At 41.6% G+C, this 72,089-nt stretch overlaps 6 protein-coding genes across 7 annotated transcripts in view; 4 read left to right on the plus strand and 2 right to left on the minus strand.

Moving 5' to 3' along the window:
• The first annotated feature begins 10,249 nt into the window (after positions 1-10,249).
• Positions 10,250-11,209, plus strand: LOC102952856 (olfactory receptor 51Q1-like). Its single transcript, XM_007092221.1, has one exon. It carries the CDS (start codon positions 10,262-10,264, stop codon positions 11,207-11,209), a length of 948 nt encoding a protein of 315 aa, XP_007092283.1. The 5' UTR covers positions 10,250-10,261.
• Positions 11,210-16,992: 5,783 nt separating this feature from the next.
• LOC102959985 (olfactory receptor 51Q1-like) lies at positions 16,993-17,967 on the plus strand. The gene has a single exon (XM_007092242.2). The coding sequence runs from the start codon at positions 16,993-16,995 to the stop codon at positions 17,965-17,967; it is 975 nt and encodes a 324-aa protein (XP_007092304.2).
• A 5,099-nt stretch (positions 17,968-23,066) lies between these two features.
• LOC102952576 (olfactory receptor 51I2-like) lies at positions 23,067-46,237 on the minus strand. The gene is made up of 2 exons (XM_007092220.2): positions 46,115-46,237; positions 23,067-24,042 (listed from the first exon to the last, which is right to left on the minus strand). Exon 2 carries the CDS (start codon positions 24,012-24,014, stop codon positions 23,067-23,069), a length of 948 nt encoding a protein of 315 aa, XP_007092282.2. The 5' UTR covers positions 24,015-24,042; positions 46,115-46,237.
• On the minus strand, positions 33,433-34,471 carry LOC102952291 (olfactory receptor 51I1). The gene has a single exon (XM_015542098.2). The coding sequence runs from the start codon at positions 34,469-34,471 to the stop codon at positions 33,527-33,529; it is 945 nt and encodes a 314-aa protein (XP_015397584.2). The 3' UTR covers positions 33,433-33,526.
• An 8,042-nt stretch (positions 46,238-54,279) lies between the features above and the next one.
• LOC102951993 (olfactory receptor 51I2-like) lies at positions 54,280-55,218 on the plus strand. The gene has a single exon (XM_007092219.2). The coding sequence runs from the start codon at positions 54,280-54,282 to the stop codon at positions 55,216-55,218; it is 939 nt and encodes a 312-aa protein (XP_007092281.1).
• Positions 55,219-69,869: 14,651 nt separating this feature from the next.
• Positions 69,870-72,089, plus strand: part of LOC102951710 (olfactory receptor 51I2) — a 2,260-nt gene continuing 40 nt past the window's right edge. The window contains exon 1 of one of the 2 annotated variants that reach the window (XM_015542096.2): positions 69,870-70,786. In XM_015542096.2, coding sequence (XP_015397582.2) covers positions 69,870-70,786 — 917 coding nt within the window. Of the gene's footprint in view, positions 70,809-72,089 lie in introns of those variants that run through there. The other variant, XM_007092218.2, reaches the window with a different exon arrangement.

Here is a 72,089-nt window from a genome sequence, read left to right on the forward strand (position 1 = left end):
CAAAGCAGGAAAGAGTATCCAATAGAAAAAAAGACAGTCTCTTTAACAAATGGTGCTGGGAAAACTGGACAGCAACATGCAGAAGAATGAAACTGGACCAGTTTCTTACACCGTACACAAAAATACATTCAAAATGGATGAGAGACCTAAATCTGAGACAGAAAACCATCAAATCCTAGAAGAGAAAGCAGGCAACAACCTCTTTGACTTCAGCCACAGCAATTTCTTACTTGACACGTCTTCGAAGGCAAGGGAAATAAAAGCGAAAATGAACTATTGGGACCTCATCAAGATAAAAAGTTTCTGCACAGCAAAGGAAACAATCAACAAAACCAAAAGGCAACCAACAGAATGGGAAAGATATTTGCAAATTACATATAGGATAAAGGGTTAGTATCAAAAATCTATAAAGAACTTACCAAACTCAACACCCAATAAACAAATAATCCAGTGACAAAGTGGGCAGATGACATGAATAGACATTTATCCAAAGAAGACATCCAGATGGCTAACAGCCACATGAAAAGATGCTCAACATCACTCATCATCAGAAAAATATAAATCAAAACAACATTAAGCTACCAGTTCACACCAGTCAGAGTGGCTAAAATTAACAACTCAGGCAACAACAGATGTTGGCGAGGGTGTGGAGAAAAAGGAACACTCTTGCATTGTTGGTGGGAATACAAACTGGTACAGTCACTTGGAAAACAGTGTGGAGGTGCCTCAAAAAATTAAAGATTGAATTACCCTACAACCCAGCAATAGCACTACCAGGAATTTACCCAAAGGATACAGGAGTGATGATTCATAGGGGCACATGTACCCCAATGTTTATAGCAGTGCTATCAACAAAAGCCAAAGTATGGAAAGAGCCCAAATGTCCATCGATGGATGAATGGATAAAGAAGAGGTAATTTATATATACAATGGAATACTCCTTGGCAATGAAAAATAATGAAACCTTGCCATTTGCAACAATGTGGATGGACCTGGAGGGTATTATGCTAAGTGAAATAAGTCCATCAGAGAAAGACAGATGTCGTATGTTTTCACTCATATGTGAAACTTGAGAAACTTAACAGAAGACCATGGGGGAAAGGAAAGAAAAAAAAAAATGTGTGTGTGTGTGTGTGTGTGTGTGTGTGTAGTTACAAACAGAGAGGGAGGCAAACCATAAGAGACTTTTAAATACAGAGAACAAACTAAGGGTGGAAGGGAGTCATGGGGGAGGAGGGAGGAGTGGGTGATGGGCATTGAGGAGGGCACTTGTTGGGATTTGCACTGGGTGTTTTATGTAAGTGATAAATCACAGGAATCTACTCCCGAAGCCAAGAGCACACCATATACACATGTATGTTAGCTAACTTAAGAATAAATTATAGAAAAATAAAAAGATAAATAGATAAATAAATACTAAAAATAAAATAAAATAATAACCAGTAACATCTTTTTCTGATCTTCTAACAAAAAAACAACAGAAGAAAAAAGACAATGGAGTGATACCTGAAATAAAAAAGATGCCAATATGTATTCTATATAGAGAAATATAATGTCATTCAAAACCAGAAGCCCAAAAATTCAGAGAATCCATCACTAATGCTAATTTTTTTAATTTTTCATTATTTTTATTTATTTATTTTTAAATGTCAATCCCTCTTTTTATGAAATCTCTTTTTTTCCCCCTTTGTCAGAGAGAGCGAAAACCCAAGTGGGGGAGAGGGGCAGAAGGAGAAAGAGAATCTTAAGCAGGTTCCACGATGAGCATGGAGTTCAACACAGGCCTCAGTCCCACGACCCTGGGATCATGACCTGAGCTGAAATCAAGACTACCCTTAACCTACTGAGCCTCCCAGGTGCCCCACTAACACTCACTTAAAGGGCAATCATTTGATAACAGTATGGAGCTGCAAGAAGCAATACAGAACAATACCAGAGTAAATGTAAATAAAGACTGATGGTATGAAAAAATGTAATATTTTGTATTTTTAAATTAGTAAAAATTCCATACATATCAGCAGAAGGACAGAAGATGGGGAGAGGTAAGTGGAACTAAATTAGTCGTCAGTTCCTGCATGGTCTATTAAGTAGTAAAAATCTAATATAAATTAGACAATGTATTAATCAGCTCGAGTTGCCATAAATACCACAGACTTAGCTTACACAACAGAAAGTTATTTCTCACAGTTTTGGAAGCTGAGAAGGTCAAGGTAAAGGTGCCAGCAGATTTCGTTCCTGGTAGACTTTTTTCCTGACTTTCAGATAGCCACCTTCTTGCTGTGTCCTCACATGGTGGGGAGAGAGAGATCTCTGATCTCTCTTCCTCTTTTCATAAGGACACTAATACCATAATGGGAGCCTTGCTCTCATGACCCCATCTAAACCTAACTACCTCTCAAAGACCCACTTCCTAATACCATCATATTGAGGTTTGGGGACACAAATATTCAATCCATAACACTTGATAAGCAAAATATCTCTCTTTTAATCTCTCTGAAAACCATTCAACCAAAATCTTATATAAATGAAAATATAATAATAAAACAGTAAGTAATCCAATATAAAGGAAGATATGAGAAAAGAATATGGTAAGTTTGAATACATGGTAAGATGGCAAATTTAAATGCATTCAAATCATTTAATTTATTGAAAATAAATGGATAATACTCCAATTAAAAGCCAAATATTGTCATACAGAACTAAAACTATATGGTCTTCTTTTAAGAGCTCTCTAAAATATAAGGATACAGAAACATTTCAAGTAAAGATATTTAGAAAGATATTCCTTGTAATTGCCAACTAAAAAAAACCTTGTGACAGCCTTACTTAATATCAGATAGAGTAAGCTTCAAGGCAAAAGCATTATCAGCAATAAGAGGGGCATTTCATAATGTAAGTAACACGCAAGATGGGTAAAAAGTTTCTAGATTTTGTTGTTGTTGTTGTTGTTGTTTTTGTTTTTTTTTTCAATGTATGAAGTTTATTGTCAAATTGGTTTCCATACAACACCCAACGCTCATCCCAGCAGGTGCCCTCCTCAATGCCCATCACCCACCCTTCCTGTCCTCCCACCTCCATCAACCCTCAGTTTATTCTCTGTTTTTAAGAGTCTTATGATTTGGCTCTCTCCCTCCCTAACTTTTTTTTTTCCTTCCCCTCCCCCATGGTCTTCTGTTAAGTTTCTCAGGATCCCCATAAGAGTGAAAACATATGGTATCTGTCTTTCTCTGTATGACTTATTTCACTTAGCATAACACTCTCCAGTCCCATCCACATTGCTACAAAAGACCATATTTCATTCTTTCTCATTGCCAAGTAGTATTCCATTGTGTATATAAACCACAATTTCTTTTTTTTTTTTAACGTTTATTTATTTTTGAGACAGAGAGAGACAGAGCATGAACGGGGGAGGGTCAGAGAGAGGGAGACACAGAATCTGAAACAGGCTCCAGGCTCTGAGCTGTCAGCACAGAGCCCCACGCGGGGCTTGAACTCACGCGAGATCATGACCTGAGGCAAAGGCAGAGGCTTAACCGACTGAGCCACCCAGGCACCCTTAAACCACAATTTCTTTATATATTTATCAGTTGATGGACATTTAGGCTTTTTCCACAATTTAGCTATTGTTGAGAGTGCTGCTATAAACATTGGGGTCCAAGTGCCCCTATGCATCAGCACTCCTGTATCCCTTGGGTAAATTCCTAGCAGTGCTATTGCTGGGTCATAGGGTTGGTGGGAATGCAAACTGGTGCAGCCACTCTGGAAAGCAGTGTGGAGGTTCCTCAAAAACTAACTGAAATTTAAATAAAAATTTTTTAAAAAGGGGCGCCTGGGTTGCTCAGTCGGTTAAGTGTTCGATTTTGGCTCAGGTCATGATCTCACAATTTGTGCGTTCGAGCCCCGCATCAGGCTCTGTGCTGACAGCTCGGAGCCTGGAGCCTGCTTTGGATTCTGTGTCTCTCTCCCTCTCTACCCCTCCCCTGTTCACACTCTGTCTCTCTCTCTCAAAAATAAATAAACATTAATTTTTTTTAATTAAAAAAAAAGAACTGGAAAACATTACTTAAAACCTTAATCTAATTAACAACTAAAGAAAAAGAAACCAACAACTACTACATACTACACATCCCTTTCAAGTGCGTATGGAACAGCCTACTCAAATTGACCACTGGGGCACAGCAGTGTCTTATTTCTTGATCTGGATTAAGGATACAGGATCTATTCATTTTGTGATCATTATTAAACTATACATGTAAAACATGAGTACTTTTATCTATGAATGTCATATCCTAACAAAAATGTGCATAAAAAATGCAGTCTGACACTCTGAGAGGGTGATAAGCATGTGCTTGTGTGGTGAGAAGGACTGAATCTTCTAATTTAACCCTACAGTGATTTTCACAAAATCCACAATTTTGAGTCCTCTCACACAAAATCTCCAGTTTTGAGTCTTATACCCTTGCTTTCCTGAATTCCAAATGCCTCAAGTTCAGGTAGCTTTCTGAGTTTGAATTGCTAAGTTTCTTGGTCACTTGTTCCTCTGCAGTCAATTAGGTTTTGTATTTCCTTGCTCTATGAAATGTTACTGGCCATCTCCATGCTTTCTAGATTCCATTTTTGAAAACTTTCTCACCTGTTATTGTCTTCCCGGCCATTGTTTCTGTCACTGTGAGTCCGTACTTGTGTTATTATTAATACTTGAAACAATTCTGTTTGTTCAACCTATCTGGTTTCTAGAGTTTATTTACATATATATTTTTTTCCTTTCCTGTCTTCTATCAGATTTAAAATATTTTAAATATTATTTCCCTTATTTGTATTGGAGTTATAAACTGCACTTTTATTCTATGACTAAAATGTAAACATACATAGTTTACAAAGTCAAAAGTTACTCAAAATGTCTTTCATCTTCAAATAAACAAAGAATTTAGCATTCTTTAAATTACCATTCAATCCCTTCTGAGGTTATTTGTCACCGCATTTTAGTGTAAATATTATTGACAATGTTAGACCTCCACACAGTTGAAATATTATTGGCAATGTCAGAGATTCACAAAGTTGAGTTTTCCTATTGAATACATACGTGTGTGTATGTGTGTGTATACATGTGTATAAATATACATACACATGTGTGTGTATATATATATATATATATATATATATACACTCACTACAAGTTTCTATTTCAGTTTTTCTGGTTTCCCTCCCCAAAGTCAACAAATATTTTCAGTGTATTACATTTTTCTTTAGAAAGGCATTTATGTATAAACTAGAAATTATGTGTGTTTATACTTCTTCCCAGTGAAGATTGTGCACTACCCTCTAGCCGATTTTTATATAAGTTTACATCTTTGAGATCATTCATAACCAGGCACAACCATTTGCTTTTACATACACATAATATTTCACTGTGTTGATTCTGATACATTACATGCTATGGGAATTTATTTACTAGTTCCCAGTTGATGAATATCTAGCTTGCTTCCATTTTTTGTTTTCTTATTTATAGTGTAGTGAATAGTCTTGTATATATGTCAGTTTGCATACATGTGAATACATTTGTAAGCTAAATTTTTCAAAGTTTTAATTTAAATTTCAGTTAGTTAACATACAGTGCACTATTAATTTCTGGTATAGAGTATAGTGATTCAACACTTCATACAACAGCCAGTACTCAACATGGCAAGTGAACACTCCTTAATCCCTATCCCCCATTTCACCCATCCTCCCACCCATCTCCCCTCTGGTGCCCATCAGTTTGTTTTCTATTGTTAAGCATCTTTTTTGTCTGTTTCTTGGTTTGCCTCCCTCTCTCTTTTTTTTTTTCCTTATGATCGTTTGCTTTGTTTCTTAAATTCCACATATGGTGAATCCATAGTGAAATCAAAGTGGTATTTTTCTTTCTCTGACTTATTTTTAGAAATGGAATTAAATTGTCAGTAAAAGATTCTGTGTATTTACAATTTTGGTAGATATGGTATTGTCATTTATCTCCATATAAGTCATACCTATTAACTGTCCCATCAGCAATTATGAAAATGTTTCTTTCATCAGACCTTTCTCAACCACTGTATTTTAACCATTTGGGTTTGCTAATATGATGAATAAAAAAAAAATCTCAATTTGATTTCAATTACTTTCTATTATAAGTGAGAGTGAACATCTTTTCATATGATTGGGAAAATTTATATCTCCATTTCTTTGAAATTTGTTTATTTCTTATGTCCATCTCTTACTAGGTCTGAGGTTGGCAACATTTTTCTACAAAATCCAGATAGTAAATATTTTAGGCTTTGTGGGTCATATGCCTTCTTTCAAAACTACTCAACTCTGCTACTGCAGTATGAAGGCAGCCACAGACAACACATAAATAAATGAGCAAGAGTGTATTCCAATAAAACTTTATATATGCATACTAAATTCTGAATTTAGTATAATTTTCACATGCCACAAAAGACCATCATCTTTTGTTTTGTTTCAGTCATTTAAAAATGTAAAAACAATTCTTATCTTGTGTGCCCTACAAAAACATACACATTTAATATTCTGTTTTTTGACAATGTCTATTAATCTCTTACTATAAGTAATAATGAAGTTGATGAACTTCCCAGTCCACCACCATCTTCTACCTACTCTCTTATTTTAAAGCATTTTATTAGGGAAATGTTCAAATATACTACATTAAAAAAAACATTGAAAAATATTTAAAAAATAAAAAAAAGAGAACATTATAAAGAACTCCCATGTATTCTTCATTGAACCTCAACTTCAAGGATTATCAGTATTGGGGCACCTGTGTGGCTCAGTCGGTTAAGTGTCCAACTCTTGGTTTTGGCTAAGGTCATGATCTTACGGTTCATGGGTTCAAGCCCCGCATCGGGGTCCGTGCTAACAGCACACAGCTTGCATGAGATTCTCTCTCCTTCTCTCTATCTCTCTCCTGTGCTCTCTCTCTAAAGATAAATAAACTTAAAAAAAAGAAAAAAGAAAACTTCTTTAAAAAAATTATCAGTATTATCCATATTTTATCAATTTTGACATTTTACCTTCATACTGATTAGTGTTAATTTAACACTTTACTTTTCAATTTTAAATTATGTCTTTTAAGCCTTAACTACTAAAGATGGAGTAACCATGTACTTAATACTGCATCCTAAATGTAACACTACCTTCCCAGCCAAACTGTGTTATTTAATTTCTACATTTTCAGGTTTGTAACTGTATATTCTGCTCTATATTCATGATCTCCTTTTGAGGCAGTGGAAATGTTGTAGAGGTTGATATTCCTTGGAGTGGAGCCAGAATAGATCCTAAAATCCAAGTAGGCCAGATATAGGAGGCATCAAAGCCAAGGCACATTTGCTGAAACACTGTCTTCAGTGACAGCAAACAAAGGAGGCATTCACAGTGCATATCTAAACAGCTGCTGATTTCCAAGGTCTAGAGAGAAGTAGAAGGTAAATAAAGTCACATATTAAACCTGAGGTCAGTTATCTCAAGGTAACACTCACCACAGCCCTTTTTTTCCTGAATCGAAAGCCAGCCCTCCTGGGGAACAAGTGAAGTACAATGTTGAAGCTAACATCTGTAAGACACTGGAAGAAGAAATCCCGCTTTGCCTCTATGACTTTTGAATAGAGATATGGGATACCTCCCCCCTCACATCTTCCAGCTATATCAAATCTGAGTTTTGTCATACTCAAGGTGACAACATCAAATAGCAACTCTTCCAACATAACCTCCCTCTCAAAACGAGGTAGGCTGTGGTAGTATGCAGAATAATCACTGAGAAAAGATCTGCCAGGATATGGGCTGTGTCTTTCCCATGTCACCTAACAAAAACTTTCTGTGAGTCAGCTAGCTCAATTGTTGGTACAGGTTGAGCACCTGGTAAATGTTAGGTGCTATTATAATTATTACTGTTATTTTTTCTGGTTCTGTCCCTGAGGGCCTCAGGTCTCTGGGTACAATGTTCATATTCCTGTAAGATCCCTCTAGATGCTTCCTCACCCACCTCCTGCATTTCAGCCTGGGATCTTCATGAGCATATAAGCACACTCAGCCACCGGGCAGAGAACAGAAGCCCCAGAGAGCACTGAAGAAACAAGAAAGCACAAAGAGGAGTTTGGACTGTTCAGGGGGTGGTCGGTAAGAAGATGACTTCTCATTGGCCTCTACAATTTTCCTACAGTTGGCTCTATCATTACATTTCATTTCTTAATATTTGCCTATATATATATTGGTTTTTCTTGGTCACATTTCCCAAAGGGTTTCAAATTATGGTGATCCTTTCAAAGAAATAATTTTTGAATTTTTTTGACCTTTTCAATTTTTCTAAATCAAAAAAATCCCATTTTTATATTCACCTTCTTTTTCTCATTTTCCCTAATTTTATTTTGCATTATTTTCTAAAGTCTTGGGTTTAATGATTTTCCAGGGATTCTTACATTTATAGACACTTTACGGGGAATATAGTTATACTCCATGAATACTAGGTACCCATTAAGTGCTATGTGTGTTTCCTCAAAAGAAAGTTCACAGCTGTCCTTCTCAGAACATTCCCAAAACTAGTAACTATTCATTTACTCATGTTATACAAATTCTTTTATTCAAAGAATACAATTCTGCATTCACCCCCTAGAGGGCAGTATAGCTTCCCTTTAGAACACAGGTCTTCAGAAACTGTCCCATCCTTCATAGTAATTCACCCTTCAGGCCACTTTAATTTGGCTACTTCTCCCATACCTTATCAAAATGTCTTTCCAAAACATGACTAGGGACATTGACATCCCTAAATTGAATAGGTGCTCTCTGAGTATCTGAACAGCACTAAACTGTGGTGACCATACCCTTTACCTTCTTGGCCTCTGTGACTCCCACTTCCTTTGTGTTCCAATACCTTCCTGAGCAGTACTTCCTGTTTTCTTTGCTTTTTATTTCATACGTACACAATTTGCTAAATTTTACATTTCCTTCTATTGATTTGTCCTCTGCCTTTTCCTCTCTCACCCTAAATTCTTGCCTAGATTGTCACATCAACTTTTAGGTTCTCACCTACCATTAATATGCCAGAGACTCCCAAGACTCCTAGTGGATTTCTCCTCTGTCCTCCTGGGCCTCATATCTATCTGTCCAATTGTCATGTCTCTTGGGTAGCTCCCATAAACCTCAAACTCAACATGCACAAACCAAACCTGTAATCATTACCTTAGAGGTGCCTCCTACTCTACTACCCCAAATAAAATTGTCCCTGTTGTCCATATAGTTTCTCAAACAAGACCTCTGGATGTGGCCAAACTTCCATCCCTTCACAGTGTTCCCATTCAACTGAAGAGAAGGAGGTCATCACCAGAATCTTATTTTTTGTGTGTCAAGTATAAGATGAATTAAAATAAATCTCTTGATTTGATTACCAGAAGGTTTTTGGAAATATTGCTGACAGAAGATTCAGTGGTAAATGAGTATCTGTAAGTTTCTAGGTACCTGTACATATATACAAGTGTTGCTGATAAGTGTATTACAAGAACAACAAAAAGCATAACGCTAAATTTTAGGGCATAGTGTTGGCTAAATGTAGGGAATATAAGGTTATTTTAAGTAGAAATTTATGGAAGAAGAATCCATAGTTCTGTTTGCTAGTGCTCTGGCTAGTGAAATGTGAACTGTAAAGTGTTGTGTAGAAGAAGAAGATGCCATATATATATATATATATATATATATATATATATGCACAATGGAATACTATTCAGTGATCAAAAAGAATGAAATCTTGCCATCTGCAACAAGGTGGATGAAACTGGAGTGTATAAGTCAGTCAGAGAAAGACAAATACCATATGACTTCACTCATATGTAGAATTTAAGAAATAAAACAGATGAACATAAGGGAATGGAAGGAAAAGGAGATAAAAACAGAGTGGGGGCAAACCATAAAAGATTCTACAATATTGAGAACAAACTGAGGGTTTCTGGGGGGGAGGAATACGGGAGGATGGGCTAAATGGGTGATGAGCATTAAGGAGGGCACTTGTTGGGATGAGCACTGGGTGTTATACATAAGAGATGAATCAATGGGTTCTACTCCTGAAACTGATACTACACTGTATATCAGCTAACTTGAATTTAAATAAATAAATTTTAAAAACAGGAATTCCAGACACATCTTTAGATGTAAGATTTAAAAATATTCATTCTATGGTAGTAGCACACTGATTAAATTCTTATTGTGGAACACACAGATTTGGGTTTTGCATTCAAGAAGCATGCCTGAAGTGACTAATACCACACAAGGCTCCTTCTATTTCATCCTCACTGGCATCCCTGGATTTGAGGCCTCCCACATCTGGATCTCCATCCCCTTCTGCTGCCTCTACACCATCTCCATCATGGGTAACACCACCATTCTCACGGTCATCAGCAAGGAGCCATCCCTCCACCAGCCCATGTACCTATTTCTCTCCATGCTGGCCCTGACCGACCTGGGCCTCACCCTCACCACCCTGCCCACAGTCATGCAGCTCCTCTGGTTCAACGTTCATGAGATCAGCTTTGAAGCGTGTTTTGCCCAGTTCTTCTTCCTCCATGGATTCTCCTTCATGGAATCTTCTGTGTTGTTGGCCATGTCCTTTGATCGCTATGTGGCCATCTGCCGCCCTCTGCATTATGCCTCCATCCTCACCGGTGAAGTCATTGGCAAGATCGGCTTAGCCATCATTTGCCGCTGTGTCCTGGCTGTTCTCCCCTCCCTTTTCCTACTCAAGCGCCTGCCCTTCTGCCGCTCCCACCTTCTCTCTCACTCCTATTGCCTCCACCAGGATATGATCCGCCTCGTCTGTGCTGATATCCGGGTCAATAGCTGGTATGGATTTGCTCTTGTTTTGCTCATTATTGTGATGGACCCTTTGCTCATTGTGCTCTCCTACACACTCATCCTGAAGAGTATCTTGGGCACAGCCTCCTGGACTGAGCGGTTCCGGGCCCTCAATAACTGTCTATCCCACGTGCTGGCTGTTCTGGTCCTTTATGTTCCCATGGTTGGAGTATCCATGACTCATCGATTTGCCAAGCATGCCTCTCCGCTGGTCCACATTATCATGGCCAATACCTACCTGTTGGCACCGCCTGTGATGAACCCCATCATTTACAGTGTCAAGACTAAGCAGATCCGCCAGGGAATCTTCAATCTACTCTTCCAGAGGAAAGTGTACTAATGAGTGGAATTTAGGTTTACTGGAGGAATTTTATTTAATAATAAGGAGTCAAGAGCAGGTACTACTGCCATCAAAAGTGTAAGTACCACAGATGGGTAAAAGAATAAGTATTGTATAAGCTTCTGCTGTAAATAAATAGAAATCATACTTCCTTGACTGGAAGTTAAAAAACCTACGGTTTTTTTCCTAAAGTCTTTTACCCTACATTACACTTCTCTAACCATATGACTTTGAGAAAAAGAATATTTAAAAATATAATTTAAAGAGTGCCTGGGTGGCTCAGTCAAACAAGTGTCAGACATCAGCTCAGGTCATGATCTCGTGGTTCGCAAGTTCGAGCACTATGTCTGGGCTGACAGCTCAGAGCCTAGAGCCTGCTTCAGATTCTGTGTCTCCTCTTGATCTGCCCTCTTTCCTGCTAGTTCCCTTTCTTTCCCTCTCTCTCTCTCTCAAAAAAATACAAAATAAAGTAAAATTTATTTATTTATTTATTTTTTCAATATATGAAATTTATTGTCAAATTGGTTTCCATACAACACCCAGTGCTCATCCCAAAAGGTGCCCTCCTCACTACCCATCACCCACCCTCCCCTCCCTCCCACCCCCCATCAACCCTCAGTTTGTTCTCAGTTTTTAAGAGTCTCTTAGGCTTTGGCTCTCTCCCACTCTAACCTCTTTTTTTTTTCCTTCCCCTCCCCCATGGGTTTCTGTTAAGTTTCTCAGATTAAATTTAAAAAGAAAAGCCATTGCGAAGATCAGTGGCAAATATCAAAAGCCAAACTGGAGAAGGAACCTTGGTTTTTTGCTTTGCTTTGTTTTGTTTTTTCAACTTAAATATTTTTTTTCTAATCACTTAGAAATTTTTTTTATATTTAGATATTTTCAATATGAAATTTAATGTCAAATTGGTTTCGATACAACACCCAGTGCTCATCCCAACAGGTGCCCTCCTCAATACCCATCACCCACCCTCCCCTCCCTCCCACCCCCCATCAACCCTCTGATTGTTCTCAGTTTTTAAGAGTCTTTTATGTTTGGCTCCCTCCCTCTCTAACTTTTTTTTTTCCTTCCCCTCCCCCATGGTCTTCTGTTGAGTTTCAGTGCACTCTGCACTGAAAGTCAGTTCAGGGGTTTAAGAAACTGTTGAACTGACTTTTGATGCAGAGTGCACTCAAACTCAATGGTGCAATCACGATTCAGAGAGACAGAAACTACTGCTCCAAGAAGATAATAGATGCAGGCAGGACAAACAACAAATCTCTGCAGATAAGCATAACAAGAGTTTGAATGTTAAGAGTGTGAATGCATAGCAACAACAGAGATTTGTTCATAACTAGATGTTTTCATCTTAGCTGGCTCAAACCTTGCTCCTACTGGGTTGGGTACCTTTGATTTATCACCATGACTTGCTAATAAATGAGCTGAGAAAGTTTAACTCTTTGGAATCGCAGGTTCTTCATTTGTAAAGTGTGCATAATTATACCTCCATAAACTCATTTTAAGGAATATTAAATAGAAAACACTTGTAAACTGCCTGAGGTTTGCAAGAATACCTTTGATAAAGGAACATGAAGGAGTTTTCTCAGTAAAACTGTAAACAGTATCAGTAAAGGGTAAGGAACCAGGGCTGTGATAAGGACATCTCAATGTAAATAAAGAAACACTACATTTTGTGTGCTGATTGTTCTTAACGTACGTTATTCTATGCTATTTTCAACTATTAACCACATGTGTGTATACACAGAAGGGGTGTGGCCACGTCACTACCTCTCCTGGTAGATCTAAGGTATGTCCTGTGCTTTAAATCCCTCCTCTCACCTCTCAGACACTCAACACAATTGTGACACATTGTCCTCAGTACCAGAAACAATTGAAGAATAGAGAGAATTCAGTCTCAAAACTGCATATAGATTTATAATCTTTTAGGAAAACCTTAACCTCTTAAAGACTCTGTAATAAATTCTTAAATATGTATCTTACTAACTATTAGGTATGCCTCAACTACTGTTCTTACGTTCGGTGGATTGTCATCAGTAGCCTGGGGCCCAGTTTTCGCACCATATTTAAGCAGGATACCAGTGAGTTGAATCTGGTTTTAGAGTACAACTCACTTCTGATGTGCCCCACATCAGTTGTCAAAGGGCTACACTCTCATCTTTGCTCAAGTTGGGGGATCACATTCAATAACTCCCCCTGACTTACCTTTAAGACTAGCTTATTAGAAAAGATGTCTTTGCCTTAAAATGTCATTTACTTTTATTTGGGAATCAAAGAACAAATACACTAGAATAACAACAATCATCTGCTGCTGAGGACAACCTGCTTTGGTACCTGCAGAAGAGCATTCAAAACATACATGACACATTTCCCGTGGCTCTAACTTTCCTTTATCCAAAGGGAGATAATCATAACAGGCTTAGACAAACAACAACAACAACAAAACACTCAGCACAAAATCTGCCTAACCCTCATTACTTCAGCATTGCTCTTGGTGCTATTATCATCATTATTGTTATTAATGGAGTCGGAAAGCAACCATGGATAACTGGATCATTCAAGTCATGGAATCAAATCATGACACCAGCCCCAGGAGAAAGATACATTATATAAATGTAAAAGTTAGGTTTTTTAGGCTCAAAGTAGTAAGTGAAATGCCCGTCGTCACACACTTGTCAAGGGGCACAATATTCAGGAATCTCTCTGAACCCCTTGTTTCCTCCCTTTTCTCTTATTTTTCTCCAGCCATTTTAGTGACTCTGATGGCATCAATTACCTCTAATGTACATAAAACTTCAAATCTATATCCACCAGTTAAAATTCTCTTGTTCTCCAGGATCTTTAGAGATGACCGAACTGTCATCTCTATCAATATGGCTTAGCATCACCTCAAACTCAGTATGTCTAAAACTATACTAATTACCTACCACTCTCTGTACTAGTGAGGGTACATCGCCACCACCCTGGACACACACACACACACACTGCACACATTTGCATTCAGGCAGCATTCCATAACTCTGTGCCAACTTCCTACAGGCTCTTAGCACTGAACCACACAAGTAAGCAAATTGCTATTTAAATCACATTATAACTCAAATTTTAAAGTATCATCTTTGGAAAACAAATGTGGTCACAGAATATTTATTATTTTATTGATCATGATATGTAGAGGACTTATATGCCTACTTATACACACACACACACACACACACACATTTGGTCCTTTTTGTTTTTTTATCCTTACCTATAAGGCTTAATAACATATTTTTAGCATAAAATTGTTGTTTCATTTTTTTACATTTATTTTTCATTTTGAGAGAGAGAGACAGACAGAGACAGACGGAGAGAGCACAAATAGGGGAGGGACAAAGAGAGAAGGGGAGACAAAATCCCTTGCAGGCTCCATGCTGTCTGCGCAGAACCCTGATGTCGGGTTCATTTCTGGGAACCATGAGATCATGACCTGAGTAGAAATCTAGAGTTGGATGCCTAACGGATTGAGCTACCCAGGCATCCCAAATTGTTATTCTCATTTAAAATGCTTTCCTTATTATTCTGTCCAGATTTCCTTACCATTCTGTCCAGAAGTGAATTATATGACTTAAAGCATGATATTTATTTATTTACTTATTTATTTATTTATTTATTTATTTTATTTATTTACAGCATGTGTGCACAGCATGCATGAGCCATATGGGGGCAGAGAAATAGGGAGAGAGAGAGAGAATCCAAGCAGGCTCCATACTGTCAGTGCAGAGCCCCATGCCAGGATGGATCTGTGGAACCGCCAAACACAAGATCCTGTGACATGAGCCAAGATCAAGACTCAGAGGCTCAACCGACTGAGCCACCCAGTTGCCCCTGAACAGTCACCCCTGAAGTGGCGATGGTAGTCATATTGTGTTCCAGAACCTGAACATGTTCCACTTCCATCAGGAAAGCACGAAGATTTCTGCATGGTTATGCCCTTATCTGCACAGCACGTTATCATAAAAAGAGCTCTGACTATTTTGAAAGGTTAAAAACACTGATTCTATGATCTCATGTTTACATCCTGTCTTGTAAAGCATATTGTAATATGCTTGTTGGTAGCCGTGTTTCTCCTTTTGTTGTGAACTTTGTCATTGTCTTTCCTGGTAACCTATTGTGGTATTAGTGTTGATAAATATTAATACTTTTCATTTTTCTGTATTTAATATCAATTCCTTCTATGGTAGGGTTTTTAAACATGTTTTTAGAAGTTTTTAAATTTCATTATTTTCTGTTACAAAGACTTAATTTTTTGCGCTCACATCCACTCATCTTTTCCTTTGTCATTTTTGACCACTTCTGCTGAGGATAGAGTCCTCTGCAATGAGCTACGTAAATGCTTACATGGTTTTCTCTATTTTTCTTGTTACTGATTGACTTTTATAACTTAATCTATTTGAAATTTAGTTTCATGTGATAGTGAAGTGAGTCACCAAATGACCAATAAGGGACTAATCTTCTTTCCTATTTCAGTTTGAAATGGCTTTCACCATTCACTTATTTTATAAACATAATAGAAAAACTTATCTGTTTTTCCAGACATTCACTGCCAGGTGAATGCTCCTTGAAAGTGGTGGACAAAATTCCTTTGACCGGCAGCTCTCTGGCCCCTGCCAAAATCTCTGCCCCAGCCTCTAATGCTGATAGGAGGAAGCTTCTCATGCATGTAGTTTCCAATCTAATTCAACAAGCCACAAGAACAATACTTCAGCGTGGTGTCTTCACCTGGGGCTCTATGAGGGGACCATGGGCACAGAGACTCTCGTGGACAAAGCTGACTTCTTGGCATCCCAGTGGAACCCCAGGTCTCAAGATGCCTCTTCGTGTACTCCTGAGGGGACCTGCCACACATCCTTACATTCCAGCCCAGAGATTTGCAGGACCTTATAACAGAGCTACTCTGTGAGACAAACAGAGAAAGCAGAAGCTGCAGATAGTGATGTGGGCACCACCACACAGGAGAAATCACAAGTAACACTCTCTCGGTGCTCAGGCAAAAAAGGAGGGGTGATGGCTATTGCTAGGGGTGGAAAAGAACTATTGTAGGTAATTGCCTTAGAGGAGTGCCTGCCATAGACTGTGGCTGTCCTCATCTGGGCTCTCCCCTCTCTCCTCTCCTGTGCACGCTGCCCTTGGCTTCCAGGTATATTTGGATACTGCATCAAGAAAAGCCTAGTTACAGATGACATCAAGTAATGAGAAAAAGAAGGCAGGTGAGAAATGAAGGCTGATCAAGAAGAATAATGATCTTAGTATATGATAAAGTAAATGACAGAGAAAGACTTGGTGATTCCTTTAGAACAGGTGAAACAGGTGAGGATACTGTTAGAATAGTCAAAGGCAAATTTGAAAGGAAACACCAGATAATAAAGAGAAGGACCTGATTTTAGCCATGACATTTGTGTGTACGAGTTCATTTTCAGTCGCTGTGAGAACAGTGCTGATGATATGACTGGATGACAGGCAGATTCTAGGGCACTGAGAACTCAAAAGGAGTGGGGAAAACAGAATCGGTAAAAAATAAACGAGGAGGTGGCCCATGATTTCATTTGTGTTGCGTTATTGAGGGAATCTGAGTGGTGTGGAAGCAAACTATCCAGAGACAGGCTGAGGAACAGTAACAGTGGAGCTCTTGAATCTGTCCTTACCTAACACTCAACAACTGTGAACCTTTGTTTGAATAGAGTTTAGATCAAATGAGGTAAAGACAAAGATTATTTCTCATATTTCTGATTCTCTTTGAGCAAAGCAACATGAAGCTACCTTCATCGGTCATGTCCAAGGTGACTAACAGCACCCAAGCACCCTTCTACTTCATCCTCACAGGCATCCCTGGTTTTGAGGCCTCTCACATCTGGATCTCCATCCCCTTCTGCTGCCTCTACACCATCTCCATCATGGGTAACACCACCATTCTCACGGTCATCCGCAAGGAGCCATCCCTCCACCAGCCCATGTACCTATTTCTCTCCATGCTGGCCCTGACCGACCTGGGCCTCACCCTCACCACCCTGCCCACAGTCATGCAGCTCCTCTGGTTCAATGCTGATGAGATCGGCTTTGAAGCGTGTTTTGCACAGTTATTTTTCATTCATACATTCTCCTTTATGGAATCTTCTGTGTTGTTGGCCATGTCCTTTGATCGCTATGTGGCCATCTGCCGCCCTCTGCATTATGCCTCCACCCTCACCGGTGAAGTCATTGGCAAGATCGGCTTAGCCATCATTTGCCGCTGTGTCCTGGCTGTTCTCCCCTCCCTTTTCCTACTCAAGCGCCTGCCCTTCTGCCGCTCCCACCTTCTCTCTCACTCCTATTGCCTCCACCAGGATATGATCCGCCTCGTCTGTGCTGACATCCGGGTCAATAGCTGGTATGGATTTGCTCTTGTTTTGCTCATTATTGTGATGGACCCTTTGCTCATTGTGCTCTCCTACACATTCATCCTGAAGAGTATCTTGGGCACAGCCTCCTGGACTGAGCGGTTCCGAGCCCTCAATAACTGTCTATCCCACGTGCTGGCTGTTCTGGTCCTTTATGTTCCCATGGTTGGAGTATCCATGACTCATCGATTTGCCAAGCATGCCTCTCCACTGGTCCACGTTATCATGGCCAATATCTACCTGTTGGCACCACCTGTGATGAACCCCATCATTTACAGTGTCAAGACTAAGCAGATCCGTCAGGGAATTATCTGCCTCCTTTCCCAAAGAGATATGTGCTTAAGATGAAAGAACGAATTTGTTAAATTACTCAGGAATTAGAGTCACAGGCTTATGGGGAGGGTACGGTCAGAATGAGAAATGATGACTTTACAGCAATATGCCATCCTGTGTTAAGGCCGTATGACATTGTCTTGTCTTTTTGCAAATTTTTGTTTTGGAGAACCTAGCAGCACATATCCTACCTAAAAGAGATGTAGATCTGAATTGATAAGATTCTAGCACATTTACTTGCCAGTGGAGTGGGCTTCATTAATTGAGTTAAGATGTAAATTTCATCCTCCTTTCTGGATATACTTCTCTCCCATGGGCTTGGTTACTTACATTTGAAGGAATCCCTTCGCTGTTGCCTCCGCCACCCATTGCTAAGGCAGCTCCACTCAGGCATCCAGGTAGACTCTAGCTCCACTGCCCTGGCTCACCCTACTTCATAGACACGCCCCAACTTTCTCCCGAAAAAGTAAAAAATAAAAAAGTGGTAAATCTTCCCGAGAGGATGGATGCAAATCAAGATGCTCAGCTATTCAGATTTATTTAATCAACATGATTTCAGCAGGTCAAATGAACACATGCAGAAGATTGGGGTGGAATGGTTAGGTCTCCCACAGTTAGAATAACACTCTCACCTTATGACAGGTCCTTTAGTATTTAGAATTAAAACTTCAAGTAAGTCTACAGATAGTATTTGGGGGAGTAGGAACTCATTTTTCTGACCAGAGAAGACTGTGTTTTTAAAAATTTAATGTCCTTAATGTGGCTCAAACTGTCAGGGGAAAGTTCCCTTTGGCGAATCCTGTACTGGAAAAGGTTCCAAGAGAAAGAATATGGCCTACTTGATCATTATTTTGTGGAAACCAGGTTGGCTCTCTCAGAAATATCAGCTATCACTGTAGTCACAGAAAGGCAGCTATAACTGTGGTCACAGCTTCTGATTACTGAACCCATAGTGCAGGTGGCCAGTATGAGGACTGTCTTAGATTTGAATCAACATAGGCAGGGCTTCAATAGGAGTGTAGTGGGGAGGGTAGGATTAGGAAGCAAAAGGCAGAGAGCAAGTGGGGGAAGGATGTCTTTCTCCACCGATATCCTTCCCCCCTCCCCCGCCTTATTTTCCCACTTTCTTTACCAGAACCTAGAAGTTAGCATGTTTCTCCAGAGGACCAAAGATCAGCTGGCGTAGGGAAATAAATTGTAAAATGGGTGCCATGTGCAATCTCAGAACAGGGGAAATTAGGACCAGGAAATCCAAATGTTAAAAAAAAAAAAGTCAAAGAAATTGGTAGGAATATCGATCAAAGAAGACTTTTCTTTCAGTGGACAGTTACAGGCTTGAGAATTTCCCAAAACATCATGAGGGGAGAAAGAGTCTTGGGATTATGCCTGGTTTTGAAGAGGATCACATGACACCTTTAATAATATCTCTTTTTTTCATTAATAATTGTGTGACATTTTGACCATCTTATGAAACTCTCTGAATCCATTTTTTGGATTTCTAAAACTGGGCTAATAATATCCAGCTCAAAAGGCTGAGAATTTCCAATGAAACGTGGTATGTAGAAGATATGGGCTTGTATCACCAAGGTGCTAGGTTTATAGGAATTGTTTTCTCCATCTCCCTTCCCAAAAGTTACACTCTGGATTGTGAATGGGAACATCTATGGAAGCATCTGTGTTCTCAACTCCATGAGAATAAGAATCAGGGGGGTTAAATGGTAATTGTCCACATGCACAGATGCTACCATTTCCCTCTCAAGACTTTCCCAGGTGGGAGGGTGGGTTTGTGAGGTGGAGGCGACAGAACAAAATTCAATTCAGGACAGTGAGATCTGTCAGTGTCATGGGCTGAATTGCTGAATTGTGTCCCCTGAAAATTCATATTTAGAAATCCTAAGTCCCCGTATCTTAGCATGTGACTGTAAAGATAGGGTCTTCAAAGAGGAAATTAAATTAAAATGAGATTAGGATGGGTTTTAGTGCAATATGGCTGGTGTCCTGCAAAGAAGAGGCAAGTAAGACACACATCAGCACAAGCATGGTGGGAAGGCGATGGGATGACAGAGGGAGAAGATTGCCATCTACAAGCCAGGGGAGACAGGCCTCAAAGGAAACCAGTATGGTGAGAAATTGTGCAAGGCCTCCAGAGTCGTGAGAAAGTAAGTTTCTGTTGTTTCAGCCACCAAGTCTGTGGCACTTTGTTACAGTTGCCCTAATCAACTATTCCTACCTGTGGCCTGTATTTCTAGAACTATAAAATTAAGGTCAACTGTAGAAGATAGTAGAAATATTTCGGTTATAAAGAGACATGCATTTGGAAACACAAAGAGAAATTCTTGGGCAAAATAAGTGTTTCCATGACCAGTGAATGGTCTGGCTGACTGTCTGGGTTATAAAATGTAGGCTAAGTAATGGAAGACAAGGCATGCATTGACTCCCAGCCAGGTTTATGTTGCTTGTGTCTCTGCATGATGTCTTTGCAGTGGCTGTTGAGAATTATCTCTGCCTTTTAAGTAATCTCTTAATGAGAGCTCTCTATCAACTGAATTTTATGGCCACCTATGTCCAGAACCTCAGACAACAGCCAATATTTAACTGGAACCAAAAAAAGATTAAATGAAGAATTCTGCTCCTATTCTTTGTTCAGGCTTTCTGTTTCCTGTCCCTAGACAAAACTGTTATTTGTGTGTGTGCATATATGTATGTGTATGGTCTTCATGACTTAAGAAATCACATGATATGTTTAAGAATTCAAAATAGATTTGCTTTCTGAAAAATTTTTTTGGCTAATGTTAAATGTTTCTGCATAAGTTACTCACTGCCTAGGATCTAAACGACTATACGAGTCCCATTGGGATACAGAAGTGTGTATTTCATAAAATTCAGAAGATGGTATTCTTGACCCTTTTTGTATATAAATTTCATATAAATGAAATTATCCAGAGTAGTCTTTTGTGCCTGGCTGCTTTTGCTCCCCATGTTTTTGAGGTTCATTCATGTCTCTCTGTGTAGGATAGTTTGTTCCCTTTTATTGCTGAGTGATATTTCATCATATGGATATCCACAATTTTGCATATCCATTCACCTGCTGGTGGGCATTTGGCTTGTTTCATATTAGGGCTATTCCGAAAAAGCAATGCTGTGTACTTTTTATGTGAATACATGCTTTTACTTCTCCTGTGTAAATATCTAGCTGTGCCTGCCATGTCGTTTGCCAAAGCACTCACGCTATTTTATATTTCCGCCAGCAATACGTGACATCTTTGCTAATACTTAACACTGTCAGTCACTTAAATGTTAGTCATGCGAGGTTGTTAAGTACTATCTCACTGTGGTTTTAACTGCATTGTATTTTATCATATTGTAAAATGTCTTCCTATACCCTGTATACAAGTCCTTTATGAGATATACGTACTGTAAATATCATCCCCCTGTCATTGGTTTGCTTTTTCATTTTCTTAATAACGTGTTTTGAAGAGCAGAGTTTCCAAAGTTCAGATGAATTGCATGCCTGTTAAACCTAATACAAAATTTGGGCTTGCATTTTGCATATACTTTTAAAAATAAAACTTTTTATTTCAAGATAATTGTAGATGTGTATGCAGTTGTAAGAAATAACCAGTCACCTTGACTTTACAGAAGCTGTCATTAGTGGACATGTAATCTAGTAATTCATGGCAAAAAGGTCACCACAATGGGATGAGCCGGATGAAGTCCAGAAGAATAGTTTATGGTGAGGAAAACGTTTGCATTGTAATTGGAGGCCTGGAAGTAAGAGAAACTGAAAACATGAGACCACTTACTGATCAACTAACCCAGCCCTGTCAATCCACTCTACACAAAGACCTGTGTCCCTTAGGAAGTGTGAGAATGGTCCTTCTCGTTTGACTAAAGGTTTCTGGGAAACCCTAGAGAGCCATAGGCAGATAAAGGGGAACAATGAGCCCCATGCTGACAGGGCTGAAAGAGGTGGAAGGTCAAGGAATAGACCCATCATGGGGTGCCTGGGCTCAGTCGGTCAGACTCTTGACTTCAGCACAGGTCATGATCTCAGGGTTCGTGAAAGTGAGCCCGACATCAGGCTCTGCACTGATGCATAGAGCCCACTTGGGATTCTCCCTATCTCTCCCTCTCTCTCTGCCCCTCCCCCACTCACATGGACACACATTCTCTCTCTCTCAAAATAAACAAACATTTATATATATTCCCATCACATGGCATGCTGAGGTTACTGAAGGCTAAGGGGAAGGGAGAAAAGAAAAACAGGAATAACCAGGTACAGTACCCCAGACCTACTAAACCCTAAAAATAGGGTCTGAGATTCTACTAGAGAGAATTTGGGTCTTTTGCTAGGAGTCTTAGGATCTAAAACCTGGGCATTATGAGATTGTCCCTATTTTACTTTATGCCTAAAATGAGGGAATTTAATCAACTGTTCCTCAATCTCAGAGTCTCTTAGTACATAAATTTTTAGGGTGGAAGGCCATTAGATGGTGGTACAGAGAGTCTGATTCCTTCCATGACAGGAAGGAAGCTACTTTATAAGCTCCCATACAATTTATTGTTTAAACAATGACATTTTGGGGGAGGGAAAGGGAGTGCTACTGATAATGATGCTGAGGAAAGTAAGTGTAAACCATGACTTTCTGGGGCAAACCAGAAAATATGCTCACCTTACTCAAAAGCATGTTCCTAGGATGATCTCTCTTGCTTGGGGTATATTCTTAATCCTTGCCTAACTTATCAAAAGCAGTAATTTGTTTCACCTCAATTCAAACATGATTAGGTCTCAAGTCTTTACTGTTATCTTGCTAGTTATCAGGCTTTTTGCTGGGACTTTTGAGGGGAAATGGAAAAATGAAATTCACTATCTCTGCCTTCACACTGATTACATCTGACATGCATGTACACACATGCAGAGACCCACACATGTTGACAAGTTGTGAAATAAAAAGGACTAGGGAGAACACCTGTGATCCAAGGTCAAGCCTGTGACAATGCTTAGAATCCCTCATTCCTATTCCTCCACTAAATGTCTGCTGTACAGCTTGGCCCACAGCAGAAACACCATCAGTTTATAGATGGACCCAAAGTCTCTGCCCTATTGGAGGGATTCAGAGCAATTTCCTCTTGCAGGAGAACAAGGTGAAAATCCCCTGTCGGATTGGCTTGGTCTTGACACTGTAGATGATGGGGTTGAGCACAGGAGGCACAAAGAGGTAGAGGCTAGACATGAGTGTGTGGACCAGGGGTGAGGCATGCTTGGCAGCACGATGCATCACAGACACACCAATCATGGGCACGTAGTACATGAGCACTGCGCAGATATGTGACACACACGTGTTGAGGGCCTTCCGCCGTCCCTCCCCAGAAGCAATGCCCAGCACCGTGTAAAGAATCAGCACATAAGAGACAATGATAAGCAGTGAGTCCAGCCCAAAAGTGGCCAGGACAATGGCCAAACCCAGGATGCTACTGAGCTTCGTATTAGCACAAGGCAGCTGGATCAGGTCTGAGTGGAGGCAGTAGGAATGGGAGAGTACATTGGTGTGGCAATAGGGCAGTTGTTTCAAAAGGACTGGAAGTGGGGCCATGAGCGTCACACTCTTCAGTGTGATGCCCAGACCCATGCAAATGATACGTGGCAGGGTTAGGATGGCTGTATATCGCAGTGGATTGTAGATGGCTATAAAGCGGTCATAACTCATGGCCAACAGGACCCCTGATTCCATGCAGGAGAAAGTGTGGATGAAGAACATCTGAGCCAGGCAGCCATCCAGGTCAATCTGGCGGGCATCAAACCAAAGAATACCCATGACAGTGGGCAGTGTAGACACAGAAACGCCCACCTCTGTCACAGCCAACATGGAGAGAAACAAGTACATGGGCTCGTGAAGGGTAGGGTCTGCCTGCACTGCTGCCATGATTAGGTTGTTACCCACAATGGCCACAATATACACAGTGAAGAAAGGAATGGAAAGCCAGCCATGTTGGGCCTCCAATCCTGGGATGCCAGTCAGGAAGACGGATAGGTCAAGACTTCCATTGCTTTCAGCTCCCATGTCACCAACAGCAGAGATAAGCCTTCACCTACATTTGAAAAAAAAATGAAATTAACTTCCTCCTGAAGGTCTTCTGCCTTCACAGTCCACTGCAAAGGCTGAAGGAAGGATATGGAAGGAAGTGGGGGAAATTGAAAACATCTACATCATTCTGGGTAAAAACATAACAGACATTCCTCTCACCTCCTATTCCCCTGACCTCTAGAATCCTTAAATTTTACATGTAAAAGAGATATTTGAGGCTGGCTGATCTTATGAGAGACAGAATAGCTTAAAAATTAAGAGCAAAATACTAGAATAAATCAAGCCTGTCAAAATCCATACTCAGACAGTTACTAGATGTGTGATATGGACAGCTTATCTATATTCTGATCCGAAGGGTTTTTTTTTTTACTTGTTTGGTTTTTGTTTTTTACTTGTCAAGTGGAAATATTAATAATACTTTTATTTGTGTATAAGAAATAAATGGGAAAATTAAGATCATATGTTCAGTGTTTTAGAGCTCTATATGTGGATTCTATCACACCTCAGTTGGAAGCCCAGTTAAAGCTCAGTTTACTCTCAGTGTGACCTTGAACAGATAACTTAACCTTCCCAAGTTTCAGTGTGTCCATTTGTAAATTAGGGATAAAAATATATTTGCCTCATGTGGTTGTTGGTGAACACAATATTGTATGGCATATAAAACGCTGAATAAATATAAACTCTTTTACTCTTAGGGAGACAATAAGACCCAGAGAGGAAGATTAAGTCGTATACCAAAAGCCTGAATCAGTATCCACAGAACGTAAGTTATGGCTTAGATATGCAGGGTCTCCTGGTAGTGATGTTTCCATTTCCCTATGGAAATGAGAGAGAGTAAACCTCAGGATCTAGGATGGAGTCATTAGAAAGAATTGCATTTCAGCTCTGCCAGTGTAGATCTGAGAAAACAAGGACACCAAGGATAACGGAGGACAGTGCTAACCTCCATGTGTCCCCACTCTGCTCAGGGAAAAAAATGTTTTGAATGAAAATGAGACAGGGGTTTTACAAAACTGATAAAGGGAGAAATACGAATAAAAGTGGAAAATGATATGGACATCCCAACTGAGAATTCTATGAATACACAAATGACTTCTAAATTTAAAAACAAGAGTTCAGAGTGAGAAGATGTATTGGCTTCAAAATAGCAGACCTGATCTGGAATCCATGGAGAGATCAAAGACACAGAGATAAAGGACTCCATTAGTTGCAAGAGATCAGAAAGAATTAGTTAAACCCCAATCAGAAGGTGAAAATAAGGTGCCTGGGTGGCTCAGTCAGTTAAGTGTCCAACTCTTGATGTCAACTCAGGTCACAATCTCACGACTAGTCGTACGATAGAGCCCTGAGTCAGGCTCCATGCTAGGTGTGGATCCTGCTTAAGATTCATTCCCGGGGCACCTAGGTGGCTCAGTCAGTTAAGCGTCAGACTTCAGCTCAGGTCATGATCTCACAGTTTGTGAGTTCAAGCCCTGCATCAGGCTCTGTGTCAGCACAGAGCCTGGAGCTAGCTTCTGATTGTGTCTCTGTTTCTGTCTCTGTCTCTGTCTCTCTCTCTGCCCCTCCACTGCTCATGTTCTGTCTCTCTCTCCACAATAAAATAAACATTTAAAACAATCAAAAAAAATATTCATTCTCTCTCTCTCTCCCCCCTCTGCCCTTCCCCCTCTCACACTCCCACTAAAAAAAAGTTTTAGAAAAAAGGTAAAAATAATATGTGATATGATATAAGGTACGAGGTGCACCACAATTAAAATAACAACTGAGATAACATAACTTAAATTTGTAAAACAATTTTTTTTAATTTTCTTTAAATGTTTATTTTTGAGAGAGGGAGAGAGAGAGAGACAGTTCAAGCAGGGAGGCAGCAGAGAGAGAGGGAGACACAGAATCTGAACAGAAGAATTCTGAACACAGAATCCAGGCTCCGAGCTGTTAACACAGAGCCCGAGGTGGGACTTGAACTCCTGAACCGTGAGATCATGACCTGAGCTGAAGTCAAACACTTAACCCACTGAGACACCCAGGCGCCCCTGTAAAACAAATTTTAAAAGATGAAGTAGAAAGGTGCAATCACAACTGGGATACAAACTGAATTCTCCCCAGTGATCAGTTCACTTATTCACACAAGCGACACGGAGGTGTGATTCACAGATTCTTGACCAATTCTTTACCCTGTGGTTACCTCCTGGATGTGACATGGTCCATATTTATCTAATGAGTTTAATGGAAATGCTCCACTGGAATGGACACACAGTCAGGACAATATGCAGCTAAGAGAATGCAAGAAGCTATGACCATGGAGAGACACAAGGTGACAGTGAGAAGGGCCCCAGAGCTGCCTCCTCATACTCTCTTCACTCTGGAGCCCTCTCTTTATGCACCAGCCCTGCTGAAATCCCACGCACTCTATTTCCCAAGCTTCCCTCAAGAGTAACAACTTTTGTGACAGGTGATATACTGACTTGTGTTTTTATCCATTTGCATCCCTTGGCCCTACCTTGTAGATCAGTGGTTCTCAATCTTGGCTACACATTAGAATCACCTAGGAAACGTAAAAAATCCCAGTGCTCACATAACACCCCAAACCAATTAAATTAGAATCTTTGGATGCAGTATCCAGTTATCAATATGTTTTAAAGCTTCCAAAACGAACCCAACACTGAGAACCACTCCAGACCCGTTTTCTGATACTCCTACAGTGACAGTTTATTAGACAAAATTGTAACTTTCAAGGACTCCCCAAGTTAGCTTTTTTATTTAAGACCGCCTTCCTACCCCACTCCTGACCTGTAACTTAAACAATTCCTTGTGCCTCATTGTCTGCTAGATTTTTCAACATCCTGGAGCTCCTCTAAATAAACCTGGGTGTGCTCATAATGCTCTGTGGGGATCTCCAAGGTGATGCCCACAGATGTAACCCAGGTTGGGGGCTAGTGTTGCATATCACTCCCATGAAGGTGCACCTAAAGACAGAGCATTTGATGCCTGTGTCTAATCATCTCACCTGTGGGTCTCCCCTGCCCCTGATAAAACCTCATCTTTGGCAGGAAGTAACAGTGAAGCCATGGAAGCACGAGCCACGATCCATGGTGTGGAGCGGGAACACGCAAGCTGGAGAATGGGAAGGGCAGTACCCAGGAGAGCACAGTTCCAGGAAATTGACTCATATGATAAATTGGATCATAGAAATGATAACCAGGGTGGGAATAAAGAGATGATAAGCAGAGAGGCCACTTTCCCATTCCAAGCTGCCCCATGTTAGTCCCGTAACAATCATGTTAATTAAACCAGTAAGAGGTTAATTCGGTTCTTCCAACTGTAAGTCCTGCGGTCTTTCCTATGAAGTCCAGCAGCAGCTTCTGAAACTGAAGCCACATAAGTGAGAAGAATGGGGAGATGCTGGAGAACTTGGTCTTCTTCATTTCCACGGGCTGTGCAAAGGACAGGATGGCAGACACACACTCTTTCCTGACTCCTACACAGACTGGGGGCCAAGAGAAATTGAACAGGAGTTAAGTGACCTTCTAAAGGTCCACTGATTCCATTGCCAACTGATTCCATTGCCTCTCAGAAGTCCACTGACTCCATTGCCAACTTACAGTCTCTCTAGAACCTGAAACCAGAGTCCAACCTTGCACCCACTCAGAGAGTCCCCTCCATGGCATCTTTATCAAACTATCACCCACACTCAGCTTGAACATTCCCAGTGATGGCAAGCTCACTGTACCTAAAGCCACTATCCTGGTTAGATGCACTGACTTACAAAGTCTTACTTTGGGCTTAAAGGTTCTTCCTCCACATCATATATAATTGCTGCAGACACAGAGACACAACAGTCTTTTTCAGATTTCACCTGAATATTGTTCTTCATGGTATCTGCTAATTTCTTGAAAACTACATCTCAACTTGCAAACGTAGTTAGACTGTGAACTCCACCAAAATAAAGAGGAGTATTGACTTTTTTCATGTTGTGTAATTAGACCCCTAATACTAGCACAGGGTCAAGCACATAACAGATGATTAATAAATACTGTAACCGGATAGATAAATAAATAATTGAATAGATACATTGTATCTGAATATGCCAAACATAATATTCTGTAACCTTCCCTTGTTCAGATTATCTTAAATTATTTTTGCTGTTCAAAGTAGCTGATTTTTCATTTCTTCACCATATATCCCCCTGTCCGGGTGACTCACAGATCATCAGTCTAATATGAATCAACGGTGCAATATGTAGCTTATAAAAACTTCATGGGTTTTAGTCTTTGCTAAAAGAAGTATTTTATTCAAAGATAATACGTCCTAACATGCACACATACAATTCTATACTTTATCCCCACTGCTTACATCGTCCTTATTTTCTTTGATAATGTTCTTAAGTCCCACTAGTAGTCAGACTGAAAACTTCAATTTTATCTGAAGCTTTTCCTAACACTTTTTAAGCAGAAATAATAATTTTATCACCTGTGACTTTAAAATAACTGTACAGACTTTTCCCATTTTGCTAGAATTACATTCATGCCTCTGTCCTCCATGTCCTGAGCTCTTTTACAGTCAGACCTGTGCTTAGTTCAATCTTGTCTTCCTAACACTTTACAGAATTCTAACACAAAGACATGCTTAAGAAATCATGAATTTATAATAAATAAAAGCATGACCATACTGCTTGGGACCATAACGGAAGTACATTCAGCTCTGGGCTCCACACTGCAGATGGGAGGTAAACCAACTGGGACACACTCAAAGGCAAGGGGATCAAGTCATTGAAACAGCATGGAAGGAGTCAGTGGTGCTTTGAGAAGAGGAGATAGAGAGGAGGTAGGGATGTGTGGGGGTGGGTGTAAGAGGTGATGAGCAATAAACAGAGATCACAGGCAGTCAGTCTGGGGCCCAGGTAAGGAGGATTTTTCTAAGAGTCAAAGCTGCACAATAGGGATAATAAACTTCTGGTCAGTGGAGACGTTCACGCAAAGACTGAATAATCCTTGATGGGAATATTAGAGGGGCAATTCCAGCATCTGCTGAATTAGGATTAAAGGCTCTTTCACCTGCCTTTCCGCCCTCACACTTATGTCCAGACTGCCAAGGTCTCTCTTATTCCATGACACTGAGAATATCATGGCTGCAGATCTCTGTGGGACCCAACAGAGATCAGAGATCAAGGCGCCCCCTGCCAGGTGATCGCGTGTCTTTCTCTAAACCAGTCTCCAGCAGCCTTATCTGAAAGTGTGTGGGAGGACACGGGGGCATTTGAATAAATATTACTCTATGTGTAGGAAACCTACCTGAAAATAAGATCTGGGGACTTTTTTTCCTAGTAAACCTCTCCTTCACTGGCCAAACAAACTGTAGTGAATACACAGCACGCATGTGCCTTAACAGAGACTCACTCAAAGATACAGAGACATGAGAGAGACCAAGAGAACCTCAGGGGCACAAATGGAATTGCAGACAGAACACTCTTGCGCACATACCTAGGAGATGCAAATAGACTCAGATTCACCTGAGAGAGCTTTGTGAAGTAGCTTTTGGATTGATTGAGGGTAGGCCAGAGCTCACAATGGCACCAGAATGAGCCTCAGGCAGGCACTGGCCAAGAGAGTAGGTGGACTCTATGTCCCTGAGAGTCCCCAGAGCCCAGGGCCTTGGGGTCCACGTTGTGCCCGAGGGTGATGCTGAACTGGTTATGCGGAAAGGAGGGAGATGAGATCTCGCCTTGGGGACAGAAGGAAAAGAAAAAACACATCCTCTAGAGATGCTGCCCTGTCTCCACACAGAAAATAAAATCCCAACTCCTTCCCTATGTTGAAGAGGATGGAGATAAATTTCTACAAGCTCCATGGCAACATCCCCTCTGCCCTCAAGTGTCCAATTTCAAAACTGGAACTCTGCACCCTTAATCCAGCATCTACCTCCTCATATTCTGGGCTTAAAACCTATATCTGAGGCATAACCTAAAGTTTAGACCCCAGTGGGCAAACTCTAGGACTCAGAGATCAAGAGAAGAGAGCTTGGAGCCCAGAGTTTCACCAATAGGGGATATAACCAAGCTTCCTTCATCCACTTATGACGACTGTTCCCTACTCAATTTTCACTCCTATCCCTACTACTCAACCTCTCACCAAGCTCCAAAAGATGAAGGTCTCTTCCAGGAGAGACATCCCAAGATACTGAAAGACCATGGGGTACAAAGTCACAGAGATGTAGGTTTGAGTCAAAGGTCTACCATCTACCAGACTTTATATCTCAAGAAACTAGCATTTCTTCAACTTAGAACCTAATTCATAAGGAGGATAGTAACCATATATAGGGGTAGACATTCAAATGAAAAGAAGAAAGTGACATTTTTTAATGTGATTGTACCACACATGATAATTATCCTTATTATAAATTCTAGTGGACTCCCCAATTTCAGATCCCTCTAATAAATTCTTTCCCCCAGATACCTAGACTTCCCATTAAGTATTTCAGTTGACCTCTTCCTTATTTCAGTTTCAGGTAGGTAGGTAGTGTATTTCGGGGAGAAATAGCAGAAGAGCACTCTCCCCTTTCTTAATCAAAGGGTGGGATGCATGGGGAAAGCAAAGAGAACATGGATATAGAGTAAATTTCCCCTTCCCCATATGGAACTTTGAACTATCTCATAGAGGCAGTTTAAGAGCAATCTCTGCTTTCTTTCCCATTGCTGTAGAATTGTTTGCATTAGGTTAATGACTTGGGAACCTGGAGATGGAATTCAGAAGAACACAGATGACAATTTTGTGAATAAGGTCACAGAATTACGGGGGAAAAAGAGACCTAAAAATGCCTCAGAATAGGCATTAGTCCCTGGTGAGAAGGGGCCAGGATTTCAAAAGTCATAGAGCAAAGTAACTGTAGCTATGTCATTAGGGACAACATGATGCGGAACAGGCATCAGATCAGATCCAATTTGTTCATTTATTTAATTAGTCACTTGGTTGTTCATTTATTTACCATGTATTAGGTGTACCAAACACTGTGCTAGGTGTAGGATTTTAGGTTTGACTGCCATTATCTCTCTTTTTTGACTTTTCAGAAGCCCTTTTAAGAATCAGTTTCTGCCTCCATTTAATGACAAGAAAAGTAAAGAGAAACCCTATGTACTTGTTCAGAGTGGTAATACTAAACATAACACCTGTACAAATCCCAACAAAAGGGACTTATAAATTAGAAGTGTTAAAAGTCATCTCTGGGGAAATTATGAAACATTTTCCCCCACAAAGCTTAAAGAGAAGAATCAATTTGCCCTGTAAAATAGAAGTGAGATTTTCCAGAGCAGATTGAAGCAAAGATAGGCACAATGCAGGTAGGTGTTTGGTGTAGAAGAATATAACCATGTTAAGCAGATGTCTTCTAAAAAAGGAAATACTTGCTTCAGAAAAAAAGTTCATAGACTTTTTAGAAAAGAGAGAGAAACCTCAGAAGATGTGCTGGTCAGGGGACTTATATGCATTGAAATCCCAATGACACAGAACTGTTGCAAGGTCCCACATCCCACTGTGACAACCAGCTGATTTTTGCCTGCCAGGTTCTAACTGCCTAATGGGCAACCTTAAAATTGGAGCTTGCCTGAATTTTGGATTCCAGGTAGGTTGTGATGGCATGGGGGATAAGAAGGGAATCGCACGATGGAACAGGGGCCTCAGAGTGACTGTGGAATGGCTGGTGATTGTTCATCAAATCCTTCTGTGAAGCTATTTCAGTGTTCCCACTTCGTGGAGATAAAAGTCTCTAAGTCGGCATTTCCCGTCACCACCTGCACCATATGCCTAGTTGTCCTGCACTCAGTCTCCCCAAGCTTTATTTATTTTTGTAAATGTTTATTTATTTATTTTGACAGAGAGAGATAGAGCATGGGCGGGGTAGGGGCAGAAAGAGCAGGAGACAGAGAATCCCAAGCTGACTCCATGCTGTCAGTGCACAGCCCAATGCAAGGCTTGATCCCACGAACTGTGAGATCATGGCCCGAGCCAAAATTAAGAGTCAGAAACTCAATGGACTGAGACATCCAGGCACCCTGCCCCAGCATGATCTGATTAGGCGGTCTCTCAAGATCATGTTTCCCAAGCTTCTCAGTGTGAAACTTCCCCTTCATCTAAACAAAGCTGTTTGGAATTCTCCTAAATATTCTAGACCAATATTCTAGGTTAAAGCTTCTCTCAACCTTTGACATATATCAGAATTACCCAGAGGGCTTATTAAAAACACAGATTGCTAGGGGGGCCTGGGCGGCTCAGTCGGTTGAGCATCCAATTTTGGCTCAGGTCATGATCTCATGGTTTGTGGGTTCAAGCCCCGCATCAGGCTCTGTGCTAACAGCTCAGAGCCTGCAGCCTGCTTCAAATTCTGTGTCTCCTCTCTCTGCCCCTCCCATGTTCATGCTTTGTCTCTCTCTGTCTCTCAATAATAAATAAACATTAAGAATAAAAAATTTAAAAAAAAAACAACAACACAGATTGCTAGACCTCACCCCCCAGAGTTTCTGGTTCAGGAGATCTGAGGAAAGTCCTGAGAATTTGTACACTTAACAAGTTCCCAATCATGGCTGATGATGCTGGTCTGGGAATCACACTTTGAGAAACACTTGTCCAGACTCTTATACTTTGTGGGTCTCAACATTTTTGTTACATATCAGATAGGCATTACCTGAAAGATGTCTGAAAGAGTAGTGCTGTGCTTCTCAAGCTTTAGTCACCGAACAGACTGTATTTAGTCTTATTAAGTACAATTTGAATCCAGTAGGTCTTGTGTGAGGAGAAGAGTCTGTTTCTCCTAACAAGCTACCAGGTACACCAGTGTGGTTGTTGTCCATTGGGCCACACTTGGAACAGTAAGGTTCTAGCCTTCTTTTGCCTCAATATTTCTTCTCAAGCAGTTATTCATGCTATTTTTGCTAAGATCATTATCTTCTTTTTTCCTGCCACCCTGTACCAAGTACCTTAACCTTACCTCTCATCTTTCACGAACTACTTGACACACACACACACACACACACACACACACACACACACACTTAACTTGACCTCCACAAACCAAACAGGTCCTCTTTCTCACATGAAGCACCAAGCCTTTACAGAATTTTGTCTCCAATGTTTATTATTTCCCCCACTCTAGGTGGTAGTAGAATTATTTGTGTTCAGCCTATTTCCTCTGTAAAACTTCCATTGTTTCCATATGTCAAACATTTTTCAGGGCATCTGTTACTCTTTTATATGCTTTTTCCTTGATATGTCTATCTCTTACTTAACAGTTCACCTCATTCACCATCATAACATTCTTAGTGACTGGCACTAGCTTTTTCACATGGTGAATGATCAGTACATATTTAGGTCATTTTATTGAGTCAGCTGTTCTTTTATTCGTTCTGTATTCACAACTATCAAGGTCCTGGTTCCCCTCCTGTGTCTCAGCATTCCTCAAGCTGGCAAACAAGTCCAAGTCCTTTCTCTCAGTAGCCTTCCTCAGCTCTGGGATTTATAGAGGACTTTGAGGATCCCTCTGCGTATCTCCTTTGTCTTCACACTGTAGATGATGGGGTTGAGCATGGGGGGTACAAACAGGTAGACATTGGACATCATGACATGAACAACAGGTGGGGCACTCTTCCAGAAGCGGTGGATCATGGAGACAGTAATTATGGGCACATAAAAAGCCAGCACTGCACAGATGTGTGACATGCAGGTGTTGAATGCCTTGAGCCGCTGCTCCTGAGATGCGATGGCCAGCACAGCTCTGAGGATCAATGCATAAGAAAGCAGGATGAACGCTGAGTCTACACCATAGGTGAAAATGACCACAAAAAGCCCATAGATGTTGTTAACATGGGTGTCTCCACACGCCACTCTCATGAGATCTGGATGTAGGCAGTATGAGTGATGCAGAACTTTGCCCTTGCAGAAGGGCAGCCGTTTTACCAAAAAGGGGAAAGGGAAAAGAGTGATGAAACTCTTGGTGAGGATGCCCAGGCCCATAGCCAGGATGCGGCTGTTGGTGAGCACAGTGGAATAGCGCAGTGGGTCACAAATAGCCACAAAACGATCAAAGCTCATGGCCAGCAGTATGCCTGATTCCATGAAAGAGAAAGTGTGGATGAAGAACATCTGGACCAAGCAGGCATCGAAGCCAACATGGCGGTGGTTGAAGCAGAAGGTAGCAAGCACAGTGGGAAGTGTAGACAAGGACACTCCCAGATCGTTGAGAGAGACCATAGAGAGGAAGCAGTACATGGGCTGGTGCAGAGCAGGCTCCTGAGCCACCAGAGTGAGGATGCTGAGGTTGCCTATGATGGAAATCAGGTAGAGGATGCAGAAAACCAGGGCAACCCAGGCGTGGCCTGTCTGCATCCCAGGAATGCCTGTGAGCTGGAGTGTGGCTGGCTGGAAGGGGGTACCATTGACACCCAACATGGCAGGCAGGTGGGAGAATGCAGATGGGGTATAAGCCCCTGAGGATGTATTGGGGGGGTTCTTCACTTTCTTTCAGACATTCTGTCTCCAACACAAAAGGTTAGAGATTGAAAGAGTTTATCTATGTTCCTGCTTCTCCCATCAGACTATGAGCTCTTTGAAGACAGTAACTGGGTTCTAATAATTTCTGTATCATCAGGGCCCAGCACCCTGTCTGAGCCATAGTAGGAACTCCATGAAGGTGTGATGATCAGGTGAGGGCCCATGACGTGGCAAAGCAACAGGGTAGGAGACAACTGGAATGATGCTCCCTAATCTTCCCCTTAAAGTGCATCATGCCTTCACATCCCCGGTCTCACCCCAGAAGCCATATTCTGGAAATTTGGGACAAACAGAAATTAAGATAAACGGGGGAAAAGAAACACCACCATGTCTTTGGGAGCCCTGTGGTCAATGGTGCAGATGAAGCCTCTACTGTCGTACACGTATAGCTACAATAAGCTGTCCTCGGACTTCTCCTCGTGCTCACAATCCCATGGCACACCCTGAATGTGTCATCACCAGAAACGGTTCCACCTCTGAAATCTTAAATTCCATTGTTTTCATTATTACCATAGACTTCCAGCTTCCACCTCACCTACCTTCTCATGCCCATGTACTTGCTCTCAGAGTCTCAATAAGTCTTCCATATGATTCTGTTCTATTCGTCTATGAGCCTCTCCTCACTTTTTCTCTGACCTACTCACACTAGGAGTGGTATCTTCATCTTCTCTATGCTTGTCTTTCATGTTCACACAGGAAACCCTAACCTTTGATAAATTCTATAACCAAACTTCCGGGTGTACAGCTGGATAAAACCAAAGAAGCAAGTGTTTGATTGGAGAAGAGACAGACAGACAAACTGATTTTACCACTACCTAAATTTTAAGCTCAACATCTTTATTTATTCTTACCCCCTTGGTATTCCAAGAAAGAGATGTCTCGCCTTCTCTGAGGATAAGGCCCTCCACTTTCAGGATTCCATGCCTTGCTATCTCTTTCAGAGACCACTTCCAATAGTGTATTGAACTGTATCTTCAGCCTCTCCATTTCTGTCTCTTTCCTTTCAGGCAATAAGCATGTGCAAGACCAGCCCATCATGAAGCCATAACCTTTACTCTCTAGCTGTCATTCTATTACCCTCATTAACTCTTAGTCAAACTTCCTGGAACACTGTCTCTCTGGATGCCACGGAAAGGGGGCTTGTTCGTGTCTGCTTTTCCAGTTCCGTTCTGAGATCCTGAGAATCAGGGTTTCAACCTTATTAACCATACCTTCTATCACCGTTCAATTCACTGTATGTGGCTTCCACCCTTCCCTCTCCCAAATAAAGTGAATTTCTCTCTGCTCACCAGCGAACTCTTTGTTGCTTCATCTATTTGAGCTCTCTACCAAAGTTAACATTGTTGGCAACTCAGTTTTCCTCCTACCTCGGCATCTTTTTCTGTAGCATCTTTACTGACTCCTCTTTCTTTGTCTTTCTCTTCAAGCCATTACAACTCTAGGAAGAGTAAACATTAGTCAGAATGGTGCAGATTGAGAAACCATACCATAAAGGGCTTCTTCTCCACCTTTATCTAAAATATCTCTGTAACTGTATTTCCACGGTACTTGATATCTTAAAATTAAAGCTCCATTCTGTAGAGAATAGGATAGTGGTTGCCAGGGGCTGAGGGGTGGGGTGGTGAGGGAAATGGGGTGATGTTAGTCAATAGGTATAAGCTTCCAGCTCTAAGATGAATATATTCTGTGGATCTAATTGCAGCTTGGTGACTCTAACTCATACTGCTTTAATATAGACTTGAAACTTGTCAAAAGAGTGTGTCTTAAATGTTATCAACTCACACACAAACAAAATAGAAATTACACAAGGGAACAGAGGTGTGAACAAATCTTATTGTGGTGATCATTTTGCAATATAGATGTGTAGCAAATCATCGCCTCATAGGTCCTAAACTGACACATGTTATATGTCAATATCAAATTAAAACTGGAAAAATCTAGGCTGAAGCCAAAGGACTTTGAACCCCAGAGTCTGGGAGGAAAAGAGACTGAATCTACCAGGAAGAAAATGGGAAAACTGGAGAAAAGATAGGGCTACTCCAAGGAACAAATCAAAGCACACCTGGTAGAGGGTCCAAAATATCACTATGACTAGGGTAATAAAATAACCAAAGTGACAACAACAGAGAACAAGTAACAATCTCCAAAAAAACACCTCCTGAGGGGCCAGGCCCTGGACAGTGTATGACCCCCCCCTTTAATATAGCAGTGTTCACAGGTGCAGAGAACACAACAAATTTTAAAACGCATAAGGGATGGAAAACTAGCCAAAATGATAAAACAGAAGAATTCTCCTCAAAAGATATTCCAGGAAGTAGTGACAGCTAACACATTGATCAAAATCGACTTAAGCAATACAACTGAACAAGAATTTAGAATAATTGTTATAAAATTAATGGCTGGGCTTGAAAAAAAGCATAGAGGACAGCAGAGAATCTATTGCTACAGATATCAAAGGACTAAATAATAGTCATGAGGAGCTAAATAATGCTATAAATGAGGTGCAAAATAAAATGGAGGTGGCCACAAGGAAGATTGGAGAGGCAGAGGGGAGATTAGGTGAATTAGAAGATAAAATTATTGAAAAAAGGAAGCTTAGACAAAAAGAGATTAAAAAAATCCAGGAGTACGAGGGGAGAATTAAGGAACTAAGTGATGCAATCAAACAGAACAATATCTGTATCATAGGAATTCCAAAAGAAGAAGAGAGAGAAAAGGGCTGAAGGTGTACTTGAACAAATCATAACTGAGAACTTCCCGATCTGGGGAAGGAAACAGGCACTGAAATCCAAGAGGCACAGGGAACTCCCTTCAGACAAAACTTGAATCGATCTTCTGCATGACATATTAGTGAAACTGGCAAAATATAAGGATAAAGAGAAAATTCTGAAAGCCCCTAGGGATAAATGGGCCTTAACATACAAAGGTAGACACATAAGGGTAGTAGCAGACCTATCTACTGAAACTTGGCAGGCGAGAAAGGAATGGCAGGAAATCTTCAATGTGATGAGCAGGAAAAATATGCAACCAAGAATCCTCTATCCACCAAGTCTGTCATGCAGAAAAGGAGAGATAAAGGTTTTCCCAAACAAACAAAAACTGAAGGAATTCATCACCACTAAGCCAGCCCTTAAGGGGGATTCTGTGAGTGAAGTGCTGCAAGGACCACAAAGTACCAGAAACAGCACTGCAAACATGAAACGTACAGATAACACAATGACTCTAAACCCATATCTTTCAATAACATTGAATGTAAATGGACTAAATGCTCCAATCAAAAGACACAGGATATCAGAATGGATAAAAAAACAAGACCCATCTATTTGCTATCTACAAGAGACTCATTTTAGATCTGAGGACACCTTCAGATTGAAAGTGAGGGGATGGAGAACTATCTATCAAGTTACTGGAAGTCAAAAGAAAGCTGGAGTAGCCATACTCAGATCAGACAAATTAGACTTTAAATTAAAGGCTGTAACAAGAGATGAAGAAAGGCATTATATAATAATTACAGGGTCTATCCATCAGGAAGAGCTAACAGTTATAAATGTCTATGCACCTATGTCAGAAGCCTGCAAATATATAAAACAATTAACCACAAACATAAGCAACCTTATTGATAAGAATGTGGTAATTTCAGGGGACATTAATACCCCACTAACAATGCATAGATCATCTAGACACAGGATCAATAAAGAAACAAGGGCCCTGAATGATACACTGGACCAGATGGACTAGACATATATATTTAGAACTCTACATCCTAAAGCAGCAGAATATACTTTCTTCTCGAGTGCACATGAAACATTTTCCAGATAGATCACATACTGGGTCACAAAACAGCCCTTAATAAATATAAAAAAGTTGAGATTATACCATGCACACTTTTAGATCACAATGCTGTGAAACTTGAAATCAACAACAGGAAAAAGTCTGGAAAACCTCCAAAAGCATGGAGGTTAAAGAACACCCTACTAAAGAATGAATGGGTCAACCAGACAATTAGAGAAGTAATTTAAAAATATATGGAAACAAATGAAAATGAAAATACAACAATCCAAATGCTTTGCAATGCAGCAAAGGAAGTCCTGAGAGGAAAATACATTGCAATCCAAGCCTATATCAAGAAACAAGAAAAATCCCAAATGCAAAATCTAACAGCACACTTAAAGAAACTAGAAGCAGAATAGCAAAGACACCCCAAACCCAGAAGAAGAAGAGAAATAATAAAATCAGAGCAGAAATAAACAATATGAAATCAAAAAAAACTGTAGAGCAGATCAATGAAACCAAGAGTTGGTTTTTTGAAAAAGTACACAAAATTGATAAACTTCTAGCCAGTCTTCTCAAAAAAAAAAGAGAGTACCCAAATAGATAAAATCATGAATGAAAATGGAATTATTACAACCAATCCCTCACAAATACAAGCAATTATCAGCGAATACCATGAAACATTATATGCCAACAAACTGGACAACCTGGAAGAAATGGGACAAATTCCTAAGCACTCACACACTTCCAAAACTCAAACAGGAAGAAACAGAAAACTTGAACAGACCCATAACCAGTGAAAACATTAAATCAGTTATCAAAACTCTCCCAACAAATAAGAGTCCTGGTCCAGAAGGCTTCCCTGGGGAATTCTACCAGACATTTAAAACAGAGATAATACCTATCCTTTTCAAGCTGTTCCAAAAAATAGAAAGGGAAGGAAAACTTCCAGACTCATTCTATGAAGCCAGCATTACTTTGATTCCCAAACAAGACAGAGACCCAGCAAAAAAAGAGAACTACAGGCCAATATCCCTGATGAATATAGATGCAAAAATTCTCAACAAGGTACTAGCAAATAGAATTCAACAGCATATAGAAAGAAATACTCACCATGATCAAGTGGGATTCATTCCTGGACTGCAGGGCTGGTTCAACATTCACAGATCAATCAATGTGATACATCACATTAATGAAAGATAAGAACCATCTGATCCTGTCAATTGATGCAGAAAAAGCATTTGACAAAATTCAACCTCCTTTCTTAATAAAAAACCCTCGAGAAAGTCGGGAAATAAGGAACATACTTAAACATCACAGAAGCCATTTATGAAAAGCCCACAGCTAATATCATCCTCAATGGGGAAAAACTGAGAGCCTTCCCCCTGAGATCAGGAACACAACAGGGATGTCCACTCTCACTACTGTTGTTTAACATAGTGTTGGAAGTTCTATCATCAGCAGACAACAAAAGGAAATTAAAGGCATCAAAATTGGCAAAGATGAAGTCAAGCTTTCACTTTTGCAGATGACATGATACTATACATGGAAAATCCAGTAGACTCCACCAAAAGTCTGCTAGAACTGATACATGAATTCAGCAAAGTCACAGGATACAAAAATAATGTACAGAAATCAGTTGCATTCTTATACACTAATAATGAAGCAACAGAAAGACACATAAAGAAACTGATCCCACTCACAATTGCACCAAGAAGCATAAAATACCTAGGAATCAACCTAACCAAAGATGTAAAAGATCTGTATGTTGAAAACTATACAAAGCTTATGAAGGAAATTGAAGAAGATACAAAGAAATGGAAAAACATTCCATGCTCATGGATTGGAAGAATAAATATTGTTAAAATGTCAATACCAACCAAAGCAATCTACACATTCAATGCAATCCCAATCAAAATTGCACCACCATTCTTCTTGAAGCTAGAACAAGCAATCCTAAGATTTTTATGGAACCACTAAAGACCCTGAATAACCAAAGTAAATTGAAGAAGAAGGCCAAAGCGGGAGGCATCACAATGCCAGAGTTTAGCCTCTACTATGAAGCTGTAATCATCAAGACAGCATGGTATTGGCACAAAAACAGACACACAGACCAATGGAATAGAATAGAGAACCCAGAACTGTACCCACAAATGTATGGCCAACTAATCTTTGACAAAGCAGGAAAGAATATCCAATGGAAAAAAGACAATCTCTTTCACAAATGGTGCTGGGAGAACTGGACAGCAACATGCAGAAGAATGAAACTAGACCACTTTCTTACACCATTCACAAAAATAAACTCAAAACGGATGAAGGACCTGAATATGAGACAGGGAACCATCAAAACCCTAGAGGAGAAAGCAGGAAAAAAACCTCTTTGACCTCAGCTGTAGCAATTTCTTACTCGACACATCTGCAAAGGCAAGGGAATTAAAAGCAAAAATGAACTATTGGGACTTCATCAAGATAAGAAATTTTCTGCACAGCAAAGGAAACAATCAACAAAACTAAAAGGCAACCGATGGAATGGGGAAAGATATTTGCAAGTGACATATCAGATAAAGGGCTAGTATCCAAAATCTATATAGAACTCACCAAACTCCACACCCAAAAAACAAATAATCCAGTGAAGAAATGGGCAGAAGACATGAATAGACACTTTTCTAAGGATGACCAAAAGACACATGAAAAGACACTCAATGTCACTCCTCATCAGGGAAATACAAATCACAACCACAATGAGATACCATCTCACGCCAGTCAGAGTGGCTAAAATGAACAAATTAGGAGACTATAGATTCTGGAGAAGATGTGGAGAAACAGGAACCCTCTTGCACTGTTTGTGGGAATGCACACTGGTCTAGCTGCTCTGGAAAACAGTGTGGAGGTTCCTCAAAAAATTAAAAATATAACTACCCTATGACCCAGCAATAGCACTTCTAGGAATTGCCCAAGGGATACAAGAGTGCTGATGCATAGGGGTACTTGTACCCCAATGTTTATAGCAGCACTTTCAACAATAGCCAAATTATGGAGAGAGCCTAAACGTCCATCAACTGACGAATGGATAAAGAAGATGTGGTTTATATATACAATGGAATACTACTTGGCATTGAGAAAGAATGAAATCTGGCCATTTGTAGCAACGTGGATGGAACTGGAGGGTATTATGCTAAGGGAAATAAGTCAGGCAGAGAAAGACAGATGCCATATGCTTTCACTCATATGTGGATCCTGAGAAACTTAACAGAGAACCATGGGGGAAGGGATGGGGGGAAAAAGTTACAGAGAGGGAGGGAGGCAAACCATAAGAGACTTAAATACTGAGAACAAACTGAGGGTTGATGGGGGGTGGGAGAGGGGAAAGTGGGTGATGGGCAATCAGGAGGGCACCTGTTGGGATGAGCACTGGGTGTTGTATGGGAAAACAATCTGACAATAAATTATACTTAATATAAAAAAGTTTTAAAAACCTGGAAAAATCTATATTAACAATTTAAAAATAAAACAAAGTTCCACTTTTGAATTTAAGCTAATGACTCCCTCATTTGCTTCTAACAACTCCTTTTTCTTTTGAAATTCTAGAGTTTCCATCTTTTTTTTCTAGTCCTCTTAGTAAATATAGTGAAATTACATGGTGCCTAGAAACTGGACAACACCCAGGTATTAGCAAAAATCCTGAAAGTATGGGGGCCATGAGAAGGAATTTGTCTATTCCTTTGTTTTCTTTCCTCCAAATCAGAATCCAAAGGAACCCTTTCACTGGTAGGATTTCTTTTCCCTACTCCCCCTGCAGACCTCTCTCTTTTCCTCACCCAGGTTTAAAGGCCACGTCTCTAAGAAGTCTTCATAAATCCAGCCTATCCAGATTTTTTCTTTAGCATCTTCACTTCAAGATTACTTCCACATACTGAAGAAATGGAAAGACTCTTCAGAGCACCAGCAGATACTAAGGTGTCTCTCACAAGAGAGATATAGCCCACTGTCTTTGAATCCAGGTATGCAAATTTAGGTAAACCAAAAGGGCATATTTCATCCATGCTCCAGACTTTCCTCAGTCTAGAAAGCAACTCTTAAAACGTGTACCCCAAAGAAAACATGCTCTGCCACCACATAACGAACATTTGTCATTGTTTGGGCCATAAAGGTGTCAGGTAAAGATTCCTAAATGTGACTAATCTAGAAAGAAAAGCCAGGAAGATAGAGACAGACACAACAAGGTGGTACTCTTGCACAGGATGTGGATGAGCATGAACACACACATGGTCACACAAAAGTACCATTAAATATACATGCTTACACTCCTACACACACTAAGGCACTCAGATATTCATAAGGACTGTCTCAGGCATCACACAGACAGAAACTATAATGCACTCTTTTAGTCATACATAACACAATCACAACCACAGACTTTAGGTAGATGCAGAGCTGCTCACTGACATTATACAATATGCGTGAAATATTCTCTCATATTTATACCCCCTCAGAACACAGACTTGCAAGCATGCACGCACATGCACATACACACACGTGCCACAAATAACATCAGTACGTCAGTAATAACAGACTCACATCAGTACATCAGTAATAACAGACCCACAGTAATATCTCTACCAATTACATTCCCATGACATAGTCAATACTAAAATCCCAGCTAAGCTTGAATACTACATGGTTGAATGACTTCAATTCATTTGGTTCTGGGATTTTTTTCTCCAGCTGCACACCAAAAAGGTAGGTATACGAGACAATAATTCAAATTTCAGGCCAATGAAAGTATGGACAAAATCTAGATCTCATGCATCTAGAGCTCCTTAGCCTTAAAGGTATATGGTTTGGTATCAGGGTTTTGGTTCAGATGGAACCTGGCATCAGAAGCTGTGATCCTTGACTTTGCAGGCCAACAAATTTGGCTCAGGTCTGCAAGGGAAATATGAGGATCGGAGTCTGTCTGAGGTTGCAGTAAGAGTGTTAAAGCTTGGGACAACTTCCAGATAAGGAGCCCACATAGGCAATCTAAAGGAAGGACACTCACTGGGTGGCAGATGACTCTTTTCCCTGTAGCTGGATGTGCTGGCCTATGAGTCCAGCTGGCAAAGCAGCATCAACTCACTCTCCTGTGACTCATAAATTTACGACTACCCTAGAATCCCAAAGCTCGTTTGTTTGTGGTAGGAGGAGGAGAAAGCAGAAACAATGGAGAAGGTGGTATCCATGAGTAGTGAGCCGGGCCATATGAGAATTGCTCCCAGGAGAATCCCATTCTTGGACTCATCATCCCTGATGTCATCATCCATATCCATTACTATATTAATTAACCTTTCCTTGATCAGGGGATGCAAACATATGTATGCAAAACATACATAGTCATAGACATTCTGAGACTCCCACAGACACAACCCTAGACACATTTAGCCATTTCTTTACCAACATTCGTACTGCCTCTTTCTGATCCATACACAAACAGAAAAACACAAATACACTCAACTGCCCAATGCTCTAATCACCAGTCACATATCTTGACACATCAAACACACACGCAACCTCTGTTTTCTTACACTGATTGTACAGGCTCATGTAGATTATAGACAAAATCTTAGAAATCGCTGAAGGCTCATATAAATGCTTGACAAAACAAGCAAATATATTCCCATGATCACATATCCAAAAGTATACACTTCAAACATATCCACATTCTCATTAAGAGATCAGCAAAAAAAAAAAAAAAAAAAAGAAAAAGAAAAAGGAAAAGAAAAAGAAAAGAGAGAGAGAGATCAGCAAAATATCCACTGACTTCAGACTATCACCACATCTATTCACAGATTCACATATGGAGTTTAAATGCACTGCATATTTTTTGTACAAATGCATGTCAGCACTTACAAACATACTTGTGTAAGCATTCCTTTACTCCAACACCGTATGGAGCCTAAAAATTATGAATTTCATTCAATTCTACTAAAACCAACATAAAAATTAAAAACCACATTTTTGAGCATTATTCTCCTCCAGGTATTATCTCAAAACTGATGTTATGCAGAGCAACAGTGCCTATTCTTGCAAAGAAGATAAATACTGGAAAAGTGATCCATTCAATAGCGCAGACAAATATGCCTCAGGCACTCCCTAGAAATATGTCATAAACAGATTTCACAAGAAGATCAATGCATTTGTCAAAAATGTATCTAACGTAGGATCTGTGCGTTATGTGCTTGAACAAAATCAAAGAACTACATAAAATATTAAGCTTCAATTAATGATCTGAACTCTGAAATATTTAGGGTGAAGTGAGATGCATCAGTAAGACAAATGGACTGATGGATGATAGTGGGATGGATACGCCCGTAGATATATGATAAAGCAAGCAGAATAAAATATCAATGATCTGTGACAGGTAGACTGATGTTCACTGTAAAATTATTTCAAGTTGTCCGTATTTGAAATTTTACATGATAAAATGTTGGGGATTTTTGTTAAGTACTTGGGCAGGAGCCCACTCCAACTTGAGATCTCCAGCACACCCACCCTCCTTAGAAATCATACAGCAGGGGGCACCGGGGTAGCCCCACACCTCAGCACCAGGCCTGACACACCCACCCAATTCCTGATCACTGGGAGGGACTGAAAGTTCAATCAGAGCCAAGAGTCAACCTAGCCCACCTCTGGCCCACCTGACCATTGCCCCCCACCCAGCTGGGGCCGAGAAAGCAATTGGAAGCCAGGCATCCTGCACTGGAGAACAAAGGTGCCCAAAGCGGAGGGTGTGATAAAATGAGGCCTCTTCAAGGAACTGATGGCTCAACACAGCTCTCCCTCCCCAGTCCCACCCACTAGCTTTGACTCTGTCCCTGCCCCCCTGGATGGAGAGAGGAGAGGAAGGTGGGAATGGGGGAAACTGAGGCAAAGGGTGTTTACCTGATGGTGATAATATAAATAATAAAATTAAAAAACAAGTGGAGCCAGACATAGACCATTCTCCTGAAAGCACACACCAGGTTTAAAACTGCAATGAAGATGCAACTTTCTATGGAAACCAATTTGACAATAAATTTCATAATAAAAAAAAAAAAGAAAATGCAACTTACTGCAAAATGATTTCAAGTCCTCACTGAAACCAACCCTGGTCATCTTTTGTATAAACTCGGTACTCATATGTGTTACGGGATAAATTTATCTATTTGGATAACTGCTGTCTTTCGTATGGCTAAAGACACGAATCAAATTTTTCAGCCACGGCTTGTTTTGTCCCAAGGTCAGCCACTTATGTTTAATAAAGGCACACTCCAGCCATCCTCCATCTCTGTGCCCCATCCTAGAGGCATCCAGTTCCTTCCCCAGTTCTCTGCAGTGGAGGCTGCAGAACCAGGCAGAGCCAGCTGTAACACAGTGGGATCGCTGCTTTCATGGTCGAAATAAATAATGCAGTAAAGAGAGAGTCGTGAATTCTACTTGAACAGGGAAGGTTTTCAGAAGTTTGGCTGGTTTCATTGTGTGCCAATCTTGCAGTAGTTACCAGAGAAATCTGGCTATCTGGCTTTGAGAGAAAAGATCTTAATGTACAGAATTTCCACTCCTCAGAACGCTACAAATTCAACTACCTTCCTCTTCCAGGCATGACAAAGTGTTGCTGGCTATGACGCCGGAAGTCCATGAGAGATCACGGATCTTACGGTGTTAGTGGTACCATCACACCGCAGTGAATGAATCAACTATGCTTCTATGGTACTGAGGATACGCATGTTTACCCTCAGATCCACCACTCACCCTTCTGCAGCTCTTCCCCCCATCACAGGGGACCAGTCATAACCTGAATATCCCAGACTTCGGAGGGAGATAGGCTCAGGTGTAGGGAGTACCGGCAGACAGGGGGCACGTCACTCACTCCACTCTCCCGCCTTGAAGCAGAGTCGCCCAGCTGGGTCTGCATGTCTGCTCCAGCTTCTACCGGGCAAGGTCACCTTGGCTGCAGCTCCAGAACCACCGCCTCTGACTCCCCAGCCTGGGGATTGCTGTGGCCTCCTGCTGTTGCAAATCTCTAGGTTGTATTCTTCTGCTGGTCAGTTTCTCAGCTCTTTTGAAATGTGTGTAAACAATTCCCAGGGTTCGGCTCATTGTTATATTGTACTGGTTATTATGTTAATGTTTTTGTGTTTCAAGCCCACCTTTTATATTATTCTTTGTAATACTGTGTCTGGACCTCTGCAAATGACATTTCGCCTTCTGAAAAGGGAAATGGTTAATATTAGGGAGAGATAAGGGAGCCTAGGGCAGGTGGGGGCTGGAGGGGCAGATTGCAGCTGCAAGTGGGAGGCTGAAAAAGCAGCAGGGTTGGGGGGCAGGGGTGGAGGAGAAAGGTATTCCAGACCCGCCCAGGCTAGGTACCATGAATGGACCCTCACAAACTTTCTGATAAGGTCCCAATAAAAAGTCAGGGACAAAAATCCTTGGCGGCCATTCAGTCAAGAGCTGCGTCACTTTGCCAGCCAGCTCCCAAATCTGCAAAAGAGGGCATGGGGAAGGTAGCTGGAAGCTGGGGTAGGAAGATTTGCATTCTGTCCTTGCTGGCGGCAGCCCAGCCACACCCCCGTGTGTTAATTGTAGGTTAACCCTGTCTGTTAAACACTGCAGGTTAATTCCAAGAGATTATTTGTTCCATTTTGTAGTTTTCCACACTTTCAGAACCAGTCTTACCTCAGAACAAGCCAGAATGACCCCCTGCCCTGGCCCACTGCATCATCTCAGAAGAGTAAGTCCCAGGCACACAGGCCTCTTCTCTGAACTCTTGAGACCCCAGCAATATCTAAACAGCACCCAATGTTCAAAATCTGTTTCAGCTTGGGGGAAGGGGGGGGGGTGTCCCTCCTCCTCCAGTCTGGTCAGAATTGATACTCTCATTCTCTCTTTTTATTCCCCAGTACTAGGGTTAGAAAAGACTTCTGGAATTGACACCTCACATTCTTTTTTTGTGTATAGGTTCTCTAATGTTTGATTAACAAATTTTTATGTGATGTGGTTATATTCTGGCTGTACTGTCCGTGGACGCTGATTTTGTCTCCTGGGTTAGATTATGACTAATACATACATTTCAGTACTGAATACTGCATTCTGAGCCCAGGCCAGGATGTGGAGGCGCTGTGCTCCTCTGGGACACTGGGATCCTTCTCTGGGAGGACTTGTGTTATATTTGGAAATACAAGTGAATCTCTTGCCATCAATGTGAAAGGACCCTTATAAGAAAGTAAGGCATAGTGTGGGAGTACTGAAGCACATATTATACAAATAATCAGAAACAACTGAACAGAACAGACACTAAAATTTCACAGATGCTTAAACAAGAAACACATTCACAATATCTTCATCAAATAGAGCAGGGATCATGAGTTCATTCATTCAGCAAATGCTTATTGTGTACCTACTGGTATGCTACAATATTTCAAATAATGTAAAAAAGTAAATTAATTAATTAATTAATAATGTAGGCACAACTGTGAACAAGCTAGTTAAGGATCATAATGCTGGTGTTTCTCTTTTAGTGGTGATGACAGACAACAAAGAGTAATAAGATAATTTCAGAGCATGCAAAGTGAGAGAGAGAGTATGTGCATGCGCACAGGTGAGGGATAGACAGAGGGAGAGAGACAATCCCAAGCAGGCTCCGTTCTGTCAGCATGGAGCATGATGTGGGGCTCAATCTCATTACCCGTGAGATTATGACCTAAGCTGAAACACAGTCAGCCACTCAACTGACTGAGCCCCACAGGTGCCTCACAGGCTATTTTAAATAATGCAGATAACGTAGGAATGCATGTAGCTTTAAAAATGTTTGGGTTTGTTTTGTTTTGTTTTTCGTAAACAGTAGTGGAATTACTGGATCATATGGTATTTCTATTTTAGATTTTTGGAAGAACTTCATGCTGTTTTCCACAGTGGCTGTACTGATTTATATTTCCACCTACAGTGCACAAGGCTTCCTTTCCTCCACATCATTACCAATACTTTCTATTTCTTGACGTTTTAATTCTAGGCATCTGGTAGGTGTAAAGTGATATTTTCCTGTGGTTTTGATTTGCAATAACCTAATGATTAGTGATGTTGAACATCTGTGATGTGTTTCATTGCCACATTGAGTTCATAACTTAATGACATAAGTATTGTTTGTTATTTTAATACGCTGAGGGTATTTTGGTAATCTTTTATATATCAATTGAACCTGATATGGATGCAGAATTCCTATTCCAGACTGTGAAAGATGTATTCAAGTACAGGTATAGACTAAACACATAACAGTGATCTTCGGCTAATTGATTTATTGTTTCACATTTTATTGAACAAATATTATTGATCCCCCAAGATATAGTAGAGGGAAATGACAACCAGACTCCTTCCTTCTTCATAGACCCTAAAGAGAGTTTTGTGGTGACAGCCTAACAAAATTGTGAGTAAATCCCCTCATTGACAATGCCAGAAACATTCCAGGTATAATAAAGGAAAAGGAAGTAATTGGCAAAAATCCACTTAGCCAGAGCAAGGTTTGAAATCTTTGGGTGAAAGATTCCAAATCCTGTGTACTATTCTGAAAACAGCTGGTTTCACTGCCTATATTATATTTCATCTCAGAAAATACTGCTCAATTTCTGAGTTTTAAAGAAACTTTGAAAATGAGTAAATGATGATAAATGGATATGATACCAACTGAGACTACATGGGACAACTGCTAATTTATGGAAACATCTATAGCTATGCCATGAATAGAGTTCCTCCGTGGGCACACTCCAACCCAAAAGCAGCTGCCAACTTGCTATAACACAGAGAGCCATGCCAGACCCTATAAGACATGCTTTCTGTGATTATGAAGTTCACAATAATGTTATTCATTCATTCTAAAGGACAACCAAGACCCAAACACTGGTCTACGTACTGGGGATAAAGCAATGATTACGGCTGGGAGGGCAAATATGTTTAGGTTGTAAACATTTCAGCAGTATCTGATGATCTAATGAAGAAATGAAAAGAAACTAGGGTTCTAATGAAAAAGGTCAATACATTAGGAAAAGAATCACAGAGCAGCTAAAGCTTATAAGAAATCTTGGAGCTGTGGGATTCAGCAAGAAGGGTTTAGGTGATAGAATTCCATGCAGAGGAAGTGATGTGAACACAATGACAGAAGCACAAAGCATGAAAGAGAGTAGTTAGTGATTCAGAATCTGCAACAGCTGCAGTAAGACGTCTTTTTCAAGAATGTCATAAGTCTAGGATTAGGCAGAGATGGTGGGAAAGAGGAACAACTAGGCGTTGGCCACACTCAGCTGCAATCCTTTCAGGGGAGGGTTGTGATAAAGAAAATAAGCATCTCCCAAATTGCACAAATACAGCTCAGAAAATAGCCCTTTGAGGAAAGAAACTCCAATCGGCCAGGAGTTTGAGATTGTACACTTACATGGAGCAGAAATTTAAAATGAATTCTCCATATCCCAAAATGGCTAATACATGAGCACAGTGGGTTCTATATCCTAAATGAAAGCGCATGGGGAAATTTTGAATTAATTATCAGGGAACCAGTTAGCCACATTTCAAACTCTTTCTCAGAATTCAGTGGTGCTCCACTGGGGTAATTTATTCCCTCAGGGGCATCATACCTCAGTGTGAGGTGTCATACCCTCAGGGGTGAAGCAGCTGCTGTGTGAAGATCAGGGATGCCACTAAATATCCCACAATGCAGAGGACATCACACTGAAACAAACGGTCATCCAGATCAAGATGGTAATACGGGTGAGAGGAAAAATCCTGCCCTAATTAAAGTGCTAAAAAACAGTTGTGAATTAGAGGATTTGAATAATGACTGCTGAAGAGATCTGTTGGAAATTAATGAGTCTTCAGCCCCACACCACACCCAAGGGAAAGGGATAGGGAAGTACATCCCATTTTAACTTGGGTCAATACAGAGATACCTCAAGGATTCTACTCAGGAGGCATATGTTCCCCCAAAAGTTGGAGAAAGAAAAACATGGCCGACTGGTTCCTGACTCATGCCTCTACATCTACTCTTTTACATCCTTACAGTTTGCATGACAGACTAATGATGTTCTGAGGAGACTATTTGTTGCAGTAGGGGCAGGTTGACCATTTCCTGGATGAGCTGTGTGCTAGAGAGAGCTGTCAAGGCGTTGCCTTAGCTCCGGTCCACCAGAGCATAGGGCTCTACAGGGGTGATGAGTATTTGGATGAAGACACAAGCAGTCATACAGAGTAAAGAGACATTAATTTAAACCAAGTGAAGGAGAAGTAAACTATGGAAAGAGGTTCCACGATAATCTATGAAACACAATGAAAGGGTCAGGTCTAAACATTTCACACACCTACTAAACATGACAGCAGCTAAATGAAACACGCATGAATAATGAACCATCCACTTTCCCTTCTCTCTCCTTTCAGAAGAACAAGTCAAAAGCCATGGTCAGCGAGTGAGGGATGGGAGAAGAGAAATGGGGTGACTCTGAACCCTGGAAAGTTCGACTATTATGTGACCGTGGGCATTGTCAGTACACACAGTGCTCACCAGAGGCTGTGTTATCATCTGCAGGGGACCAGAAATCTTAGGAAACTCAGTTTTCATGCACGATGGAATAAAGAAATAGCCTGATTCAATGCAACTAAAGGGGTCTGAGAAGCAAAATTGGTTATGTTCTGCTCATACATTACTTGTTGGGCTTGGTCAACATTACAAAATCCTGGGATCCCTTAGAAGACAATGAACTCCCCTCTAACACACCTGCCCATCCTTCACAGACAGTGTCTTGCCCTGGGTAGAGAATTAGACTGGCTGAATAATTGCTGAGTTCTTTTTCAGATACAGGAGCCCATGCTTTATTCTCACTGGTCTTTAAGGCTCTCCAGAGACTAAATTCTTTCCGATGCATGTTCAGACACAAAGCCAGCCTCACTTGCTCTCTCCAGAGGCTTAGAATTAGATAAAAAAGAGCAGGCATGAATTCACTCTAGCAGATACAGAGGAGTGTGTGTGTTGTTCCCCTGGTGACGTTCCTCTGTTTGGCTTCTGGTGAGTTCTGCAACCCAGTAGTGGGTAGCTAGCTGACTCTTCTGAGGTTTCTTCTAAGAAAGGGTGAAACTGGGTAAGGGGTGGGGAGATAAAGAAGAATAGAGTGCAGGAAGCTACCAGAAGGGAGCTTTTTATTAGAGTGAGCAGAGCAGGGGTCCCTGGGTGGCTCAGTCAGTTAAGTGCCTGACTCCAGCTCAAGTCACGATCTCACGGTTTGCGAGTTCAAGCCCCAAATCGGGCTCTGCACTGACAGCTCAGAGCCTGGGGCCTCATTCGGATTCTGTCTCCCTGTCTCTCTGCCCCCACTTGTGCTCTCTCACTCTCTCTCTCTCTCTCTCTCTCTCTCTCTGTCTCTCTCTCTCTCAGGAATACATAATAAACATTAAAAAAAACTTAGAGTGAGCAGATCAGATGCAAAGTCCCTGGACATGGGCTTCCCATTCCGGCTTTGCCACTAACTTGTTAACCCTGGGTCATGCACTGTTTCTCCAGGGAGCTCACGTTGCAGATTCAGTGAACTTGGGATCCATGTTCCTACGATTCATTAACATTATAGCAGTTCAGGGTGGAGAATAGGATCAGGGCACAGGCAAATTTCAGAAATCCAGGAAGCAAGGTGATCACAAATTACAACACGGATCAAACCCACTGCTGAGCGTGCAGATGTTCAACGTTTGTACTTGTCATATGAATTCTGAGACAAAGTCTGTAAAAGTCACCTGGGAGATTAAAAGTGTAGACAAATCAGCTAGTTCTAAATTTTACAGCGGTTTGGCATAGCCAAGCATGTCTAATCTTTTTCTATTCCTGCCCTTGATTCCAAATGCTGGTCATCAGCAGAGCCTCTCAGTTCACCCCCAACTCCTTCTCAGCCTGTCTTTGCCTTCTTGAAGCTCTGTAGCAAACCTTCACAGGCATTCTCTCTTTGACTAGAAAGTAAAAAGTAAAAGGACTTCAGAGCCATAAAGGATAATATGTTGGAAAACAGTGATAAAGGGGAGGAGACTCGATCTAGACAGAGAACTTGAGCTTCCCAAGCCCACACGGCCAGGACAAGCCCCATCCAGGGGAAATGCCAGGGCTCCTCACCCCCTCCAGGGCCTGTTCCCCTAAACCACTCTGGCCTCTCTGTGGCTTCAGAGAAAGGAAAGTTCTGAGTTCCGGGACAAGGGAAGTGGAGTCCCGCATTGGAGACAAGAACTTCTGCATCTTGTTGGCCACGTGAATCTGCCTTTAGCCTTCCTCTTTGTTCGATAGTGTCTTTGAAATCTCCATGCAGAAATGTGTGCTCTGTTTTCCTTCTCAGCATCTTCTCCAACACCTCAATGGGTCTCAAAGACTGAACTAGACATTAGAGAGTCTTACAGTTCTTTACTCAGATGAGGCGTTATCACCTGCTTCCATGCTCTAAGAGGCAGGCTCACTTTGGGGAGCCTCCACCTCTGTCATAGATTCACTGGTGACATAGATATAAGTTCCTGGCAGGGTATCTGGCACGTAATGTGCTCAGCAAGGATTGGTTTTCTCTCACTGATTTCTTTTTTCCCATTCATCCAGACCCCCCAACATGGTGAGTCACTCCTGGGAATGATAAAGGATGTGCTCTTGGGGCTGTCCGGCAGCCTTTTTCCCACAAATGCTACAACTCAGATCCCTACACGCACGATGGCTTTCTCCCTGTCCTTCACAGAATCCTGCTCACTGAAGCCTGTTTTCTTCCGCTTTCTCTTTCTGTTCCTTTCACTTTTGCTCACTCCTCTTTTCTTTTTTGCCCCAAATTTCTTCAAGGAGGGTTGTATGAAAAATGGTAATTGTAGTCAGGTGGGAGAAAAAAGAGATGAATGGGGTGGGTCATTCATAGATCTGAAGCGTCACGTGTCTGGAGTAAGATAGGTGTGCACAGACTCAGCTCTAGGACACAAAGGGATACAAGCAATCACACAGAGAAGTAGCCACTGACTTCTTGAGAATCACAAGGCAATCTGAGCCATATACTACTCCCAAAATTCCAGGAATATTCTGAGTGATAATGTGGCATAGTCCTCATTGGAGCATTTCTGTGGCCTTCAGATACCTGGGTCTCCAAGCTCCTCCACCCTAATCAGCAAGGAATCTAAGATGCTGTGGCCTTGCTTTGTTAGGTTTGGCAGAGGAAAGAGGAAGGGAAAATATTTCTGGAGTTCTTCTCCCAAAGATGGGTGCCTGAACCTGAAACAGTTTTGTCAGACGAAAAGCCTTTTGGCCCTCACTGTCTTCATCCATCATGAGGGAATGAAAATGACGGGGTTTCCAAAATATCAGAATGACAGGAGAATTCAATATGTAAACACTCTCACAAAGAAATCATTGTGGCTTATCCTGTAGAACGCAGTCAGTCATGTGTCATTATACAAAAGCTGAGCAACGCAGTACATGAGGCTTTCTATGTGTGAGGGGTTAATAACGTGAGTTATTGATAACTCAAACTGCCAGTGTCCTTTATAATAACTACCTATGAATTGCACTTAACATATTTCTAGTCAAAGTTGCTTCAGGGACACCTTAAAATGGTAGATAATATTGCTTAACATAACATGACTCAAATGTTTACTTTGTACCTAGTTGATATTTGTGAAGCTTTACCAATGTCTTCCTTCATTTATAAAACAGAAGGTTATTAGCCAAGCCTATAGCCTGACGATCCTACAATATGAAGAAAAGAAGAATGCCTGTGTTTTCCCCTAACCAGTGATTTCAGGAAGGCATCAGTTTCCACCTGTGTAGACTTCACCCCCTGTGTGTCTTACTCCCTGGCTTCTTGCCCTCCAGTAGGGGCAACTCCCAGAAGTCCCCAGGTTCCAATCCTGAAAAGTGCCCTGGCCTCCCCCCCACCATGGGACTGTTCAATGTCACTCATCCTGCTTCCTTCCTCCTAACCGGCATCCCTGGGCTGGAGAGCTCTCATGCCTGGCTAGCAGGGCCCCTCTGTGTCATGTATGCTGTGGCCCTCGGAGGCAACACTGTGATCCTGCAGGCCGTGCGAGTGGAGCCCAGCCTCCATGAGCCCATGTACTACTTCCTGTCCATGCTGTCCTTCAGTGACGTGGCCATGTCCATGGCCACACTGCCCACCGTGCTCAGAACCTTCTGCCTCAATGCCCGCAACATTGCCTTCGATGCCTGCCTGATCCAGATGTTTCTCATTCATTCCTTCTCCATGATGGAGTCGGGCATTCTTCTGGCCATGAGCTTTGACCGCTATGTGGCCATTTGTGATCCCTTGCGCTATGCTGCCGTGCTCACCAATGAAGTCATTGCCGGAATAGGCATAGCTGTGGCTGCTCGGAGCTTCATCATCCTCCTTCCCCTTCTCTTCCTCTTCAAGAGGCTGCCTATCTGCAGATCCAATGTTCTTTCCCATTCCTACTGCCTTCACCCAGACATGATGAAGCTGGCCTGTGCTGATATCACTATCAACAGCATCTATGGATTCTTTGTTCTTGTATCCACCTTTGGCATGGACATGTTTCTTATCTTCCTCTCCTATGTGCTCATTCTGCACTCAGTCATGGCCATCGCTTCCCGAGAGGAACGCCTGAAAGTTCTCAACACATGCGTGTCACATATCTTGGCTGTACTTGTGTTTTACGTGCCGATGATAGGGGTCTCCACAGTGCACCGCTTTGGGAAGCATGCCCCACGCTATGTACATGTCCTCATGTCCAATGTTTACCTCTTTGTACCTCCTGTGCTCAACCCTCTCATTTACAGCGCCAAGACAAAGGAGATCCGCCGAACCATTGTCCGTATGTTTCGGCGCATGAAAACATGACTTTCATGCTTGCCTTTAATATCTGATGTTGACTGTAGCCATAAGGCTTCATCCGTGGTGTCATTGTCGTCATCATCATCACCATTGCCATCATCATCATCTTCATATCACGAACAATGAGACAGACTGTGTGGTGGGGGAAAAGTAAAAGATCAGGACATGGAGCTACACAATTTGTACATAAAACATATGAAAGTATATTCACAATATACTCAATGGCATTCACAGAAAGGTGAAAATCGGGGACAATTGAATGATATGACACAACTTGAAAGGAAGATCCATCTAAACTATTCATTTCCCACACAAAACATCTCTTATTGATGTAGTAATAATTAATACATTAAGACTTTAAAAATGCCAGTATCTGTTAGAAATTACTAATGTTCATTAATTCATGTTACCTTCCCAACAATCTCATGAGGTGTAAAGAATTAAGTTTGTTTTTCAGAGTAACACAGATGATAGATAGGTGACCCAGATGAGACTCAGTTCTTGTCTGTCTCCACTCTGAGTATTCTAACCCCTACCAATACTGTCTCTCTGTCGAGTTGGTCTGACTGCTAACATTACCACTGTTGTCCTTCCCTTCACCTCCACTGTTTCAAATTCACAAAGTGAAATTTGATGAACGGTCAGGACCTGCCATAAGATATATGAACAAATGGGACTCAGGGTAACTGCTCAAAGCTGAGTCTAAAAGAAACTCCATTTCTTCTCTGTTTCCTTCATCTGCTCACCAATCTGTCCTCCCACAGGGAAAACAATATTCAATATCTGAACCATAGATCCTTGTACTTTTGGACATTGGGCTAAGTAAGTGCATGATTTCTCTTCATTTTCTTTCACGGGATTGTAATTGTTACCCACACTATGACCTAAGATATGTCAAAAATTATGCCTTTCTAGGATTTCTAGCTACCAGGGCTTAGGAAAAACAGAATAGAGAATTTATGGTTTAGATCTTATAAAATAATTATTTTCGACCTTCTATTAAAATGGTTTTCTTCACACTCTTTCCTTGATAGCAGGGAAACTCCTTGGCCATACTTGATTGCTCTCAGATGACATATGTGTTTACATCTAGACTAAATTAAAGGAGGTGCCCTGTGGAGACTGACCTACTCACCAGAAATACTGGGTCAGAGACCTCAGCGCAGCTGAGCATAAAGTTATCCAGAGTTTTCTCTCTGTGAAGCTCTCCTGAAGGAATATGAAGGAGAAGTATCAGGCGCCAGAGGGAGGGACCCATTTCTGAATGGAAACGTTTTAAGTATTTGGGATCCCAGTTTCCATATATGCCCATAAGTGAAATACAGGACTCCTAATGTAAGTGCTCTTATCCACTAAATAAGCTAATTTACAAGCGAGACTGACCACCAATGCTCAGCATGTTTTTAAATGGAAAATAATGAGCCAGACTGTGGTCTTCAGTCAGTTTAAATAGTGACCTTATTGATTCTTGCAAAAAGCTCTATATCGGCAAATCAAATAATAATAGTAACAATTTGTAATGCCCTGAGCGCAGTGTTGAGAGAATTTACAAATAAAAAACAAGACTTGGGGAAATTGTCATTGATTCCTATCCTGGGGAGAGAGGGGAAGACAGTCCCTATGACCACAGCCTTGACATTGACAGCCCAGGGTATAAAGGAGAAAGGACAGGGAGCACTGGAATAGGAGTCTCCTCTAAGCGCTGCTGGCTCCTCTCCACTTAATTTCCTCCCTTCTTTCTCCATCATCAATTAGAAAAGCGGCTTGTCTGAGGGGATAGAGAAAAGGTACTTTTAGGTTTCTCTTCCTCGTATGAGGCAGGTGCCATAACATAGAGGCACTCCTGCGTCTTTTATCCTGAGAAGGCCAAAAACAAGCCCAGTTGTCTGGTTTGCATAGAAACTCTCTTTGCAGTCAAAGCATAAGAGACTGTTAAAAACTGAGAACAAACTGAGGGTTGATGGGGGGTGGGAGGGAGGGAAGGGTGGGTGATGGGTATTGAGGAGGGCACCTTTTGGGATGAGCACTGAGTGTTGTATGGAAACCAATTTGACAATAAACTTCATATATTGAAAAAATAAATAAATAAATAAATAAATAAATAAATAAATAAATAAAAACTCTCTTTGCCTCTTTCTTCATAACAAGCTTTTTTTTTTTCCTTTTAACTCAACGTTTTTCCCTATTGAAATCGGGAAATACCTGAATTTTGGCCAAGTAAAAAGGAACAGAGAGTATTTTATATTTCTTTTGGTTTAGGCCCTTAAAGTCCACCTCAAAAATTAAGTCACCTTAGAAATTAAACACTAACCATGGTTTGAGCTAAGCTTGGGTGGGGACAATATTGAATTGTGTGTGTGTGTGTGTGTGTGTGTGTGTGTATGGCGGGCTAATCTCTGAGTAATAAAGGTCATGCCGATCAGGGAAAGGGTTAGCAGTAAGCAGGGGTAGATATGGGACCCTCAGGGAGGTTGACTGCAGCAGTGGCAGGGTTTGGGGGCAAAAAAGGATGAACGCATTCCAGACCTGCCTATGTTAAGCACCATGGATGGACTCTCACAAACAGTTCCTGATAAGGTCCCAATAAAGAGTCAGGGATAAAAATCCCTGGTGACAGCCCAGTCAGGACCCCTCTCACTCGAGAACTTTGTTACTTTCGCTCAATAAACTACCGCTTTGCTCACTCGTGGCTGTCCGCGAGATTCATTCCTGGACTCAGTGAGACAAGGACCCGAGTGTCTCCCACCTTGTGGTATAAATTGGCATTGCCTGTCAGCGGCTCCTATCTCATCCTCCAGGGCCTGTGTTGGGTAGGTCAGATGAGGAGAACAAAAGCAAGAGAAATGTAGCTGAAATTAAACCTCCTTACAGCTTGCAGCCCACTGATACGTACCTGAAACATGCAGACCATGACCTTCCTCAAGGAACTCATGGCTGCCTGAGTGCCTTAATGTTTATGTTTTATTAAAGACTGAAGGTAACATTATCCTTTTTTAAATATTTATTTATTTGGGGGGAGAACACAAGGAGGGGAGGGGCAGAGAGAGAGGGGGACAGAGAATCCAAAGCAGGCTTTGTGCTGACAGCAGAGAGCCCGATGCGGAGCTTGAACTCATGAACCGCAAGATCATGACCTGAGCCGAAGTCAGATGTTCAACTGACTGAGACACCCAGGTGCCCCTAAAGGTAACCATATGTAAACAGCATCTAGCCCTGCAAGGTCCTCAAAGTCTTGCTTTAAAATTCTTTAGAAACTTACTTTATCTCTCTCCGCCCTCCTTCCATCAACTTAGAAGTATACAATCAGTCACTCCTCACATTCCCAGTGCAGCTCTTTCTGCTCACAGGTCCTGTCCCCATGCTTTAATAAAAATCACCTTTTTGCACCAAAAATGTCTCAAGAATCCTTTCTTGGCCATTAACTCTCAAGCACAAACCTTCAAATCCTATCAGGTCAATGAAGAGACAGAATAAATTAGAACGAGATTTATGATAGGATAGGATTCCTGACCCCCATGCCTCATAGTAAGACTCACAGTAAAATCAATACAACTAGAATGTGATGCAGAATTGAGAAAACACACATCCACGTTGTGTGGCCTTCCATGCAATTAATTTCTGTGTGAGCCAAGGAAGTGGGAGAACCTTCAGAAATGAGAGCAGGGTAGCAGAGGGCTATGACCAGGCCCCTGGGCATGGCTGACCATCAGCCCCACTTTTTCAGTCCCACTGAGGTTCACCCCACCTCCAGGAAGCCATCTCCACACTTGATCAGTTCTGCTAGGATGGGACAGCTTTGCTGCTGCTGTTGTGATTCAGCAGGATGAGTAGCACTCTTCCCCAGAATCAGGGGTACAGACGATCTTTCTTCTGGGTTACGGTTCTCCCCAGCAAGGGCATTGCCTCGTCAGGAGAATATCCGACCCTCTTTTGTCAGCTGCACATATTTTCCCACCGTGCTGATGCAGGGTGGACTCAGGACCCTGCACCGCTCTGTTTCATGTTCAAGAAAGAGGGGATCCATGTGTCGGTGGCTGTGCACTGAGCACAGGAATGCCCTCCAGACAGCTCAGTGGGGTGTGTGCCCTGAAGAGGGCTCAACGTTCATAGAAACAACGAAGAGCTCATGAAGTCAGCAGTCACTTTGTGAATTACTATCTTCCCAACTTCAAACAAGTAATTGGGTCCCTGCTGAGCAATTACCCCATGCAGGGGAAGAGGAGGACCTCTCATCAAGCAGCACCTGAACACGAATGTCTGTTGGGAAGGTCATGGAGAAGTCATGACTGCTGGCTGACCCAAGAGCTGGACCCCAGCCGTGGGGGCTCCTCACCCCTGACCCTGTCCTTGGAATGTGCATAATCTGTCTTCCTTCTCGCTGAAACAGCCCCAAGGGCATGACCTTGAGATAGTCATGTCTTGCTGAGACCAGGAGGAGGGTATACAACGGAGCCCAGTTGTGTCCTCTATATAAACCGAGTTCTGGTGCCCGGTGCAGACATCTACTAGCTTGCCACCACCCAAGACAAACCTCCTATCTTTGTTCCTTTGCTCAGGAGTTCTGCTACCTACCATCTGGGGTGGCCTGCCTCTTTCCTGGTCTCTCCCTGCCCTCCAATTAAGGCAGTCGGTTTCAGATGACACCTGGGAAACTTCCCAGGAGCTTGAGAAGCAACAGTTCAGGTGTAGGGAGCAGTGGCAGGCAGGAGTCACATCACTCACTGCACTCTCCTGCCTGAAGCAGAGTTGCTGGCCTGGGTCTGCATCTCCGCCCGGGCTCCAGCTTGTGCTGGGCAGGATCACTTTGCTGCAGCTCTGGTAACACCACCTTTGATTCCCCCACCCAGAGGTGGCGATGGCTTCCTACTGTTGCAAATCTCTAGGTTGTATTCCCTTCTGCTGGTCAGTTTCTCAGCTCTTGAAACCTATATAAACAATTCCCAGGATTCAGCTCATTGTGTTTTGTTTTGGGTTTGTTTTTTTGTTTTTTTTTTTTTTTTTGTACTGGTTATTATGTTACTGTCCCTCTGTCTCGATCTCACCCTTTAAGCTATTCTTTGTGATTATGAGGCTGGGCCTCTGTAAATGGCATTTCTCCTTCTCCAACCCGTTCCCCAATTCTGTAAATGAGGGTGAGGGGGGCTGCGGTAGGAAGGAATGCCAGTGGCATTATTGGTTCTATTTTGCAACTTTCCACGTTGCCAGAACCAGTCTTACCAAGACCTATAAAAGACCTCGGAACAAGCCTGAGAGACCCCCGGCCAACCTCACCCCCATTTCAAAAGAGTGAGCCTCAGACACACGGGCTTCTTCTCTGAACTTTTGACACTCCAGAACCACCTAAATAGCACCCACTCTTCAAAATCTGAGTTTCAGCTCTGAGGGGCTCCTCCTCCAATCTCGTCAGATTTAATACTGTCATCCCCTCCTTTTGTTCCCCAGACCCAGGGTTAGAAGTGACTTCTGGAATTGACACCTTCACATTCCCTTTTGGTCTCCTTGGTCCTCTAATACTTGGCCAACAATTTTTTACATTATTTTTTTTCTCAATCTAAGGAACTGATGTGGTTATATTCTGACTGTACTATCTCTGGACCCTGGCTTTTGTCTCCTGGGTTAGAGTATGACTAATACATACAAATTCAGTACTGAATACTGCATTCTGAGACCCAGGCTAGGATGTGGAGACACAGTGCTGATCAGGAGCACTGGAATCCTTCTCTGGGAGGACTTGTATATTTGGAAACACAAGTGAATCCATTATTGATGTCTGTGTGGAAAGATTATTATCAAGAAAGTAAGGCATACTGTGGGAATAGCAGATGTTATATTACATAAATAGTCAGAAACACTTGAACAAAATAGAAACTAAAATTTCACAGATGTTTATTCAAGAAACACATTCACAATATTTTCATCAAATAGAGCAAGGATCATGAGTTCATCCATTCAACAAATGCTTATGGAGCATCTACCAGGAATCCTACAATATTTCAAATAAGGTGGACACAACTGTGAACAAAGTAATCAAGGTTCATTCTGATCATGCCTTTGTGTCACTATAGATGACAGGCAACAAACAAGTAATAAGAAAATTTCAAAGCATGAAAGCGGGATGAAGAAAACAAAGTCCAAACTAGGAAGGTACGATTGATATGCTCAGGCTTGCCACAATGCTTCACACAGTGGCAGGCACTTCATAAAAGCTTCACATGTATTGATTGAGTAAACAGAGGAAGTTTCCGGAGAATCAGGCATTGTCAGATTGGCAGTTTGTTTCACTATTTTTTGTTGTCCTTTACAGTGGAAACAACTGATGTGGTTACAAGGAGGTAAGGGGAAGCTTGCCTAAAGCATAGGGTTTGCTCATGTCAAGAAGAAGGAACTGCTTCTGTCACAGCGGTCGCTGAGGAAGAAAGTCAAGACAGAGAAGTAGGAGACAATATGGAGGGAAAAGGGGACCAGCAGACAGGTCGGGAGGAGATGAAAAGGTGAGACATCAAGGAGAAGTATGGAAAGGTCTGGAAGAAAGAAAAGCATAAGCAAGAGGAAGGAGAGTAACTGGAAGAGGGGAAGGAGATTGAGGGGCAAAAAGAGAAAACTCAAGAGGAGGTGAATAGCAGTGTGATTGATCACCAAGTGCTGTATAACCACTTAATCCATGGAACTTTCCTCCTTTCTTTTCCTCTCAGCTTTCAGGGATCATACTTTCTTTAAATTCCTGGAAATTACTCTGATAATCAGCAATCAATCCATGTTTCAACCTTTATTCCTCCACCACCCCCAAAGTTCCCCTGCTACAGGTGTCCATGCCCCTGGGCACTATCCTCCCATTGCAGGAGCAAGGGGTCAGTGACGCTTCTACATAATAGAATGAGGGGTAAATGACCACGTGTGAGGCAAAGATTAAATTGAAAACAGTAGAAAATTAAAGAAAGAAAGCAGTGTGGCATTATACTGACTGATGTTCAAATCATTCATTCTGGAGAAATCTATGTGGTGAACATTCCTATGGACAGGGCTTTCCAGCCAGGAACGCAAAGAAACCTCCTGCCAACAGCCATGCGAGCTTGGTAGTGCATCTTCTAAACCTAATCAAGTCCTCAGAGACCACAGCCCCAGCAGGAGCCAAATGCATTCTTATGAGAGAATTTCAGCCTGACCACTCAATCAGGCAACTTCTAGATCCCTGGAGCTTAATGAATATGACAGAGTTCATTTTTTTTAATATAGCTAACACACAATATTACATTGGCTTCAGGTGTACGACATAGGGATTCAACAAATCTATATGTTATGCTATGCTCACCACAAGTAGAGCTCCCATGTTTCACCATACAATGCTATTACAACATAATTGATTATATTCCCTATGCTGTGCCTTTTATTTGCATGACATACATAAGTGGAAACCTGTATCTCTCACTCCCTTTCACCTATTTTTGCCTTTCCTTTAGTGCCTCACCTCTGGCAACTTTCAGATTTTTCTCTGTGTTTATGGGTCTGTTTCTGATCTTGTTTCTTTTTTTTTCATTGCACATATAAGGATCTTATGGGATTTGTCTTTCTCTGCCTGATTTATTTCACTTAGCATAATACCCTTTGAGTCCATCCATGTTGTTGCAAATGGCAAGGTCTCCTTTTTTGTGTGGCTGGGTAACATTCCATTGTATGTGTATACCACATCTTCTTCATCCATTCAATTATAATGGATATTTGGATTGCTTCCATATCTTGGCTGTTGAAAATACTGCTGCAATAAACATATGGTTGCATATATCTTTAAGAATTAGTGTTTTGAGGTTTTTCTGGGGTGGGTAAATACTCAGTAGTGGGATTACAGGATCATATGGGATTTCTATTTTAAATATTGGAGGAATCTTCACGCTGTTTTCCACAGTGGCTGAACCAATATGCTTTCCCACAAACAGTACACAAAGGTTCCTTTTTCTCCACGTCCTTTCAACACTTGCTATTTCTTTACTATGTAGTTCCAGCCACTCTGACTGGTGGGAGGTGATACCTCCTTGTGCTTTTTATTTGCATTTACCAGGTGATGAGTGATATTGAGCATCTTTTGATGTGTCTGAAAGCTTTAATCAAGTCTAGGCACAGCCTATACACATAACAATGGTGTTTGATTAATTCACTTATTCATTCACTTTTATTCAACCGATATTATTAGGCCTCCAGGATATATTAGGGGTAGGTGAGCGAAGCCAGACCTCTTCCATCTTCACAGTTCCCAAAGTGGGTTTTGTGACCATAGCCTTAGGAAATTGTGAATATATCCCTGATTGACAATACCAGCAACATTCCGGGTAAAACAAAGGAGGAAGTATTGGGGAAGAATTGACTGAGGCCAAAATTATGTTCAAATTCATTGGGTGACATTTTCTAAATAGCATGTAATATTCTGAAAATGGCTGGTTGTACTGCTCATATTATTTCTCATCTCAAAAAATATTTGTTAACTTCTAAGTTTTAAAGAAACCTTGAAAATCAGTGGATGCCAATATATGTCATATATATATGTCAATATATGGTCATAGCTTATAGGTGATAACTGCCATTTTACAGAAACATCTCTAGCTATGTCATGAATAGAGTTCCTCCATGGGCACACGCCAACCCAAAAGCAGCTGCCAATTTCCTATATCACACAGAGCCGTGCCAGACTCTGTAAGACATGGTTTCTGTGATTATGAAGTTGACAATAATGTTACTTGATTCATTCATTCTAAAGGAAAACCAAGACCCAGACTCTGGGCCATGTACTGGGGATAAAGCAATGAATATGACTGGTAGTCCAATTATATTTAATGTTGTACACATTTCAGCAGTATCTGATAAACTCTCTAATGAAGAAATGAAAAGAACGTAGGGTTCTAATGAAAAAGGTCAATACATTAGGAAAAGAATCACAGAGCAGCTAAAGCTTATAAGGAATCTTGGAGCTGTGGGATTCAGCAGGAAGGGTTTAGGTGATAGAATTCCATGCAGAGGAAGTGATGTGAACACAATGACAGAAGCACAAAGCATGAAAGAGAGTAGTTAGTGATTCAGAATCTGCAACAGCTGCAGTAAGACGTCTTTTTCAAGAATGTCATAAGTCTAGGATTAGGCAGAGATGGTGGGAAAGAGGAACAACTAGGCGTTGGCCACACTCAGCTGCAATCCTTTCAGGGGAGGGTTGTGATAAAGAAAATAAGCATCTCCCAAATTGCACAAATACAACTCAGAAAATAGCCCTTTGAGGAAAGAAACTCCAATCGGCCAGGAGTTTGAGATTGTACACTTACATGGAGCAGAAATTTAAAATGAATTCTCCATATGTCAAAATGGCTAATACATGAGCACAGTGGGTTCTATATCCTAAATGAAAGCGCATGGGGAAATTTTGAATTAATTACCAGGGAACCAGTTAGCCACATTTCAAACTCCTTCTCAGAATTCAGTGGTGCTCCACTGGGGTAATTTATTCCCTCAGGGGCATCATACCTCAGTGTGAGGTGTCATACCCTCAGGGGTGAAGCAGCTGCTGTGTGAAGATCAGGGATGCCACTAAATATCCCACAATGCAGAGGACATCACACTGAAACAAACGGTCATCCAGATCAAGATGGTAATACGGGTGAGATGAAAAATCCTGCCCTAATTAAAGTGCTAAAAAACAGTTGTGAATTAGAGGATTTGAATAATGACTGCTGAAGAGATCTGTTGGAGATTAATGAGTCTTCAGCCCCACACCACACCCAAGGGAAAGGGATAGGGAAGTACATCCCATTTTAACTTGGGTCAATACAGAGATACCTCAAGGATTCTACTCAGGAGGCATATGTTCCCCCAAAAGTTGGAGAAAGAAAAACATGGCCGACTGGTTCCTGACTCATGCCCCTACATCTACTCTTTTACATCCTTACAGTTTGCATGACAGACTAATGATGTTCTGAGGAGACTATTTGTTGCAGTAGGGGCAGGTTGACCATTTCCTGGATGAGCTGTGTGCTAGAGAGAGCTGTCAAGGCGTTGCCTTAGCTCCGGTCCACCAGAGCATAGGGCTCTACAGGGGTGATGAGTATTTGGATGAAGACACAAGCAGTCATACAGAGTAAAGAGACATTAATTTAAACCAAGTGAAGGAGAAGTAAACTATGGAAAGAGGTTCCACGATAATCTATGAAACACAATGAAAGGGTCAGGTCTAAACATTTCACACACCTACTAAACATGACAGCAGCTAAATGAAACACGCATGAATAATGAACCATCCACTTTCCCTTCTCTCTCCTTTCAGAAGAACAAGTCAAAAGCCATGGTCAGCGAGTGAGGGATGGGAGAAGAGAAATGGGGTGACTCTGAACCCTGGAAAGTTCGACTATTATGTGACCGTGGGCATTGTCAGTACACACAGTGCTCACCAGAGGCTGTGTTATCATCTGCAGGGGACCAGAAATCTTAGGAAACTCAGTTTTCATGCACGATGGAATAAAGAAATAGCCTGATTCAATGCGACTAAAGGGGTCTGAGAAGCAAAATTGGTTATGTTCTGCTCACACATTATTTGTTGGGCTTGGTCAACATTACAAAATCCTGGGATCCCTTAGAAGACAATGAACTCCCCTCTAACACACCTGCCCATCCTTCACAGACAGTGTCTTGCCCTGGGTAGAGAATTAGACTGGCTGAATAATTGCTGAGTTCTTTTTCAGATACAGGAGCCCATGCTTTATTCTCACTGGTCTTTAAGGCTCTCCAGAGACTAAATTCTTTCCGATGCATGTTCAGACACAAAGCCAGCCTCACTTGCTCTCTCCAGAGGCTTAGAATTAGATAAAAAAGAGCAGGCATGAATTCACTCTAGCAGATACAGAGGAGTGTGTGTGTTGTTCCCCTGGTGACGTTCCTCTGTTTGGCTTCTGGTGAGTTCTGCAACCCAGTAGTGGGTAGCTAGCTGACTCTTCTGAGGTTTCTTCTAAGAAAGGGTGAAACTGGGTAAGGGGTGGGGAGATAAAGAAGAATAGAGTGCAGGAAGCTACCAGAAGGGAGCTTTTTATTAGAGTGAGCAGAGCAGGGGTCCCTGGGTGGCTCAGTCAGTTAAGTGCCTGACTCCAGCTCAAGTCACGATCTCACGGTTTGCGAGTTCAAGCCCCAAATCGGGCTCTGCACTGACAGCTCAGAGCCTGGGGCCTCATTCGGATTCTGTCTCCCTGTCTCTCTGCCCCCACTTGTGCTCTCTCACTCTCTCTCTCTCTCTCTCTCTCTCTCTCTCTCTGTCTCTCTCTCTCAGGAATACATAATAAACATTAAAAAAAACTTAGAGTGAGCAGATCAGATGCAAAGTCCCTGGACTTGGGGTTCCCGTTCTGGCTTTGCCACTAACTTGTTAACCCTGGGTCATGCACTGTTTCTCCAGAGAGCTCACGTTGCAGATTCAGTGAACTTGGGATCCATGTTCCTACGATTCATTAACATTATAGCAGTTCAGGGTGGAGAATAGGATCAGGGCACAGGCAAATTTCAGAAATCCAGGAAGCAAGGTGATCACAAATTACAACACGGATCAAACCCACTGCTGAGCGTGCAGATGTTCAACGTTTGTACTTGTCATATGAATTCTGAGACAAAGTCTGTAAAAGTCACCTGGGAGATTAAAAGTGTAGACAAATCAGCTAGTTCTAAATTTTACAGCGGTTTGGCATAGCCAAGCATGTCTAATCTTTTTCTATTCCTGCCCTTGATTCCAAATGCTGGTCATCAGCAGAGCCTCTCAGTTCACCCCCAACTCCTTCTCAGCCTGTCTTTGCCTTCTTGAAGCTCTGTAGCAAACCTTCACAGGCATTCTCTTTTTGACTAGAAAGTAAAAAGTAAAAGGACTTCAGAGCCATAAAGGATAATATGTGGGAAAACAGTGATAAAGGGGAGGAGACTCGATCTAGACAGAGAACTTGAGCTTCCCAAGCCCACACGGCCAGGACAAGCCCCGTCCAGGGGAAATGCCAGGGCTCCTCACCCCCTCCAGGGCCTGTTCCCCTAAACCACTCTGGTCCCTCTGTGGCTTCAGAGAAAGGCAAGTTCAGAGCCAGGACAAGGGAAGTGGAGTCCCGCATTGGAGACAAGAACTTCTGCATCTTGTTGGCCACGTGAATCTGCCTTTAGCCTTCCTCTTTGTTCGATAGTGTCTTTGAAATCTCCATGCAGAAATGTGTGCTCTGTTTTCCTTCTCAGCATCTTCTCCAACACCTCAATGGGTCTCAAAGACTGAACTAGACATTAGAAAGTCTTACAGTTCTTTACTCAGATGAGGCATTATCACCTGCTTCCATGCTCTAAGAGGCAGGCTCACTTTGGGGAGCCTCCACCTCTGTCATAGATTCACTGGTGACATAGATATAAGTTCCTGGCAGGGTATCTGGCACGTAATGTGCTCAGCAAGGATTGGTTTTCTCTCACTGATTTCTTTTTTCCCATTCATCCAGACCCCCCAACAAGGTGAGTCACTCCTGGGAATGATAAAGGATGTGCTCTTGGGGCTGTCCGGCAGCCTTTTTCCCACAAATGCTACAACTCAGATCCCTACACGCACGATGGCTTTTGCCCTGTTCCGCACAGAATCCTGTTCACTGAAGCCTGTTTTCTTCTTTTTCTTCTCCCTTCTCTTTCTGTTCCTTTCACCTTTGCTCACTTCTGCTTTTTTTTCCTTCCATGAGTTTTTTATGAAGAATGATAATTGCAGTCAGGTGGGGGAAAATAAAGATGAGTGGGGTTGTTCAGTCTTGGATCCCAAGCATCACATGTCTGGAGAGAGGCAGGTATGCACAGACTGATTCTAGGACCAGAAGGGATGTAATCAGTAACACAGAGAATGGCTGCGTACTTCCTGGGAACCATAAGACGATCCAAATTATAAATTTTCCCATAAATTCTGTAATGTTCCCCTTGTAATAATTCTGAATTAAGGGTCATCCAAGAATTTCTATGGCCTTTGTATACCTGGGGCTCTCAGGTCCTTTTTCTTCCATCCTGATCAGCAAGGATTCTGAGATTATGCTGTGACCATGCTTTGTTAGGTTTGAGAGAGGAAGGGGAAACAAAATATTTATGGAGTTTTCTCCTATAGGAGAGTGCCTTAGCCTGATACTGTTTTGCCAGATGAAAAGTCTTCCAGCCCTCTCTGTCTTCATCCATCATGAGGGGCTGGAGGTGAAAGAATTCCCAGAACATCAGAATGCTGGAGATTACAAAATGTAATCACTCTCACAGAGAAATGGTGGTGAGTTAGCCTCTGGGATTGGAGTCAGGAACACATGTCATGGTAGAATAGCTGAGTAATAGAGTATATGAGGGTGTGTCTATGTTGTGAGGGGTTAATAATGTGGGCACAGGAGTCTACACACATGTAAGTGACATGCTGTTGATGGTCGAACTCTGCATGTACATTGTGCATTGTGTGCATACAGAATCTGCATATATATCAGTGTGGACTGAGTGTATGAGCACCACAGGGCACATGCATGTTCAAGAGTATGAATGTCAAGAAGAGTTGAGTGTATCTGTGCAATAAAAGTAAGTGTGTGAGGGGCTCCTGGGTGGCTCAGTCAGTTAAGTGTCTGACTTCGGCTCAGGTCATGATCTCCTGGTTCATGAGTTCAAGTCCCGTGTTGGCCTCTGTGCTGACTCCTTCAGATTCTGTGTCTCCCTCTCTCTCTTCCCATCCCCAGATCGTGCTCTCTCTCTCTCTCTCTTTCTCTCAAAAATAAGTAAACATTTAAAAAATTTAAAAAAAGAAAGTGTGTGAGAGACAGCAGTGCAAGTGCAAGGTGCTCTTTCTAAGAGCAGGAATGGGATCCTGGTGAGGCTGTTGTGAAGGTACATGAATGTGTCTCTGAGATAAAGGATATTTTGAAAGTATATATGACTATGTAAGGGGGTGAAAGCCTGGTGTTTGGTGCAATGCCCTTCCACAAGCTGAATGGTAGCATAACTGTAGAACATTTAAGAGAGAAGTAATAATGTTTCCAAAACGAGGAACACCTTTGTGCATTTCCACAACGTCTTCTTGTTCTTTTTGTTTTGTTCTTTTGGAGCACTTCTGCCAATAAAAGGCTGGTGTCCAGAGGTGGTCAATTTTCTCCATATCCCATGGACCCTTCCCCTCTCTCACATAGCACATCATTATTCAAACTAGCCCTCAGAAATGCTGTGATTAGTCGAAGACACCTCTGGTTAACCATTTTCAGGGAAATGTTTAATACTTCCAAGAGTTATTGTAACTCTGATTCCTGGTTGTCTTTACAATGACAATCTACGGATTATACTTGACATATTTGCATTCAGTGATGCTCTTAAAACTAATGGAAATATAGACTATTTTCTTTGTACCTAAGTAATATTTTTGAAGCATTCTCAATGTCTTAATTTTCTTCATAAAATAGAGGAAATATTAGCCCTTCCTGGGGCCTGCTGATCATAAAATGAAGAAAGAAAGTTTGCCTACATTTACCTCTAACCAGTGATTTCAGGAAGGCATCAGTTTCCAACTGTGTAGACTTCACCCGCTGTGTGTCTTACTCCCTGGCTTCTTGCCATCCAGTAGGGGCAACTCCCAGAAGTCCTCAGGTTCCAATCCTGAAAAGTGCCCTGGCCTCCCCCCCACCATGGGACTGTTCAATGTCACTCATCCTGCTTCCTTCCTCCTGACCGGCATCCCTGGGCTGGAGAGCTCTCACGCCTGGCTAGCAGGGCCCCTCTGTGTCATGTATGCTGTGGCCCTCGGAGGCAACACTATGATCCTGCAGGCCGTGCGAGTGGAGCCCAGCCTCCATGAGCCCATGTACTACTTCCTGTCCATGCTGTCCTTCAGTGACGTGGCCATGTCCATGGCCACACTGCCCACCGTGCTCAGAACCTTCTGCCTCAATGCCCGCAACATTGCCTTCGATGCCTGCCTGATCCAGATGTTTCTCATTCATTCCTTCTCCATGATGGAGTCGGGCATTCTTCTGGCCATGAGCTTTGACCGCTATGTGGCCATTTGTGATCCCTTGCGCTATGCTGCTGTGCTCACCAATGAAGTCATTGCCGGAATAGGCATAGCTGTGGCTGCTCGGAGCTTCATCACCCTCTTTCCCCTTCTGTTCCTCTTCAAGAGGCTGCCTATCTGCAGATCCAATGCTCTTTCCCACTCCTACTGCCTTCACCCAGACATGATGAAGCTGGCCTGTGCTGATATCACTATCAACAGCATCTATGGACTCTTTGTTCTTGTATCCACCTTTGGCATGGACGTGTTTCTTATCTTCCTCTCCTATGTGCTCATTCTGCACTCGGTCATGGCCATCGCTTCCCGAGAGGAACGCCTGAAAGTTCTCAACACATGCGTGTCACATATCTTGGCTGTACTTGTGTTTTACGTACCGATGATTGGAGTCTCCACAGTGCACCGCTTTGGGAAGCATGCCCCACGCTATGTACATGTCCTCATGTCCAATGTTTACCTCTTTGTACCTCCTGTGCTCAACCCTCTCATTTACAGCGCCAAGACAAAGGAGATCCGCCGAACCATTGTCCGTATGTTTCGGCGCATGAAAACATGACTTTCATGCTTGCCTTTAATATCTGATGTTGACTGTAGCCATAAGTCTTCATCCGTGGTGTTATTGTCATCATCACCGTCATCATCTTCAATCACAAATAATAAAATAGATGTGTGTGGTGTGGGAAAAGTAAAAGATCAGAAAGTGGAGATAACACAAAACAAATGGTAGTACAATCAGCAAACCTCAGTGGCATTCATAGAGAGGTGAATGTTGGTGATTAGATAACATTTTCCTGAGGAAGATTGATGTAAGCTAGGAATCATTTTTTATAACAGAACCATTACCAATATTATAATAACTAATAAATTGAGTGTCATCACTAAAAGTGTCAGGTTCTATAAGAAATTGATGTGATTTAATTCATTTAACCTTCATCACAATCTCATGAGGTGTAGAGAATTAAGTCAGTTTTTCAGAATAACATAGATGATAGGTGATTCAGATGAGACTCAGTTCTTGTCTATCTCCATTCTGTGTGTCTAACCCCAACAAGGACCACCCTCTGTCGAGTTGGCCTCACTATTAACATTACCACAGTTATCCTTCCCTTCACCATCACTGTCACCTTGAACATTCATGAGTGCTTCGAAACACTCAAAGCACAAAGTGAAATTTGATGTATTGTCAGAACTTGCTATACGATGTATGACCCCAGAAAGCTGAAAGAGGCTGACATCTAGAAGAAACTCCAGATTCTTCTCTGCTTCCTTCATCTGCTCACTAAACCATCCTCTCACAGGGAGGTTCAATATCTGAACCATAGACCTTTTTTCTTTTTGACATTGTACTAATAAAATGATTTTTCTTTGTCTTCCTTTCTTGGGATTTTAATTTTCTTCTACAAAATGATGTGGTAACAGATGTCAAAAATCATGTCTTTCTAGAATTTCTAGCTAAAAAGCCCTGGGAGAGGCAATAGAGAATTTATGACTTAGACACTAGAAAATAATTATTTTGCACCTTCTGTTAGATCGGCTTTCTTGCATTCTCTTTCCTTGATACCAGGGAGGTGGGATACAATAAGAAATTCCTTGGCAGAATTAGAGTACTTTCAGATGAGGTTTGGGCTTACATCTAGACTAAGTTAAAGGAGATGCCCTATTGAGATCGACCTACACACAAGGGAAACTGGGCCAGATACCCCAGCACAGCTGAGCATAAAGTTATCTAGAGTTTTCTTTTTTTTTAATATGAAATTTATTGTCAGATTGGTTTCCATACAACACCCAGTGCTCATCCCAACAGGTGCCCTTCTCAATACCCATCACCCACCCTCCC

The sequence above is a fragment of the Panthera tigris genome, chromosome D1 (genome assembly GCF_018350195.1).
Source record: "Panthera tigris isolate Pti1 chromosome D1, P.tigris_Pti1_mat1.1, whole genome shotgun sequence".
NCBI lineage: Eukaryota > Metazoa > Chordata > Mammalia > Carnivora > Felidae > Panthera > Panthera tigris.

What these genes read in the sequence shown, in the direction of transcription:
- LOC102952856 (XM_007092221.1), top strand. Translation starts at nt 10,262, where the DNA reads ATGCCTGAAGTGACTAATACCACACAAGGCTCCTTCTATTTCATCCTC.
- LOC102959985 (XM_007092242.2), top strand. Translation starts at nt 16,993, where the DNA reads ATGAAGCTACCTTCATCGGTCATGTCCAAGGTGACTAACAGCACCCAA.
- LOC102952576 (XM_007092220.2), bottom strand. Translation starts at nt 24,014, where the DNA reads ATGGGAGCTGAAAGCAATGGAAGTCTTGACCTATCCGTCTTCCTGACT.
- LOC102952291 (XM_015542098.2), bottom strand. Translation starts at nt 34,471, where the DNA reads ATGTTGGGTGTCAATGGTACCCCCTTCCAGCCAGCCACACTCCAGCTC.
- LOC102951993 (XM_007092219.2), top strand. Translation starts at nt 54,280, where the DNA reads ATGGGACTGTTCAATGTCACTCATCCTGCTTCCTTCCTCCTAACCGGC.